The 72,089-nt window shown below is 35.0% G+C and overlaps 4 protein-coding genes across 4 annotated transcripts; 3 read left to right on the top strand and 1 right to left on the bottom strand.

The window, feature by feature from the left end:
• Window positions 1-41,594: 41,594 nt before the first annotated feature.
• LOC132255306 (putative F-box protein At5g55150) lies at window positions 41,595-43,019 on the bottom strand. The gene is made up of 3 exons (XM_059743390.1): window positions 42,527-43,019; window positions 42,021-42,307; window positions 41,595-41,891 (listed from the first exon to the last, which is right to left on the bottom strand). The coding sequence occupies exons 1-3, from the start codon at window positions 43,017-43,019 to the stop codon at window positions 41,595-41,597; spliced, it is 1,077 nt and encodes a 358-aa protein (XP_059599373.1).
• A 12,379-nt stretch (window positions 43,020-55,398) lies between these two features.
• LOC132255305 (transcription factor TCP9-like) lies at window positions 55,399-55,908 on the top strand. Its single transcript, XM_059743388.1, has one exon. The coding sequence runs from the start codon at window positions 55,399-55,401 to the stop codon at window positions 55,906-55,908; it is 510 nt and encodes a 169-aa protein (XP_059599371.1).
• A 5,980-nt stretch (window positions 55,909-61,888) lies between these two features.
• Window positions 61,889-63,251, top strand: LOC100254001 (peroxidase 66). Its single transcript, XM_002264415.4, has 3 exons — window positions 61,889-62,145; window positions 62,245-62,433; window positions 62,525-63,251. The coding sequence occupies exons 1-3, from the start codon at window positions 61,927-61,929 to the stop codon at window positions 63,086-63,088; spliced, it is 972 nt and encodes a 323-aa protein (XP_002264451.1). The 5' UTR covers window positions 61,889-61,926; the 3' UTR covers window positions 63,089-63,251.
• Window positions 63,252-67,239: 3,988 nt separating this feature from the next.
• On the top strand, window positions 67,240-70,802 carry LOC100248908 (cucumisin). The gene is made up of 10 exons (XM_002264460.2): window positions 67,240-67,394; window positions 67,489-67,577; window positions 67,706-67,803; window positions 67,884-68,021; window positions 68,113-68,215; window positions 68,298-68,814; window positions 68,908-69,227; window positions 69,330-69,441; window positions 69,847-70,060; window positions 70,165-70,802. The coding sequence occupies exons 1-10, from the start codon at window positions 67,302-67,304 to the stop codon at window positions 70,800-70,802; spliced, it is 2,322 nt and encodes a 773-aa protein (XP_002264496.1). The 5' UTR covers window positions 67,240-67,301.
• Window positions 70,803-72,089: the final 1,287 nt, after the last annotated feature.

Raw genomic sequence — 72,089 nt, 5'->3', positions numbered from 1 at the left:
AGCATCCTCTAGTCGCAACTGTGAGAGTAATGAAAGGCACTGAAACTAGGGTTAATGCTCAGGTCGATGCTTATGAGTATATGGTTGATTATTTCCCAGGCCAACAAGCAAGCAGAACGACTGGAAAATGTAGTTGGGGAGTACCACACTCACCCCGGTTATGGAAGCTGGTTTTCAGGTATTGATGTTTCAACACAAATGCTCAGTCAATAATTGCAGGAACCCCTTTCTTGCAGTTGTTATTGATCCAATAAGGATTGTTTCTGTTGGGAAAGTTGAGTTTGGAGCGTTCAGGACATACCCAGAAAGATACGAGCCTCCAGATGACCCCGACTGGGGAACTTGGGAGTCCGCAAGGTGCTGATGGCCTTCTGTCTTGCATTGAAGTTGTTTGAGAAATGCTTCGCACTCTCTGGACACGATGTTAGGTACCATGTTTGATGTCACTCTTGCTGATTCAAGCAAGCATAATTTCGAGTTGCACCATTTCTATGTTCAAAAGGGATAGCCGACTTGCCACTCCATTGAGAGAAACAACAGCTCATAGCGTATCGTTTCTGAGGTCCAAAATGCATGGCTGCCCTCACCTCCATTATCTTTCTAATCGTCATGCCCCATACCCATCTCCACATTTCTCCCTCTATATCTTTCACACCCATTTTTCCATACCCACCCCTCATGTGTTTCCATGCTCATACCCATCATCTATCATCCGTTCCCTACCCACTCAACTCCATCTCTTCCTTCACACTTATCAAACCCATTTCTATCTCTACACCACACCACCCACCTATTCTCTTTCAAGTACCCTTCACGTTCATTCCTTCCACCTTTGCATGGCCATGCATGTCCATGCATGGTTATGCTATTCTGCATGCACTTCGGTTCCCATGCGTGCACACTCATAACCCTACCCTTCTCTATACATCACCTGTTATCATCATACTTATATCACCATTTGTCTTATTTTTTCTAATTCCACTAAACCCATTTCCTCTCATTACCCCCTTCACTTATTCCGCATTTGCTCACCACAAATTTCCTCATTTTCTCTCCCTTATACATATGACTTGCAAGCATGACCTCTTTGACACATGTATGACCTCTTTGGACCCCCTCATTTCCCAAGTTTGCAAGTGCGTGAGAGTGATGAACTGAAAGAGATTTTCAGAGGTCATGAGATTGAAGTTTCTGAGGGCAGCATCTCTGAGTCCACTGTCTTGAGTACGACCCAAACCTCCATGCTTGATGGGTTTGACTAATTCAAGTCTATTTTTCCTCTTTATGAATGGTATCCTCGGTTATTCTAGGTGTGGTTTCAGCCCTAAGGGCAAACAATGCAAGTTTTGGCTCTTTCGATGTTCTGACTGATGAGGAGATAAGACAAGGTTTAAAGGTCTTCTCAAATGGGTCCGCATTCCCACCTCTTTATTGTGAGAGTGGGTCGATAGGAGGTGGCAATATTATAATGGAGATATTGAGAAAGCATTTGGTATTGAATAACACGTGTTTGACTATGATGGTGATCCTAAACAGCCAGAGTTGGGAACGCTGGTCCAAGTATACAGTATCTTTAATAGAGCCAAATTATTACGTTGCATGGATCATGCCACTATTCTGCACCTGTTGATATGAGGTCCATGGGTTGTATATTTGCTGAGATGGTGAACCTGTGATCATTGTTTCCTGGGCCTTCAGAGCGGAATTCGTTGGGGCACCCCTTTGGTATCCCATTAAACACAATGTTGGAGGATGGGGGATTGGTTCAACATCTTCAGGTTAGTTTTCCAAAGGAGTTGCTGGGTACGGAAATTCAAAGTGTAGGTTCCGGGTTTGGCATTGTATACAAGGTTACGCTGATGAGAATGTTAGAGTTGGGTTCCCTCTCCGTCGTTGTCAAGGTTTCAAGTAAAAAGGAGTTCTACTCGACGCTGGGAGTTCTTCAGGCTTAGATGTGCATGTTTCTCCTGGAGCATTGTGCAAGGGCATGCATGCTCATTATTGCAAGTAAGAGAAGTAGATGGCCACAAGCTGGTGCAGGTTCAAAATCCATGGGCAAATGAAGTTGAGTGAAATGGTCTTTAGGCACACTCATCACCAGGAGTGGGCATCAAACTGTCCCGCTCTCGGTGCTGTAGAATCGGGAGTTGATCAGTGAGAAGACCTGATATTATACATGGACAGGGTCAGCCAAAGCAAGAAAAAGGAGGGCTTCATTTTACTCAAGACCGAGTGCCAAAGGGTGATTGGAGATGGGGTTTCTACATATTCAATTTTTGGGTTGTTCGATAGACATAATGGATTTGCAGTTGCTATGTACTCAAAAGATAACCTTCTAAACAATGTTTTAGCCGCTATTCCTCCATAACTTAGCAAAGATGAGTGGGTAGTTGTCTTACCTAGGACTTTGATTGCAGGGTTTGTTAAGACAAACATGGATTTCCAAGAGGAAGCACGAACTTCAAGAACGACTGTTACCTTTGTTACAATAGAAGGATGGGTGGTAATTGTTGTTTCCATTGGTGATTCACGGTGCATATTTGAATCTGCTGAAGGTGATATATACCATTTGTCAGCAAACCATAGATTTGAATGCGATGAAGAGAAAAGAGATTGTGTTGTTGCAAGGGAGGTTCTCATTTTCTAGAAAAACCATCACCCGAGTTTCTCTCCTTAAACATGCTAGACTTGACAAAAGTTATATAACTCTAATGTAAGTGGACCAACTCAGCAATAGTTCTTGGGAGTCTGAAGAAAATTTGGAAAAAGAGCAGGCGACTAATGAATAGGAGAGAAAAATGGCATTTATTCTAGTCAGCCATGACTCTGGTTTGTCGTTTGAAGCATTGGTAGAGGGTCTCAAGAGCAGAAACCCAGAGTTATTTACATCATGTTTTTTTTGTCAACTACCTGGCTTATACATATGCTTACCGTCCTCTCAGACACAGGAATAAGAGAAGTAGCCCGAGTATGCTTGCTTAAGCACTGCATATCCACGTTCAAATTTGCAAAGGACATGGAAGACAAGACTTTTTCCATGCTTGCTCCGAGTTGCTTCATCCATGATCCTGAGGAACTCAATGATCTGATTTCCCACATGAAAGATATATTGAAAGCCCTGAACCAGCTTAAGAGATCCTGTGTATTGTCAGTTGATATGCTGAAAGTTTTCTCAGACGGAAGCAACTCTAGCATTGACTTGTGGAATCATAAAGAATTAGCTCAAGTAGATTGCAGAACAAATGGAAGTTCGGACTTTGGTAGAGAGCTCAGAGCTAATTTATTTGAGGAGCAAGTCAGGAACTGTAAGAGATTATTGGTGATGATTACTTAAAGAAGTTAACATGGAGATACCCACAGGTGGCTACTAGTTACCAGAGAATGAATTGAAGAGTAAGGATGCTATTTTAATCCTCAAATCATCAAATTTTCCATCTTTAGGGTCTTTAGATATCAAAACCCCTTTTTCAATTAAATTTGGTTGCCATTTTCCTTCCGGCAAGCCACTTTTGCATTTTCTTTGTTTTTTTATTTAAGAAAAACGTTTCGAAAAGAATTGTGAATTAAATTCTGTAATTCTGAATAATGGAATTTATGAAATTAATTCATGCAAAAATAAACGGGCTTTGGTGGGGGCCCCATATATATGTTTTTGATGATTGATTGATTGATTTGATTATCATACATGATTAATTTATTCTGCTCTATGACATGCATGAGATTATCCTTTAATTGTGCACTAACCCCCTCTCTCTTGATAGCGCATGATGGTTCGTTGCCCAGGTATGCACTCATTCTCACTTTGGTTAGTCTATATGCATTTTCTGACTCTCATGTGTGCATGATTCGCTTTAAGTATTCATTGATTTTCTTATTGATTGCCATGTCAACTTCATTTTATTAGTAGAGACCCGAATTTAGGGACTTAGAGGGGTGCTACGGTTTTTACCGTACTTTCCCGATAAGTAACCTGACCCCCGAACCCGATCTGGTTTTTCGTAGATCACCTTTTCCAAAATAAGGAGTCGCACTTAGGGTTTTCTTTCTTATTTTGTTTACATTTTTAAAATAAAACAAAAATAAGTGGCGACTCTAAGTCATTTTCTAATAAATAAAATCATTTTGAAATAAAATCGAGCTCGCCATTGAGGGGGAAACGCATGAGACGAAAATACGGGGTCCACAAAATGGCGACTCCGCTGGGGATGATCTAGAGGGTCAAACTTGAACATAAGATGAAGCAAACATGGCATTTGATGAGTCGATCAGTGAGTACTTGTCTCTTGATTGCATGTTGGGAGTTTTTGATGCATGCTTGGATATTGTGTTGTGACATTGATATGATTGATTATCTTGATTGGGGCTTCGGATGTCGCTTTTTTTTATGTACTACATTGCTAGATTAGTTTGGTACATTGACATGTCGATTATCATAGATTGCTCATCTTGTTTTGCTTGGTATAGCGATTCTGTTTCTTCTTGATTATTCTACTCACTTCACATGCATAGACTCACTATTGTACATCATTTGACTTGTTGTGTTGTTTTCTCTGGCTTGCATATTATCTTGATCGTCTTTTGAGCATGATCTTTGTATCGCTATTTGTCTTGATCGTCATAGCTTTTGTGTGGACATGAGTGATATATCATGTACTCTGCTTGACTGTATGTTGCATGATTGCCCTCCCTCTGCATGATTGCATGTTGCTTGTCTATGTGGGTCGCACATCTATCCCCCTATTTCCAACTCTCTTGGTTTCGGTCATTTCTTTCATCTCGGTTCTCACTATAGCAAGTGTGAGACCTTCTGTGTGCTTACTCTCTGACTGAGCCAGAGATTAGGAGTAGGGTCTAGTGACGGGCTATATCGATGCACGGGAGCATTCTAGAGGAGAGCGACACTTTGATGTCGATTGGAGTCCGATCATTGAAGACCTGTATAGCCTAGAGCTAGGTTTCATGAATATTTGTGTGGCCAGTGTGTTTCCTTTCCCTTTTTAGCCTCTTAGGGTTATCGGATGCACCCACACCATTCATTATGCACTCTAGTTGACCATTGAGCGTTGAGAGTTTGAGAGGTTTCACTATAGGAAACCCCCCTGGGATGTCGAGGTAGTGCATGTGTGGAGGTGATGACCACTTTGCATGGAAGCGCCCCGTCTCTTCGGAGGTGTGTAGAAGGTTGCATACTGCTAGAGAGTATGATCGCTTCTGCTAGGGATCTTTTAAAGTCCACCCATATCCATTTAAAGCCACCTTCACTTTGTAGGTTAAGCTGTAGATCCTTCGATTAGGACTCCCTCATTACACGTGGGTGCATCTGAGGGCCTTCAGAGCCTCTATGGTCACATTTCAGATTCGACACTCCCTCTTTTTAGTCTCCAGTTGAGAGTGCACAGAGATCAGTGGGAGTTTAGTACGGTTGGACAGCCCGTCTTCGTCTTGGATACCTTGCTCGTTTCAGTTCAGATTATCATTCCTTTCGTACTTTCCTTGTATCGTATCCTCATCCTGTTTCTCATCTTCTTAGGATCGGATCTTCGTTCACTGTCTAGATATGCCTTCTTAGGTCAGAGTTGAGGGAATATTAGTCCGGTATTCAGAGAGACCGAGTATGGATCAACAGGTTGTTATAGTGGATCAGTTCACGGCCGCCGTGGCTTCTATCCGGGAGGCTTTGGCTAGCCTCGGCAAGAGATCGGTGGTCAGCAGAGTAGACCACCAGCAGTTCAGGATGAGACGCCATATGACTCGCATCCACATCTACCACCATTACCCATTCCTTCAGTGCCCTAGGCCTCACCCTATATATTACACGGATATTCTAAGATCGCTCCATCCGCTGTTGTCCAGACCACTGTCGTTGATGATGCTCATGCACGTATGGACCACCTTGAGCAGCGTATGAGGCAGATGAGAGTATCAGATGGATCAGTTGTTTGGGATGATTTTGAGAGTATTTCGGTAGCTAGTTTGCTAGCTAAGTTTAGGATGCCAGACATCGAGAGATATACGGGCATTGGTTGTCCGCGCATCCACCTCAGACTCTATAGCACAGTGATGAGAGCTCATGGTTTGGACGAGTCTCAGAAGATCACTCTATTCCTACTATCTCTAAGTGGGGCAGCCCAGCGATGGTTCGCTTCTTTGGAGTCTTATGACGCCAGACGTGGGACGACTTAGCCCAGGAGTTCTTAGGACAGTTTTCCTTTAACACTGTCATGGATGTATCGAGGAGAGAACTCGAGGCTCTGAGGCAGATGACAGATGAGGCAATTTCTTCTTTCATTTCCCGTTGGCGCGGGAAGATTGCCGAGATCATTGATAGACCTTCAGAGAGAGATCAGATACAGATGGTCTTGAGGAGTTTACAGCCCAGGATCGCTAGGCACGTGGTCGGGGTACCATTCGCAGATTTTGGTTCATTGGTTTTGATTTTATACGATGTCGAGGATGGCATCTCGAGAGGATTGTAGACAGATTCTTCCCCTAGTGATGTTAAGGGGAATAAGCTTTTTGGAGGACAGAGATCAGTGGATGTGAACGCCATCTGTTCTTCCAGTCAGAGGCCTCCCAGGTGCCATTAGCCGATCCCACAGCTTTCCGAGCCTCATTCTTCCTATACACCTCATCAGTATAGGCCACAGACACTTCGTTCGGCTTATAATCTGACATACATGCCACAAACCTTGGTTTTACCTTCTTATGCCACTCAGGGCATTGAGAGACCGGTCTCCTACATAGCCACGGGGTAGCCATGCTACGTTGCTCAGTTCACCGTGAGACTTGTGAAGCCTTATCCCCAACCTAGAGCCCAACAGACTTCCACTCTATTTGCTTTGAGAATGTAGTGGCAGTTCTCGCAGATAGGCATGCTGTTGAGTCAGGCTCTTCGGAAGCTTACAAAGGCTGGGTTATTGACAGCTCTCACCCCTCGGCCACCACCTCAGCCGATTCCACCTCAATTCAGGATGGATTTGCACTGTGCTTATCATTAGGGACCTGGACATGAGATCGATTGATGCACCACTCTGAGGCATGCCATTTAAGATCTGATAGACCAGGGTTTGGTACACTTAGGTTAGCTGAGTGTGACCATAAACCCACTACCGACCCACACCACACATGCAGTCCCTCCACCAGCCGATGGTATTCATTTCTTGGACTTTGATGAGACAGACAACCATGTCCATATGTTGAGTTGGGACGATTCAGACCTAGAGCCTATCATGCAAGATGAGATTTATGAGATGAGTGGGGTGACTCTAGGGCCACAGATGCTCGCTCCATTCTGATTAGTTCCTGAGGCAGCATCTGTACAAGCGACCACTTCCGAACCTCTGACTTTCATATGTTATATAACGTTCAGACGCTGTTCATTCTGATCCCAGATGTTGAGGAGGTTCGGGCTCTACACATTGATATTTCTCAGACTCCGGATGTCTAATATATTCTCCGATGAGGTAAAGTGATGCGATAGCCACCTCCCGTGGCAGCTAGGTCAGTCGAGGATACATCTGCTCCCGAAGAGGTTAGAGCGGAGGATGACGAGATTTTGAGGCAGCTACAGAGCACTCAGGCTCATATTTCCATATGGAGTTTGTTGGCATCTTCGAGCACTCACCGATATGCATTGATTCGAGCCCTGAGTCAGATCAGAGTTGAGACCACCACCACTCCTGAGGGTTTGATTCACATGATGACGGTTGGCCAAGCCACATGCATCGTATTTTCGGACGATGATTTGCCATCGGAGGGCTTGGACCACACACGCCCTCTATACATATTTGTTGGCTATTCAGGTCGCCGAGTCCCATCTGTCCTTCTGGACAATGGCTCGGCCCTGAATGTATGTCCTCTTGCCACTGCCATCGCCCTCGGATACGCTCCTTTTGACTTCGGTCCCTCTACTTAGATTGTTTGCGTATATGACAGTACTCGAAGAGAGGTCATGGGGACACTGGAGATCGAGCTATTGATTGGTTCGACCACTTTTGTCGCCGTGTTTCAGGTTTTGAGGATTCCTACATCCTTTAACTTGCTTTTGGGCCGACCATGGATCCATAGAGCCGGGGTCATTCCTTCTTCTTTTCATCAGAAGGTGAAGTTTATGCACGATGGCTAGGTCGTTGTAGTGCAGTTTGTGGGGAATATGTTCATTTCTGTCGAGCCTGTACTTGAGATTAGTCACATTGATGACGATTTTTTTTTATCGGGTTCACCTTTGATGAGGTGCAGACCGTCGAGATAGAGGATTTCTGCAGGGATTTCGTAGCCATGTCCTTCGACCAGCACAACAACACGGTGGTGCTCGATATTATGCGGAGCATGTTTTATCTTCCCCGCATGGGGTTAGGGCATCATCAGCACGGGCCTAGTGAGTTCATAGCCATCCCTGATCACGACGTACCATTCGGACTCGGGTTTATCCCCACTGAGGTCGATTATCTCTATATGGCTCGATTGCGCAAGGAGAGGGTAAGGGCTCGACTGACTCATACGTCTTTCTATTATCCTGTGCACCTATACACTAGAAGCCTAGCAGATTACTTTGTGAGGGCATCAGAGTCGCATGCACCATCTGATGGGATCATCGGGGGACTAAGCACCACTCAGGAGGCTGAGCTTCAGCGCCTTGTCCAGCAGTTACAATTGAGAGACGGAGCCCCTGGCCCTTCGAATTCTGCGTTGATCGCTCATTCCTCTCCAGATCGCACGATCCTTATGGCGCTTTGCTTCCCCGATGAGATCAACGAGCACAGGACATTTGCCGAGATCGGCGACATAGTGGACAGAGCTGTGCCACATGACGAGTATATTGATGAGATGCTCGCGATGAGCATGAGCTAGATCGAAGAGAGAGTTCAGCTCGAGCTCACTTCCCCATTCGATTTTTTCGGGGTGTCTTTCATCGAGATTGTTGAGGAGATCCAGACTACCCCTACTTTGGAGATTGCTGAGGATGCTATAGTTGTTGTTGATTTAATTGATGGCCCTGTTAGCCTTGTTGAGGGAGTGTCCGACTTTGTGGACTCACCTCTTTCATTTGATGTTTTATCGGGATTTGTCTCCCGTCATGACTATGTTTCTGACGTTTCATCTATTGATTTGAGCATTTTTTAGTATTTGCCTGTTTCTTATGATATTGATTTATCTGCACCATCTTCACCCACATCACATATCTTTGATATTGATGATGACATTGCATAACATGACTCAGATGATGACTCATCTTCTATTTCCGACTCGGACCCCATGGATCAAAGAGTTTCACCCGTTGTAGGGGACACGAAGATTGTTGATTTCAGCACAGCAGATCAACCTAGGGAGTTGAGGATCAGATCAGATCTATCTATTGATGAGAGAGACAGCCTCATCCAGTTGCTCAGAGCATACTTGGATGTTTTCGCATAGTCCTATGAGGACATGCCAGGTCTTGATCCATCTATCGTCCAACATCGTTTGCCACTTTTGCCCCATGCCAGACCAGTTAAGTAGAAGTTGAGACGATTGCATCCTCGTTGGAGTTTGTAGGTCAAGGAGGAGATTCAGAAGTAGCTCAGTGTAGGATTTTTGTCAGTGGTCAAGTACCCGGAGTGGTTGGCCAATGTCGTCCCTGTTCCCAAAAAGGACGGCAAGGTGAGAGTTTGTGTTGATTTTCAAGATCTCAACAAGACCAGTCCTAAGGATGATTTTCCTCTTCCACACATCGACATGCTAGTTGACAGTATGGCAGGTCATGCGATGTAGTCCTTTATGGACTAATTTTTCGGGTACAGTCAGATCTTAATGGCTCCAAAGGACATGGAGAAGATGTCCTTCATTACCGAGTGAGGTACTTATTGCTATAGAGTCATGCCATTCGGATTGAAAAACGTAGGAACCACCTATCAGAGAGCAGTGACCACCCTCTTCCATGACATGATGCATCGGGATGTTGAGGTTTATGTAGACGACATGATAGTGAAATCCCAAGGTAGATCAGATCACCTATCAGCTCTGGAGAAGTTCTTTGAGAGGATCCGACAATTCAAATTGAGATTGAATCCCAAGAAGTGCACTTTCGGGGTGACTTTTGGGAAACTCTTGGGGTATATGGTCAGTGAGAGAGGCATAGAGGTAGATCTGAATAAGATCAGAGCCATCCTTGACATGCCTGCATCGAGGACAGAGAGAGAGGTCAAAGGCTTCTTAGGTAGACTTCAGTACATCAGCAGATTCATCGCCAGATTGATAAACATCTGTGAGCCCATTTTTCGACTCTTGAGGAAGAGTCAACCTACTGTTTGGGACTATCAGTGTCAGAGCGCATTTGAGAGGATCCGAGAGTACTTGTTGTCACCTCCAGTCTTGGCGCCTCCTACACCAGGCCGTCCTCTACTCCTATACCTATCCGTCTTAGACGTGACTTTGGGATGCATGCTGGCTCAGCTCGATGATTCGGGCAAGGATTGAGCCATTTATTATCTGAGTAAAAGGGTGCTAGACTACAAGACGAGGTATGTTATGATTGAGCGTTACTGTTTGACATTAGTTTGGGCCACCCGCCGACTGAGACATTACATGACCAAGTATTCAGTGCATTTGATATCCCGTCTAGATCCTTTGAGATATTTTTTTGACAGGCCCGCCTTGGTCGGTCGCCTCATGAGATGGTTGGTACTTCTAACTGAGTTTGACATCCATTATGTCACTCAGAAGTCCATCAGAGGGAGCATTGTTGCGGATCACCTAGCTTCTTTACCAGTTTTCGATGGTAGAGCCATTGATGATGACTTCCCAGATGAGGATGTCGTAGCTATGACCAGTTTATCAGGTTAGCACATGTACTTTGATGGTGCGGCCAACCATTATGGATACGGGATAGGCGTCTTGTTGATATCCTCTCATGGTGATCACATTCCCATATCTGTTCGTTTGGCATTCTCTGATCAATATCTGGCCACGAACAACATTGTCGAGTATGAGGGCTGTATCTTGGGATTAGAGACTGCTCTCGAGCTCGGGATTAGACATATGGAGGTGTTTGGTGACTCTAATCTGGTATTGAGACAGATTCAGGGCGAGTGGAAGATTAGAGATGTAAAGCTTAGGCCTTACCACGCGTATTTGGAGCTACTGGTTGGGATATTCAATGATTTGAGATATACCCATTTGCCTAGAGCGCAAAACCAGTTTGCTGATGCCTTAGCTACTCTGGCTTCCATGATTGCCATACTTGTTGATGTCACTGTTCGCCCATTGTTGATCGAGTCGAGATTTGCTCCTGCGTACTGTTGTTTGATTGATGATATAGAGATAGACGATGGTCTGCCCTGGTACCATGACATATATTACTTTTTGAGACTCGACATATATCCTGAGGCCGCCACGGCTAAGGATGGGGAGCATTGAGACAATTGGCCGCCCGATTCGTGATTTGTGGTGAGACACTATACAGATGATCACCTGATGGGATGCTGCTATTATGTTTGGACCGCGCTTCTACCGATAGAGTGATGCGAGAGATTCATGCGGGAGTCTGCGAACCACATATGGGAGGGCATATGTTGGCCCGTAAGATCATGAGGACTCGCTATTTCTAGTTGACTATGGAGACGGATTGCTGCCAGTTCGTTCAGAGATGTTTTGAGTGTCAAATACATGGAGATCTCATTCACGTGCCGCCCTTTGAGTTGCATGCATTGACTTCACCATGGCCATTTTCTGTATGGGGTATTGACATCATCGGGAAGATTTCACCGAAATCTTCCAGTGGTCATGAGTTCATCCTGGTCACCCTCGATTACTTCACCAAGTGGGTGGAGGCCGCCTCATATGCGAGATTGACATCAACTGGAGTTGCTAGTTTCATCAGATCACACATTATCTGTCGCTATGGACTCCCCCATGAGTTGATTTCGGATAGAGGGGTACATTTCAGAGCAGAGGTTGACACCTTAGTACAGAGATACGACATTCGGCATCATAGGTCGTCTGCATACAGGCCGCAGATGAATGGGGCAATAGAGGCTGCGAATAAGAATATTAAGAGGATATTGCAGAGGATGGTTGAGACTTCTCGTGATTGGTCCAAGAAGCTCCCTTTCGCATTGTGGGCATATCAGACTTCTTTTCACACCTCTACAGGAGCCACACCCTATTCATTGGTATATGGCATAGAGGCAGTGCTACCCGTTGAGATTGAAATGAGTTCATTGAGAGTAGCACTAAAGCAATAGATTCTAGAAGCGGATTGGGCTTAGACTCGATTTGATCAGCTCAATCTCCTAGATGAGAGGAGATTGAGGGCAACAGACCATGTTTGTGCATATCAGAGGAAGATGGCCAGCGCTTTCAAAAAGCGGATCAAGCCTAAACCACTACGTGTAGGTGACTTAGTCTTGAGAGTCATCAGAGGATTGATCAAAGATCCTAGAGGAAAGTTCAGACCCAGTTGGAGCGGACCTTATTTCATCAGGGAGTTGACTCTAGAGGGCGCTGCATGGTTGATGGATTTAGATGGAAACCAGTTCTCAGAGCCGACCAATGTGGATCAGCTAAAGAGGTACTATGTTTGAACCCAGGGTCGCATAATGGGTGGCCATCATTTTGGTTAGCTATATCCTCTTATTTCCTTTATGATATATAGACCATTGCTAGCCCATTAAGCCTTGCACGTGCATTATAGCCTCTTTTTCTTGTTGCCTTGCTCACACTTTCACACCAGGATAGGGGCGCTTTAGTGTATGCATGCATTGTTTAGGAGTTTTATGAGCCTTGGACCTAGGGACGCATTCTCCTCATTATCTTCTCTACATGATTGCATCACTGCATTTTCATCTCACCTCGTTGGTTGTGTTATTCGTCTCATCTTGTTTATCCTATCTACTACTCATTTGCATCATTTTCTTCCACCCCAAGTGGTGATCCTCCTCAATTCACTACATGGAGGGTAGTCATGTCATTTCCACTATCTATCTTACAAACGTTGGTCCAAGGATCCTTAGTTTGAGAAGGTCACATCATCAGAGAGAGTTCATGTTACATTGACATTTGAGAGTATGTTTATCCATTTTGACCTCATCTTTGGGGTTTCTTGGTTTGCATTCAGAGCATGTATATATATGTAAAAAAAAAAAAAAGTAAGTGCAGGGATGTATGATATTCTTTATCATTGAGTGTGTATATCGGTGTTCGAGGGTCACTTTGTTGGGTATGTCTATTGATAGGAGTTCGTATGTGAGCTCCCAGGGACGTTTCATTCTTTGTATTCATTTGTCATATGTTTTGAGAGTGAGATGAGTGACATTCTCTTAGGAGCTTTGGGTCATCGTCCATTCCATCATTGCATTCGTTATTCACATGACTTCCCTGCATATTTGATTTGAGTGGATCATCACTTATTCTCGTGTTCTGTGCTTCATCATCATCCTTGTTTTCACTTCGGATTCATCATTTTCATTCCACATTTTATCTTTTTCTTACAGTGACCCATTTTCGGGTTTGGTACTCTCTTCGCATCATCATTATACATCTCGTCATCAGTTTGTTTTTTTCTCCATTGCATCATCATCGCTACCATGTTCACATTAGGCACCCTCAAGTCCATGGCTCATGGGATTTACTATACTTGTTGCATTTCATACATGAGGGCATGGGTTTTGATCATCGGGTATTTGAGCTTAGTTTCCCTTCGTTTCTATCATCCTATCACCCTAGCCTACGTTACGTCTCGTGTCTTGAGACCACCCTAAGGCCATGGGATCAGATGTTGTCTTCGACAACCTCTACTTAGACAAGTGTTTGAGATTTGGTTGATGTTTAGATATCATCATGCTTCTTCTTTTGGGGGTCGCCTCTTTGATGTGTAGGTCTGATTCAATTGTGTTTGAATTACCGAGATCACACGTTTGATGAGAGATGATTCCATGTCACCCGATTTTCGATCTACCGTACATCCGATGCCAAACTGGGGCATATTTCGTTTCAGGCGAGATTCACGGATCCTCATGGATTTGTACGTTCATCATCACTTACTGGATACACACTGAGACGTTGACATGTTCATTGCTTTTTCATCATACCTCAGTAGGGCCTCTTTAGATCCATTTAGCCAGATCCTCATGCCTTGGCATCGGGTTGCTGTCATGTTTCATATTCCGAGATACATCTCTTGGATGTGTGGATTTGATTTGGATCACAGAGATCACATGTTCGATGATAGATGATTCCAGGTTACCCGATCTCCGACCTATCATACATTTGATGCTATACTTGGGGCATATTTCCGTTATTGATGAGATTTACAGATCATGATGGAGTTGGACGCTTATCCCCATTTGCAAGATGTGCACCGAGACAACGATCTATTCACTATCTTCACGGTGATTCCTTAGTGGAGCCTTTCGGGAGCCATCCAATTAGACCCGCACTTTTCGACACTTAGATGTCGTCATACTTCTTTCCGAGAGACGCCTCATTGCTTTGTGGGCCTAATTCGGTTATAGACATGGATGATTTCGGCTCATCTGATTTTCCGACCTGTCGCATTTTCGATGCCACACTAGGGCATATTCTCCATCTCAGTCAAGATTTGTAGATCCCCCACTGGTTTGCATGATCATTCCCGATCATAAGATACACGTCAGGTTGATGATTTGAAGTCATTGTGTCCTGGTGCCTCGAGGAGCCTCTCTTGAGTCCTTCAACCAAATTCACGGTTTTTGGTATAGTCGTGATTCTTGGACTGAGTTATCTCGGGTGCCTGGATTCCCATGTCATCATTTTGGTGGGGTACATATCAGATCTTTTACGCATCCCCATGGAGTTCCTCTTGGGTTATCAGGACGAATCGGATATATTTGATGTTACACTAGGGCATATCTCCCTCCTTTAGCTGTGGAGGCGATCGTTCTCTCACAGATCCGTTACAGTTTTCATCACTCGGCCGAGAGATATTATATTCGCCTTATTCACCACTATTCCTATGATGTTCGTCGAGATGAGCTTTCAGTGGAGCACGACATTCGGGTTTTGATCGCCCTAATAGCCATGACTCTTCAGTGGATTGTTACTTTGAGATTGAGACGTCATGATTTAGTTGGGAGTGTTGTGAGACTGTGTTCACAGTCGATTAGTTTATCCTGACTCGCTAGTAGAGCATCTTTCAAGACCCATGGAGTCTCTTTCAGACCCTTCTAGTGGATTAAGATTTGCAGCAGCACGCCACACTAGGGCATATTTCCCTCTCATCATTTCCTTGCAGTTTGGCATTCAGAGCCACCATTCATTCACGGTTTACGACATTCAAAGTCATCATGTCACACGTTCAGTTCGGTGTTCAGAGCCACTTTTCCAGTTTTAGCGTTCAGAGTCATCACCGTTTCTCAGTTTCGGCGTTCAGAGCCATCATTACTTCCCAATTTCGACGTTCAGAGCCATCGTTGTCGCTTTTCAATTTCGGCGTTCAGAGCCATCATTGTTGCTTTCCGTTTGGCGTTCAGAGCCGTTTCTTTAGTTTGACGTTCAGAGTCACCATCACTTTTCAGTTTCAGCGTTTAGAGCCATCATCGTGTTTTCAGTTTGATGTTCAGAGTCATCATCATCGCTTCTCAGCTTCAGCATTCAGAGCCATCATGGGTTTTCAGTTTGACGTTCAGAGTCACATTTCTCAGTTTGACGTTCAGAGTCACATTTCTCAGTTTGACGTTCAGAGTCGCATTCTCAGTTCTCGGCGTTCAGAGCCACCATCACTTGTTAGTTTCGGCGTTCAGAGCCATCATCGTGTTTTCAGTTTGACGTTCAGAGTCATCATTACCGCTTCTCAGCTTCAATGTTCAGAGCCATCACCGCTTCTCAATTTCGGCGTTCAGAGCCATCATTGTCGCTTCTTAGTTTCGGCGTTCAGAGCCATCATTGTCGCTTCTTAGTTTTGGCGTTTAGAGTCATCATTGTCGCTTTTCAATTTCGGCATTCAGGGTTATCATCGGTTTTCAGTTTGACGTTCAGAGTTGCATTTTTCAGTTTGACGTTCAGAGTCGCAATTCTCGGTTTTGGCGTTCAGAGCCATCATCACTTTTTAGTTTCGGCGTTCAGAGCCATCACTGTGTTTTCAGTTTGGCGTTCAGAGCCATCACCATTTCCTAGATTGACGTTCAAAGTCGCATTCTCAGTTTTGGTGTTCAGAGTCGTCCTCACTTCCCAGGTTGATGTTCAAAGTCGCATTCTTGGTTTCGACGTTCAGAGCCACCATCACTTTTTAGTTTTGGCATTCAGAGCCATCACCGTGTTTTCGGTTTGACGTTCAGAGTCATCATCATCACTTTCCAAATTGACGTTCAGAGTCGCATTTTCAGTTTTGGCATTCAGAGCCATCATCGTGTTTTCAGTTTGACGTTCAGAGTCATCATCATCACTTCCTAGTTTGACGTTTAGAGTCACAGTCCTAGTTTCGGCATTCAGAGACATCATCGGTCTTCAGTTTGACTTTTAGAGTCACATTTTCATTTTGGCGTTCAGAGCCATTACATCTTCGTTTTGGCGTTCAGAGACCCCACTTATCTTTGTTTGGCATTCAGAGCCACTACTTATCTTCGTTTCAGCGTTCAGAGCCATTTATTATCTTCATTCAGGCTTTCAGAGCCATGTTTTGCCTCGTTCGGCGTTCGGAGCCACTACTTGCCTTCATTTGGTGTTCAGAGCCATTACTTGCCTTCCGTTCGGCTTTCAGAGCTACTACTTGGTTTCGTTCGACGTTCAGAGCCACTATTCTGTTCGGCATTCAATGCTACTATCATCTTCTTTTTTTAGTTTTGGCGTTCAGAGCCATCGAACATACCCATTCATGCATTTTGAGTCACCACACTCTTTTCCCCTGTTGACGTTCAGATTCATTTCTCCTTGGTCATATCATCTAGGGTCACGGTCCCCGACATTTGTATTCATTGGCATTGCGCATCTGATTGTCATGATTTTGGCATTCACCCTTACTTACCTCACCCAGTCACCTTGTGCTTATCGCTTATTCATCATTGCTCGTCCAGATTCCTGTTCCACTACACATGACACAGTCTCTTGAGTTCATGACACATACTTTGATCGTGTTGTTAGGCACCCTGCATTTGTCATTTTCATATAGTTCAGATCAGGTAGTCTCCTTTGGGGCATAGTCTGTTTCATTCTTTAGAGTGTTTCAACCGTTATTTATCTTTGATCTGGTCTTTCGAGTCACTTTTGGAGACGTTTTAGAGGAAGCCTGAGTCTTCGGTGTGGCTTTCAGAGTCATTTTAAGACATCATTTTCTTTTAGGGTTAGAGCCTTTTGTTCACCTATTGGCTTGAGAGAGTTCGTGTTTCACTGGCATCCTTTTAGGGTCTCATTTGTTTTTTGGTAGAGTTCACTTTGTTCCACTCACTATTCACACTTTTCTTTTCATTCTAGTGTTCATATTCCTTACACTCGTGAGCTCTACCGAAGAGGGGCATATTTGTAAACCCCCATTTTAGGGCCTCACTTTCATGCATTTTTTTCGCAGCTCTTTTTGCCAGGTGTCGCAGCTGTGAGTGGCCATGTGTCGATTCCTGTCTGGTTGCTATGACATCAGGTAGTGGAATCAAAGAGCAAACAAGAGGTTGACATGTGTAAAGAAGTTTTTGGAAAAAGGTTGTAGGCCGTTATTTGGGAGGCGGTGTTTTCGCTGCTGTAGAGGATGAGCGGATGAGAGAGAGAATATTCTGGCAGAGTAGAGTTGCTTTTGAGGTTGGTTAGGAGATATTTTTGGGGGGCAAATCTGGGAGAGAAGAGAGTATTGGTTATCAAAAGAGGAAACTGCTCTTGCTGGGAAGAAGGTATTGTTTTTACTTGAGGGGAAGTTAAAGAGGGAGAGAGGGTATTCCATTTGAGGGGGGACTTTTCTTTTTCTGGGGGGCTTTTTGCTAGAGGGAGGGAAGAGGTGTGAGGGTTCTTGAGCTGAAGAAAAACAAGTCACGGGGAGGTATTCTTCCTGAAAGAAGCTAAGAACAGATGAGCGTAGAGTTGCTGAGAGGACCAGGAAACTAGAGAGAGGTGGAGGTTTTGGGAGATCCAACTGTTTTTGCTTGAGAGAGCATTCAGGTAAGGTCATCGCGTATCTTCTGCTTTATTTTGACTACCACTGGTTTTCTCTTTCTCCTCTGGTTGTTTGGGGTTTCGTTTGTATGCTTGGTTATGAATAAATAGGAGTTATACCTGAGTTGTGTCGATTTATGGCTTGTTTATATGCTCATTGATTGCTTCATTCACTGTTCTTTTGAATATTTGTTTGAATCTAGTGAAGCTCTGTTTCATGGTGATTTATATGAAGATATTTGTTCCATCTTCTTGTTTGAATTTGCTATGCCTTTTTCCCCACCAATCCAGGCTCATTGAGGGAGCATCAGATCTAGCTTTTCCTTGGTTTTTATATTGCCTGTTTACTTTTTTTTATTCTCTCTCGGCCTAGATGTTGTTCATTCTTGTTACTCTTATTTGACGCACTCGATCTGGAATTGTGCCCTATGCTGGAGTCTATTCCCAAGTATCTTTGGTCAAGGTTCTCAAGCAGGATCAATGGGCACTATATGGGCTACGTTATCAGTTGATCTCATTTGGGAAGATTTTCAAAGATAACTAGGACCCTCTTCTCCAATCAGCGCGACTTACCACCTGTTCTCCGTGTCAGATATCCTACCAGTTTACAAAGCTATCACTAGCACTAGTTAGTGATATGCTACAACTGAGGTTGTTTTCTCCGATAAGCAGAGAAGAGACGCTTGTTGATGGGTCTGAAAGTGCAGGGCTTCTATTCAAGGGTGGCGAGGTTAAAGGAGTGGTTGAGTATCGAAAGACACTACACATTTATTCATGGCAAGAGTACTTCGTGGCTTTACCACGCTGAAGCATCCTCCGGTCGCAACTGTGGGAGTAATGAAAGACACTGAAACTAGGGTTAATGCTTAGGCATCCTTATGAGTATATGGTTGATTATTTCCCAAGCCAACAAGTAGGCAGAACGGCTGGAAAATGTAGTTGGGGGGTACCATACTCACCCCTCATGCGTTTCCATGCTCTTACCCATCATCTATCATCCGTTCCCTACCTACTCAATGCCATCTCTTCCTTCACACTTATCAAACCCATTTCTCTCTCTACACCACACCACCCACCTATTCTCTTTCAAGTACCCTTCACGTTCATTCCTTCCACCTTTGCATGGCCATGCATGTCCATGCATGGTTATGCTATTCTCCATGCACTTCGGTTCCCATGCGTGCACACTCATAACCCTACCATTCTCTATACATCACCTGTTATCATCATACCTATATCGCCATTTGTCTTATTTTTTCTAATTCCACTAAACCCATTTCCTCTCATTACCCCCTCCACTTATTCTACCTTTGCTCACCACAAATTTCCTCATCTTCTCTCCTTTAAACATATGACTTGCAGGCATGACCTCTTTGACGCATGTATGACCTCTTTGGACCCCCTCATTTCCCAAGTTTGCAAATGCGTGAGAGTGATGAATTGAAAGAGATTTTCAGAGGTCATGAGATTGAAGTTTCTGAGGACGGCATCTCTGAGTCCATTGTCTTGAGTGTGACCCAAACCTCCATGATGGGTTTGATTAATTCAAGTCTATTTTTCCGTTTTATGAAGGGTACCCTCGGTGATTCTAGGTGTGGTTTCATCCCTAAGGGCAGACAAAGCAAGTTTTGGCTTTTTCTATGTTCTGACTGATGAGGAGATAAGACAAGGTTTAAAGGTCTTCTCAAATGGGTCCGCATTCCCACCTCTTTATTGTGAGAGTGGGTCGATAGGAGGTGGCGATATTATAATGGAGATATTGAGAAGGCATTTGGTATTGAAGAACACGTGTTTGACTATGATGGTGATCCTGAACAGCCAGAGTTGGGAACGCTGGTCCAAGTATACAGTTTCTTTAATAGAGCCAAATTATTGCGTTGCATGGATCATGCCACTATTCTGCACCTGTTGATATGAGGTCCATGGGTTGTATCTTTGTTGAGATGGTGAACCGGTGATCATTGTTTCCTGGGCCTTCAGAGCGGAATTTGTTAGGGCACCCCTTTGGTATCCCATCAAACACAATGTTGGAGGATGAGGGATTGGTTCAACATCTTCAGGTTAGTTTTCCAAAGGAGTTGCTGGGTACGGAAATTCAAAGTGTAGGTGCGGAGATGGATGTTTTCATGTGGTGAGTAACGGTTATACTCTTGGGATTGATGTAAGTCTTGTTAGCAGGGCGTTAATCAATTGATGACCCAAGTGCACTGATTTCAAGGGTAAAGATGAGTGTTCGGAACAGCACAGAGAGAAAGAAATCATGAAAATTCTCATGTGGAATGGGTAATCCCCTTAATGACCACTCATAATATGATTACAATTGGCAAAACTACCTTTTTTTTATACCCATTTCAAAGTGGTTCTTCCTGTCTGGGTACCGTGCCAACACTGAGGAGGACGCTGTCGTTTCTCATGCCCAAGTTCAACAACATCACATGCCCTCTTCCTCGCCTATCAAAGATGTTGCTCCCCATTGTGGAAAAAAGCATAGCAACTCCATCTTAGATCAGAGCGATCATCATTCTGCTTCCTGCAATCATGACGGCTCCAGGTTTGGCATTGTATACAAGGTTACGTTGATGAGAATGTTAGAGTTGGGTTCCCTCTCCGTCGCTATCGAGGTTTCAAGCAAAAGGGAGTTATACTCGGCGCTGGGAGTTCTTCAGGCTCAGATGTGCATGTTTCTCCCAGGAGCATTGTGCAAGGGCATGCATGCTCATTATTGCAAGTAAGAGAAGTAGATGGCCACAAGCTGGTGCAGTTTCAAAATCCATGGGCAAATGAAGTTGAGTGAAATGGTGCTTGGGCAGACTCATCACCAGGAGTGAGCATCAAACTGTCCCGCTCCCGGTGCTGTAGAAGCGGGAGTTGATCAGTGAGAAGATTGAGAAACCTGATATTATACATGGACAGGGTCAGCCAAAGCAAGAAAATGGAGGACTTCATTTTACTCAAGACGAAGTGCCAAAGGATGATTGGAGATGGGGTTTCTACATATTTGGTTTTTGGGTTGTTCGATAGACATAATGGATTCGCAGCTACTTTGTACTCAAAAGAGAACCTTCTAAACGATGTTTTAGCTGCTATTCCTCCAGAACTTAGCAAAGATGAGTGGGTAGCTATCTTGCCTAGGACTTCAGTTGCAGGGTTTGTTGAGACAGACATGGACTTCCAAGAGGAAGCACAAACTTCAGGAATAACTATTACCTTTATTACAATAGAAGGATAGGTGGTAATTGTTGCTTCCATTGGTGATTCACGGTGCATATTTGAATCCGCTGAAGGTGATATATACCATTTGTCAGCAAACCATAGATTTGAATGCGATGAAGAGGAAAGAGATTGTGTCGTTGCAAGGGAGGTTCTCATTGTCTGGAAAAACCATCACCCGGGTTTCTCTCCTTAAACATGCTAGACTTGACAAAAGTTATATAACTCTAATGCAAGTGGACCAACTCAGCAACAGTTTTGGGGAGTCTGAAGAAAATTTGGAAAAAAAGCAGGTGACTAACGAATGAGAGAGAAAAATGGCATTTGTTCTAGTCAGCCATGAGTCTGGTTTGTCGTTTGAAGCTTTGGCAAAGGGCCTCAAGAGCAGAAACCCAGAGTTATTTCCATCATGTTTTTTTTGTCAGCTACCTGGCTTATACATATGCTCACCATTCTCTTAGACACAGGAATAAGAGGAGTAGCCCAAGTATGCTTGCTTAAGCACTGCATATCCACATTCAAATTTGCAAAGGACATGGAAGACAAGACCTTCTCCATGCTTGCTTCGAGCTGCTTCATCCATGATCCTGAGGAATTCAATGATTTGATTTCTCACATGAAAGATATATTGAAAGCCCTCAACCAGCTTAAGAGATCCTGTGTATTGTGAGTTGATATGCTGAAAGTTCTCTCAGCCGGAAACAACTCTAGCATTGACTTGTGGAATTATAAAGAATTAGCTCAAGTAGATTGCAGTACAAATGGAAGTTCGAACTTTGGCAGAGAGCTTAGAGCTAATTTATTTGAGGAGCAAGTCAGGAACTGCAGGAGATTATTGGTGATGATTACTTAAAGAAGTTAACGTGGAAATACCCACAGGCGGCTACTAGCTACTAGAGAATGAACTGAAGAGTAAGGGTGCTATTTTAATCCTCAAATCATCAAAATTTCCATTTTTAGGGTCTTTAGATATCAAAACCCCTTTTTCAATGAAATTTGGTTGCCATTTTCCTTCCGGCAAACCATTTTTGCATTTTCTTTGTTTTTTTAAGAAAAACGTTTTCTAAAACATTTCGAAAATAATTGTGAATTAAATTCTGTAATTCCGAATAATGGAATTTATGGAATTAATTCATGCAAAAATAAACGGGCTTTGGTGAGGCCCCCACATATATGTTTTTTATGATTGATTGATTGATTGATTTGATTATCATATATGATTGATTTATTCTGCTATATGACATGCATGAGATTATCCTTTAATTGTGCACTAACCCCCCCTCTCTTGATAGCGCATGATGGTTTGTTGCCTAGGTACGCACTCATTCTCAATCTGGTTAGTCTATATGCATTTTTTGACTCTCGTATGTGCATGATTCGCTCTGAGTATTAATTGATTTTCTTATTGATTGTCATGTTAACTTTATTTTATTAGTAGAGACCCGATTTTAGGGACTTAGAGGGGTGCTACGGTTTTTACCGTACCTTCCCGATAAGTAATCTGACTCCCGAACCCGATCCAGTTTTTCGTAGATCACCTTTTCCAAAATAAGGAGTCGCACTTAGGGTTTTCTTTCTTATTTTGTTTACCCTTTTAAAATAAAATAAAAATAAGTGGCGACTTCAAGTCATTTTCTAATAAATAAAATCATTTTTGAAATAAAATCGAGCTCGCCATCGAGTGGAAAACGCATAAGCCGAAAATACGGGGTCCACAATATATATATTTGTTGTTTTTTCAAAATTTTCAAATAATATGTTTCATTTTTAATTATATTTTTATTTTTTCATGATAATAGGAATATTTTATAGAAAAAAAGGGTTTTGATTTTTTTTTTTATATCTTTCCATTTTATTTCATGTGTTTTACTTATAAAAATTTATATTTATATCAAAATTTGTGACATATCAAGGATCTATGGATAAAATCCATGGATCAACATTGTACTAAAAATTTATTTAAATATTTAATATTATTATAAATCTTTAAATTTAGTAGAAAACTTTTCAAAAAAAAAAAAACTCATATTTTTAAATATTTCAAACATTCCCTTTTTTAAATGATTTTCCTTATTTTTAAAAAGTAATACTTTTATATTATCATCGATTTATTTTTAAAATCATTTTCAAAGTTTCAGTATTACATTTTTCAAATGGTGTTTGCGATTTTAAATTTCGATATTACAATGAGGACAAATTTTTAATTCCTTATATCTTTGAAGAGAAAATCACGGGCATCCCTAAAGTATCCAGAATTTCACTTTAGCTTCTCAGGTTTATGAAATTATATTGACACCCCTTAACTAACGTTGACTATTCATGACTTAAAAAACTTGTAGAAAACAAATAAAATATCCTCCAAATTTGTTTTCTTTATCTTAGCCCTCTTAACTTATATTGCATAGTTCCACATATTTAGCATAATTAGTACTAGGACGTGAAATGTGAAAAACAAAAATAGCTTGAAGGAGATCACGAAAAGTTAATGCGTTTGTGGGACCTATCCTTCCGATTCTTTGATTTTTATATATTATTTTTCTTTTTTACTCTCCTATTTTGATTTCCACATTTATTTCACATTTTTAATTTATTTTTCTAAAAATATTTTAACATTTTTCCATTTCTATTTTTATTAAAAAGAATTAAAAACAGAAACCACACATATTAAGAGACTTTTAATTATATTTTTTAAATTTTTAATTTTTTTAAATTTAATTTAATTTTTATATTTTATAATTGAATAAGTTAAATTTTAAGTAAAAGTAAATATTTTTTACAATTTAAATTTATTTTTAGTTTTATTTTCCTATTTTATTTTATTATTGATAATATAACATTTTAGTAACATTGTTAAAAGTAATTAATAAAACTTTCATTAAAATTTAATATTAATAATATTTTAAAAATATTGTGGACCTCGCATTTTTTACGTGCGTTCCCACTCGGCGGTGATACTTGTTTTTTTATTTATTCAGTGAAGAATATGATTTTTAGAAAAGGCTTGGAGTCACCACTTATTTTTGTTTTATTTTTTAAAGGGAAAACAAAATAGAAAAGAAAACCATAAGCGTGACTCTTTATTTGGAAAAGACGGTTTGTGAAAATAGAGAAGGGTCTAGGTTCAGGTTACTTATCAGGAAGGTACGACGAAAGACTGTATCACCCCTCTAAGCCCTATAATGAAGTCTCTACTAAACAAGGTGAGACAAGTGTGACAATTGACAAGAAAATCAATGGATACTAATAAAATGATCAAATAATAAAACGAATTACGAATGAGAATAAGCAAAGTGAGAGTTAGATTGAACCTTAGCAGCAAGTAATAATGCACTATAATGGAAATAAGGTTAGCTCATAATGATAAATGTAAAATATCTCACACAAAATTGGTCAAAATCAAACAATATCAATCATGCACTTCACTTGAATTATTTTTAAAGAAAATATAATGGATGTTAGCCCCCCACCAAAGCCCAAATTACTTTTGTATGAATTGGTTCAATGAGTTCCATTATTTGAAATTATGAAAAATTCATTCATGCTTATTAAAAATCGAGAAAACCGGAAAATTATTTGGAGATCAAAGAAAATTTGTGAAAGTGCTTACTTGAAGGGAAATGTGGTAAGTTTATTAAAAACGAGATTTTTGGTGACTCTAAACCCTAAGGAAGGAAGAAGAAAAGAAAGAACTTAAAATTATTTGAAAACCGGTATGGAATTAAAATTATTTGAAAAACAAACTAGAGTTTTAAAAATTGAAATCTTGAAAATTAAATTTGAGAATTGGAATTTTAAAAAATTATTTGAAAATTGGAGTTTTGAAAATTGAAGTTTTGAAAATTAAATTTGAAAATTGGAATTTTGGAAAATTATTTGAAAATAGAAGTTTTGAAAATTGGAATTTTGAAGAATGATTTGAAAATTGGAGTTTTAAAAATTATTTGGGGAGTTTTGAAAATTATTTGAAAATTGAAGTTTTGAAAATTAGATTTGAAAATTGGAATTTTGAAAAAATATTTGAAAATTGGAGTTTTAAAAAATTAAATTTGAAAATTTGAATTTTGGAAAATTATTTAAATATGAAAGTTTTGACAATTAAATTTGAAAATTGAAATTTTAGAAAATTATTTGAAAACAGAGATTTTGAAAATTAGATTTGAAAATTGGAATTTTGAAAAATTAAACTTTGATATCAAAAGATGAAAAATTAAAAAAGGATGAGATGTGGTCGTTGGGATTGCATGCCAAATGTGGCCATGCATGAGTGTGGGTCCGGGGTGCAAAGGTGGGGTCCAAAGGGTACGAAGGTGGGATTGGAACTGCACTTGAAGCACCCCAGAGTTCCGAGCACAGTGATGAGCATTGATAGCCGTCCCCGAAAGAACAATGAACTACAAAGAACTTGTCGGTGAGAAGCATTTCGAAAAACTCTCTCCTTATTTGTTTAGCCACCATTTTCACTCTTCCTTAGCCACCATACACCTCATTGTGGCAATCTAGTGAAGGTCAGCCACATGAGCTTCCTTAGCTGTGGAGAAACAAATGACCCATGACCATGCCCACCATTGAGGCCATGAACACAATGATGATGATTACCACTAGTGTCATCTTGTTGATGCTGATGATGATGATTGTTTGATGTTGCATGAGGGATCTCACCCAACAACCTTTCAAGCTCTTCATCGTCCTTCATCTTCTCCCCCACTTTCCTCTCAATCCCAACTCTCTCAAACATCAAACAACAACAAACAAATAAAACAGAACAACAAAAAAGCAAAGAAAAGCCACACCAACCAAAACAAAACGCACAAATTCAAGAAAAAAAACATACAACCCACATCAGATAACGATCACGGGAGGGGAAAACAACATATACCCAGAAGCGATTACCAGTTTTTATCATCTAGGTCGCAATCAACACTGAAATAAAGGTGGTTTTGGCGATGAATTTCAATTGCATTTCATTTTGAAATCATCTCATTTGGATTTTGGGTATTTTTCTGTGAAGGAGTTGGTGAGGCATGCAAATATGGAGGATTGTATATGGTTACATGTAGCGTAGATACATACAGGTACGGTGGCCTCACGCCATTAAAGCTGGAGAAGAAAAGACGTTATAGTAGTCCCTGATAGGTCTCCCTTCGAGTCCAGCTTCCAACTCCATTTCTCAAGCTCTCTCCAAAAAGTCTTGACCCCCCTCATCTCTCACTTTTTTTTTTTTGCTCTAAATCTCCTCTATTCCTCGCCAGTACTCCTTTATTTATTTATTTTTTTTTCTTTTTTGCTTTCCTTCCAAGCCTACACCCACTCTGCTTCTTCCCTCAACGTTCTCCACCCGTTCTACTACTCCTTGTTCATAGATGTCTCTATTTCAACCACCACACATCTATTTCAACCACCACCATGGCAAGGTGGTCATGTCTTTGCCACACGTCCCATGCATGCAGCTCCTATGGAAACCATCCCCCATTCCCTTCTATAGAGATGCCCAACTCTCCCGAGGTGGTAAGAAAAATCCCTTGTCCACAAGATGGGTCTACAAATATAATTTTCATATATTTGAAAAATAGAAATAACTGTTTTTTAAAGATTTTTTTTCATATATTTTAGAATTTTCATACGATATATAATGTTATTATATGAAATAAAAAAATCATATAATCATTTAAAAAATAATTTTAACAATTTCATTTTAAATTGTATTTTGAAATATAATTTAAAGTTATAGATTCAAATAATCTTTTCAATCAAAATTTTACTTTGCAAGTAGGTTTAATTTATTTATTTTATCATTTTAAAAAATAAATCACTAGAGAATTAAAAGCCTAAAGAAAAAAAAAAACAAGTATGATGCATTTTATATGATACAACGCAACCATATAATATAAATTCATTTTATATAATTTCTACGTCCTCAAGGTCTTTTTTACAATATGAGAAAATCAAATTGTTTAATTTAATTATAAATGTTTGTTAACTTTTGAGCTGAATTTTACACATTTTATGGACTTTAGCCCATTATCATATTTATTTACTCCTAAAGCATAATTATCTCTTAATAGTGGTAACTAAAACTTTTAAATATTTTTATATAAAAAAACTTAATTAATTTTAATTATTTTCAAATTTCTATTAATTAAATTGAGTAAAAAAAAGTCCTAAAATGAATAAATAAGTTTAAATAATAAAAAAATCAAGATATTAAACAAAAGAAATTACTTCTTAATTTAGTTTGTTGATGAAATCTAGGATGAGATATATCATACCATATTTATATTTAATTTTTAAAACGAAAATAAAAAGAGTGTAAAACATTTAATATAATGATCTAGCATTCTTTAAATAAATATTTTATTTCTCAATATTTGGTATTACAAAACCATAAAATCTCTCATATTTAGCATTATTTTGAGATCTCTCCAGAATATTTAATTTTTAGTAAATAATTTGTATTTCTCTATTAATATCAATACTAATTAAAATATTTAAAAATTCTATAAGTAGCTCAAATGTCAAATGTAGTACCTTTGACCAAAAAAATACATAAAATGCTAATTATTTTTAAATATTTGCTTAAAATTTATATTTTATAAACTTGAATTCCTATTTTATAATTTTTTTTTCATATGAGTATATGGAAACACATTTTTCCCTATTATATATATATATATATATATATATATATATATATATATAGATATATATTTCCCTTTGCAAAATTTGCATTAATTTTCCTTACCTCAAAATAAGTCCTCCAAAACTTTGGAGAAAAATAATCCTGAAAAATTTACTCTTTACTTAACAAAGTATAAGAAAAATAAGCATTACTATTTATCTAAAATTTTAGGTTTGACAATCCTAAAATTTTAGATATTCAAATTAATGTTTTTAATTAGGAAATATAATTAATCTATTCCTATTTTTAGAAAAATTAATAAATTTCTAATTCATATAAAACTTAAATTTTATTTTCAATTTATTTCTTGGGATACAACATAATTTAATTAAATTACAATTTATTTCACTAATTAAATTCTATGCTATTTATTAACTTACACCCATCATTAGTCTAATTATAATACCAAAAACTTTACTTCCTTTTATTTAAAACTTCTATTCTCTCACTTTCTCGATTTTTTTTTTTACCAAACATAATCTGTATCCCAATAATTCTCCATTATTACTAATATATATATATATATATATATATTATAAAAGTCTTCCTCTAATGCACACGCGTCCTTTTTTTTTTTTTTTTTTTAAATCTATAGAAACAGTGCACACTTAGAGGATTCCTCACATTATTCGTACATTTTTCTAATTTTGAAGTATTTTTGAAGTTTGATTTTTCCGGGCATCATTTGAACACCCCTTAAGTGTAATGGACTCATTTAAATACTATCCAAGCCATAAGAGGTTTTACCTAATCACATGCCCACAAAAACTAATTTCTAATAAGTGGAAAACAATATATGCATGAATCCAACACTTTAACATCTTACTTCATTATCTATGAAGCGGCCAACTGGTTAAATGCTACCGGTTGACCCATTTTCTCAGCCGATAGACACTGTCATTTCTTATGATGAAGCACCAAAATGGCCAGTGTCTATCGGTTCCAAAAAAATTGCAACCGCTTCATATGATGGTCGATCGGTACACGAATATCCTTTAGATGTCATTTAGATTTTTTATTCGGTGATTCGTACACTTAAATGGTATTGCCCAATTATGACATAGATTGCCTAATTAATGGTAGGGATCCAAACCCCTAGTTTTTTTTTTATATAAGAGCAAAAAAATTATAGGAATACCTTTTTTCTTGGGCCTCCTTATAAATAATCACCAGTCCAACAAAAATACCACCTTAATTTGTGAAGAGTAAGCACTCTTAGAGAAACAACAAAGACGTATTCAATTAACATGTAGTGATCATCAAGAAGCTACATTGAGCGACCATTTGTATTGTTTTGTTTTGATAAATTAGAAGAAAGTTTAATTTAACAAAATTGCATGCCCGTTCCCATTTGAAGGCCAGTGAGTTCCTTAGTGCAACAACAACCACTAAGTTCCATTTGGTTCTTCATCCTGAACCGCTTCTCATAAGACTGATCCCACACTTTTGCACCACATGGGGTGCCCCAACTAGACCAAAACAAGCCTTAATCCTGAATACATTGGCACAACTAGACTTTGATTTCACAAAGTGAGTGTGAGGTAGATATATCAGCCACATGTGATTAGTCTCTACAACTCTGTCTCTACCATGTGTCCAAGAGATTGAACTACAGAAATAAGGCCCTTTCAACAATTCCATGTATTCCTATCATGCGGACATCATTTGAATCCATACATAGTAGTGAAGTCATTTCTTCCAAACAAGAATCCATTCCAACCAGATGGCCATCAATATGTAAGTGTTTACGATTCAGCCTATTGAAAATGTTCTGAGCAATTTCATGAATAATATTAGATTCATACCTGCCAAATATAAAGCACAATATATCAACCTCGAATGAGCTACAATATATATATATAATGTTTAATTTTCTTCACATCAGCTGAACTATAGGTGGCAGTTGCCATTAAAAAAAAAACCGTAAAATAGCATTCGAGTTTATTTGTGCGGCTCGTTTGGCAACTTCAAATTAATTATTGATGTTGATTAATATATAAGAAGTATAAGTAACCATTACTTCACATTTGTCATGCCATCCATAGATTTTACCAAGCCCCTAATTTCAATCAATATTACTATAATGGAAAAAACTCTAAAGGCATGTGATTCACTGCAATGAAAAAAAAACTCAGGGTTACAAAGAATTGACTCGATTTTTTGGTCATGCTTTCACAATTTCTCCAAACTCAATCTCCAATACTTGAAAGATCAGAGATCATTATCACTTGTTGGTTAATGAAGGATTAATTCAGAATTCAATTCATGTAGCCGTGAATGAGAATGAAAGCAGTTGAAAGATCAAATATGATTTATTTCACAATTACACCTATTTTTCTAATATTTTTTAAAACTTTTTTGAAGTTATTCTTTTTTCTTTTTTAGAAATTCACATACTAAACTTCATTATAAATAACTTTGTTAGTTTTTTTATATATATAATTGTACTTTTACTAATTTTTTACTAAGTAAATAAACTTGAAATTAAGAAAAATTTAATGTTTTTAAATTTGTAAATGAGTCAAGTAATTTTTAAAAATAATTTAAAACTCAAATAGTAAGTTAATTAAAAATACAAGAAATTTGTGGACAAAATTAGTTCAAAATGATTCTTTCTTTTCTACATAAAACCTTTTTTTTTTTTTTTTTTTGTGAATTTTCTCATTAAACAAGCATACTCCGAATTAAATAAGATTTAATGCATTGGATTCGTTAGCAAGTATATTAATTTTTAAAATAAATTAAAATTCAAAACACAACACAATTACTAGTGATAATTCACTTACTAAAATCAATCCAAAATGACTTTTTTTTTTTTCATATATAACTAGAAAAATGAAATTAAATAAAGTGAAACTTAATTTATTGAATTTTTTAATTAGTTTAATAATTTTTTTAAAATAATTTACAACTCAAAAACAGATCTAATCATTATCTATAATAATAGACCAAAACTAAGACACAATAAGTTATGATTTTATTGTTTTTTCTATGCACATAATAATATTTTTCGAATTTTTTCACTAGGTAAATAAATTCTAAATCAACTAAGGCTTAATGTCTTAAATCCTTTAACAAATCTTCTGATTTTTTAGATGGTGTGAAATTAAAAAAAAAAAAGACCTAATTAATTACATAATAAACCAAAACTAATCCAAAATAACATGTCATAATTGAATACTAAAAGTGTAGATGTAATGAAAAGCTTTGCATACTTTAATATTAAAAATATATTAGATTTTATTTGTTTCTAAATTTATTTTAAATAAAATATTATTAATTTTAAATTAATATTATTTATTTTTAATAAAAAAAAATTAATTATATTTTATAAAGATGTTAAGATCCATATTTTTATAATATATACTAAAATATTATCATTAATATATTTGTAATTATAAAACTATTTTTAAGTTTAATAAGACTTGAATTAAATTTCATTAGTAAAATAAATTGAATTCACAAAATAAAAATAAGAAAATTATTTTTAAAAATAATTTATCCAAATGGTTATTTATTTTTTTGTTTTTTGAAAAGTGATTTTAAAAAACTAGTTACTAAATGCTATTTGTTTTTAGAAAATATTAAAAAAATAATTTTTATTCTTTAATTTAAAAATAATTTTTAAATATATACAAGTAAAAGAAGGCATTCCTAATACAAACCCCCTAAATTTCAAAGATGAAAGTGAGCAATCGAGGATGCCAAGAACGGGCTCTCAATTAATCTTTTGGTTTTGCTTGTCCGATTTCACCAAACTCAGTTTTCAATACTTAAAAATCAAACATAATAGGTAATGAATAAAAAACAATTGTTTCTTCTTGCTGAACACCGATGAATCCACCTCCCCATCCTCCACCGATGAATCCACCTCCCCATCCTCCACTGATGAATCCACCTCCCCATTCTCCACCTTCTATTCCTCCTCCTCCAACAAAGGCAGAGCATGAACAATGTCTCCATTGCCCTATGAGCATGAAAACAATAGAGAAAACTCGACTTTGGTAAATATAATATAAAAATAAGGATTTTCATTTTTTTTTAAAATTATTTTACTGCGTGTAAAAATGGTGCAAGTGATGGGGCACTAGGAATAATTGGTAGTTTCTAAGTAGGAAAAGAGGGTTTGGAGTTTGCTGAAATTATACGAATGTCATTCTTAATGGTGAATAAAAGGAATGGCGATTTGGTAAATATGATATAATAATAAGGATTTTCATTTTGTTTAATCATTTTACTGCGTGCAAAAATGGTGGTAGTGATGGGGCACTGGGCATAAGTGATCGTTTCTTAGAAGGAAAAGAGGGTTTGGAGTTTGCTGAATTTATACGAATGTCATTCTTAATGGTGAACAAAAGGAATGAAAATTTGGTAAATATAATATAAAAATAAGAATTTTCATTTTTTTTTAATCATTTTACTACATGTAAAAATGGTGCAAGTGATGAGGACATTGGGCATAAGTGACAGTTTCTAAATAGGAAAAGATGGTTTGTAGTTTACTGAAATTATACGAATGTCATTCCTAATTGTGAATAAAAGGAATGAAAATTTGGTAAATATAATATAAAAATAAGGATTTTCATTTTTTTTAATCATTTTACTACGTGCAAAAATGGTGCAAGTGATGGGGGCATTGGACATAAGTGGTAGTTTCTAAATAGGAAAAGAGGGTGAGGTTTGTAGTTTACTGAAATTATACGAATGTCATTCTTAATGGTGAACAAAATGAATGACAATTTGGTAAATATAATATAAAAATAAGGATTTTCATTTTGTTTAATCATTTTATTGCGTGCAAAAATGATGCAAGTGATGGGACATTGGGTATAAGTGGTAGTTTTTAAGTAGGAAAAAAGGGTTTGGAGTTTGCTGAAATTATACGAATGTCATTCTTAATGGTGAACAAATGAACGACAATTTGGTAAATATAATATAAAAATAAAGATTTTCATTTTTAAAAAAAATATTATTTTACTGCTTGTAAAAATGGTGCAAGTGATGGGGCACTAGGCATAAGTGGTAGTTTCTAAGTAGGAAAAGAAGGTTTGGAGTTTGCTGAAATTACTGCGTGCAAAAATAGTCCCTAAATTTTTAAGATGAAAGTGAGCAATCGGGGATACCAAGAACGGGCTCTCAATTAATCTTTTGGTCTTGATTGTCCGATTTCACCAAACTCAGTTTCCAATACTTAAAAATCAAACATAATTTTGACTAAAGTTGGTAATGAATAAAAAACAATTTAAAATCACTTTTCTTTCTTATTCTTGCAACTTTCAACTCCCTCTGTTTCTTCTTGCCGAACACCGATGAATCCATCTCCCCATCCTCCACCGATGAATCCACCTCCCCATCCTCCACTGATGAATCCACCTCCTCATCCTCCACCTTCTCTTCCTCCTCCTCCAACAAAGGCAGAGCAGGAGCAATGTTCCCATTGCCCTATGAGCATGAAAACAATAGAGAAAGCTCGACTATGGTAAATATAATATAAAAATAAGGATTTTCATTATTTTTAAAATTATTTTACTGCATGTAAAAATGGTGCAAGTGATGGGGCACTAGGCATAAGTGGTAGTTTCTAAGTAGGAAAAGAGGGTTTGGAGTTTGCTGAAATTATACAAATGTCATTCTTAATGATGAACAAAAAGAATGACGATTTCGTAAATATGATATAAAAATAAATATTTTCATTTTTTTTAATCATTTTACTGCGTGCAAAATGATGCAAGTAATGGGGCATTGGGCATAAGTGGTAGTTTTTAAGTAGGAAAAAAGGGTTTGGAGTTTGCTGAAATTATACGAATGTCATTCTTAATGGTAAACAAAATGAATGAAAATTTGGTAAATATAATATAAAAAAAAAGATTTTCAGTTTTTAAAAAATTATTTTACTGCATGTAAAAATGGTGCAAGTGATGGGGCACTAGGCATAAGTGGTAGTGTCTAAGTAGGAAAAGAAGGTTTGGAGTTTGCTGAAATTACTGCGTGTAAGAATGGTCCCTAAATTTCTAAGCTGAAAGTGAGCAATCGGGGATACCAAGAACAGGCTCTCAATTAATCTTTTGGTCTTGCTTGTCCGATTTCACCAAACTCAGTTTCCAATACTTAAAAATCAAACATAATTGTGACTTAAGTTGGTAATGAATAAAAAGCAACTTAAAATCACTTTTCTTTCTTATTCTTACAACTTTCAACTTCCTCTGTTTCTTCTTGCTGAACACCGATGAATCCACCTCCCCATCCTCCACCTTCTCTTCCTCCTTCTCCAACAAAAGCGGAGCAGGAGCAATGTTCCCATTGCCCTATGAGCATGAAAACAACAGAGAAAGCTCAACTCTTATAAATATAATATAAAAATAAGGATTTTCATTATTTTTAAAATTATTTTACTGCATGTAAAAATGGTGCAAGTGATGGGGCACTAGGCATAAATGGTAGTTTCTAAGTAGGAAAAGAGGGTTAGGAGTTTGCTGGAATTATACAAATATCATTCTTAATGGTGAACAAAAGGAATGATGATTTCGTAAATATGATATAAAAATAAATATTTTTATTTTGTTTAATCATTTTATTGCGTGCAAAAATGGTGCAAGTGATGGGGCATTGGGCATAAGTGGTAGTTTCTTAGAAGGAAAAAAGGATTTGAAGTTTGCTGAATTTATACGAAAGTAATTCTTAATGGTGAACAAAAGGAATGAAAATTTGGTAAATATCATATAAAACTAAGATTTTCATTTTTTTTAATCATTTTACTGTGTGCAAAAATGATGCAAGTGATGGGGCATTTGACATAAGTGGTAGTTTTTAAGTAGGAAAAAGGGGTTTGGAGTTTGCTGAAATTATATGAACAAAACGAACGACAATTTGGTAAATATAATATAAAAATAAATATTTTCATTTTTTTTTAAATTATTTTACTGCGTGTAAAAATGGTGCAAGTGATGGGGCACTAGGCATAAGTGGTAGTTTCTAAGTAGGAAATGAGGGTTTGGAATTTGCTGAAATTACTGCGTGCAAGAATGGTCCCTAAATTTCTAAGATGAAAGCGAGTAATCGGGGATGCCAAGAATGGGCTCTCAATTAATATTTTGGTCTTGCTTGTTCGATTTCACCAAACTCAGTTTCTAATACTTAAAAATCAAACATAATTGTAACTTAAGTTGGTAATGAATAAAGAGCAACTTAAAATCACTTTTCTTTCTTATTCTTGCAACTTTCAACTCCCTCTATTTCTTCTTGCTAAACACCAATAATCCACCTCTCCATTCTCCACCGATGAATCCACCTCCTCCACCTTCTCTTCCTCTTCCTCTAGCAGGGCGGAGTAGGAGCAATATCCCCATTTCCATGTATTCCTATCATGCGGACATCATTTGAATCATACATAGTAGTGAAGTCATTTCTTCCAAACAAGAATCCATTCCAACCAGATGGCCATCAATATGTAAGTGTTTACGATTCAGCCTATTGAAAATGTTCTGAGCAATTTCATGAATAATATTAGATTCATACCTGCCAAATATAAAGCACAATATATCAACCTCGAATGAGCTACAATATATATATAATGTTTAATTTTCTTCACATCAGCTGAACTATAGGTGGCAGTTGCCATTAAAAAAAAAACCGTAAAATAGCATTCGAGTTTATTTGTGTGGCTCGTTGGGCAACTTCAAATTAATTATTGATGTTGATTAATATATAAGAAGTATAAGTAACCATTACTTCACATTTGTCATGCCATCCATAGATTTTATCAAGCCCCTAATTTCAATCAATATTACTATAATGGAAAAAACTCTAAAGGCATGTGACTCACTGCAATGAAAAAAAAACTCAGGGATACAAAGAATTGACTCGATTTTTTGGTCATGCTTTCACAATTTCTCCAAACTCAATCTCCAATACTTGAAAGATCAGAGATCATTATCACTTGTTGGTTAATGAAGGATTAATTCAGAATTCAATTCATGTAGCCGTGAATGAGAATGAAAGCAGCTGAAAGATCAAATATGATTTATTTCACAATTACACCTATTTTTCTAATATTTTTTAAAACTTTTTTGAAGTTATTCTTTTTTCTTTTTTAGAAATTCACATACTAAACTTCATTATAAATAACTTTGTTAGTTTTTTTATATATATAATTGTACTTTTACTAATTTTTTACTAAGTAAATAAACTTGAAATTAAGAAAAATTTAATGTTTTTAAATTTGTAAATGAGTCAAGTAATTTTTAAAAATAATTTAAAACTCAAATAGTAAGTTAATTAAAAATACAAGAAATTTGTGGACAAAATTAGTTCAAAATGATTCTTTCTTTTCTACATAAAACCTTTTTTTTTTTTTTTTTTTTTGTGAATTTTCTCATTAAACAAGCATACTCCAAATTAAATAAGATTTAATGCATTGGATTCGTTAGCAAGTATATTAATTTTTAAAATAAATTAAAATTCAAAACACAACACAATTACTAGTGATAATTCACTTACTAAAATCAATCCAAAATGACTTTTTTTTTTTTTTCATATATAACTAGAAAAATGAAATTAAATAAAGTGAAACTTAATTTATTGAATTTTTTAATTAGTTTAATAATTTTTTTAAAATAATTTACAACTCAAAAACAGATCTAATCATTATCTATAATAATAGACCAAAACTAAGACACAATAAGTTATGATTTTATTGTTTTTTCTATGCACATAATAATATTTTTCGAATTTTTTCACTAGGTAAATAAATTCTAAATCAACTAAGGCTTAATGTCTTAAATCCTTTAACAAATCTTCTGATTTTTTAGATGGTGTGAAATTAAAAAAAAAAATGACCTAATTAATTACATAATAAACCAAAACTAATCCAAAATAACATGTCATAATTGAATACTAAAAGTGTAGATGTAATGAAAAGCTTTGCATACTTTAATATTAAAAATATATTAGATTTTATTTGTTTCTAAATTTATTTTAAATAAAATATTATTAATTTTAAATTAATATTATTTATTTTTAATAAAAAAAATTAATTATATTTTATAAAGATGTTAAGATCCATATTTTTATAATATATACTAAAATATTATCATTAATATATTTGTAATTATAAAACTATTTTTAAGTTTAATAAGACTTGAATTAAATTTCATTAGTAAAATAAATTGAATTCACAAAATAAAAATAAGAAAATTATTTTTAAAAATAATTTATCCAAATGGTTATTTATTTTTTTTGTTTTTTGAAAAGTGATTTTAAAAAACTAGTTACTAAATGCTATTTGTTTTTAGAAAATATTAAAAAAATAATTTTTATTCTTTAATTTAAAAATAATTTTTAAATATATACAAGTAAAAGAAGGCATTCCTAATACAAACCCCCTAAATTTCAAAGATGAAAGTGAGCAATCGATGCCAAGAACGGGCTCTCAATTAATCTTTCGGTTTTGCTTGTCCGATTTCACCAAACTCAGTTTTCAATACTTAAAAATCAAACATAATAGGTAATGAATAAAAAACAATTGTTTCTTCTTGCTGAACACCGATGAATCCACCTCCCCATCCTCCACCGATGAATTCACCTCCCCATCCTCCATTGATGAATCCACCTCCCCATTCTCCACCTTCTATTCCTCCTCCTCCAGCAAAGGCAGAGCAGGAACAATGTCTCCATTGCCCTATGAGCATGAAAACAACAGAGAAAACTCGACTTTGGTAAATATAATATAAAAATAAGGATTTTCATTTTTTTTAAATTATTTTACTACATGTAAAAATGGTGCAAGTGATGGGGCACTAGGCATAAATGGTAGTTTCTAAGTAGTAAAAGATGGTTTGGAGTTTGCTGAAATTATATGAATGTCATTCTTAATGGTGAACAAAAGGAATGGCGATTTGGTAAATATGATATAAAAATAAGGATTTTTATTCTGTTTAATCATTTTACTGCGTGCAAAAATGGTGCAAGTGATGGGACACTGGGCCTAAGTGGTAGTTTCTTAAAAGGAAAAGAGGGTTTGGAGTTTGCTGAATTTATATAAATGTCATTCTTAATGGTGAACAAAAGGAATGACAATTTGGTAAATATAATATAAAAATAAGGATTTTCATTTTTTTAATCATTTTATTGCGTGCAAAAATGGTGTGCAAGTGATGGGGACACTAGGCATAAGTGTAAGTTTCCAAATAGGAAGAGAGGGTTTGTAGTTTACTGAAATTATACGAATGTCATTCTTAATGGTGAACAAAATGAATGACAATTTGGTAAATATAATATAAAATAAGGATTTCATTTTTTTTAATCATTTTACTAAGTGCAAAATTGGTGCAAGTGATGGGGCACTGAGCATAAGTGGTAGTTTCTAAGTAGGAAAAAAGGGTTTGGAGTTTGCTGAAATTATACAAATGTCATTCTTAATTGTGAACAATAGGAATGAAAATTTGGTAAATATAATATAAACATAAGGATAAAATAAAATCACAACAAAAAAGTATCTAAATAGGAAAGATGGTTGAAGTGGCTGGAATTATTTTAGAGGAAAAAAAAATAAGGTAAAAGAAAGAGAACAATTAAATTAAATATATAGAATTAAAATAAATAAATGAAATAACTAAATATAAATACCTCAACCTTGTGAATGATGACCACTTGTAGAGTTAGTAGATGTCTTTAGTGCTTGTAGAGTTAGTAGATATCTTTATCACTTGAGAGAATTTCAATTTAGAGAATTGTGAAAAGAGAAATTAGAGAGAATGGTAAACAATATAAAGAGAGAGAATAGACAAAAAATTAAAATGAAAGGTATTTATAGAGGAGTATTGGTGAGTTGTTTACTTATTTACCCCTAAAACTAGTTGTTATATAGTTGGTGATTAAATAGATATTTGACATAAAAATATTATTAGTGAGTGATTTATTTATTTATCCTTTAAACTAGACGTTATATAGTTGTTCATGTATCATCTTTTTATTTTATTTTATTTTATATATTTATTTATTTTTTATCCTACATGTCAAATTTAAAATCCTGAATGTATTTTTCAAGTTTCCATTCTTAAATAAACTCTTCAAAATTCCTATTTCCAAATTTAATTCCTAATTTCCGAAATTCCAATTTTTCAATTCTCCAATTTAATTTTCAATTTCCAAAATTCCAATTTTCACATTTATTTATTTAATCATTATTATTTTATTTATTATTATAATTTTATTTATTTATTTTTTAAAATTCCATCTTTAAATAATTCTTCAAAATTCCTATTTCCAAACTTAATTCCCAATTTCCGAAATTCCAATTTTTCAATTTTCAAATTTGATTCCCAATATCCAAAATTTCAATTTTCACATTTATTTATTTTAATCCTTATTATTTTCATTATTATTATTACTTTATTTATTTATATATTTATTTTAAGATTCCGTCTTTAAATAATTCTTCAAAATTCCTATTTCCAAATTTAATTCCTAATTTCCGAAATTCCAATTTTTCAATGTTCGAATTTAATTTTCAATTTCCAAAATTCCAATTTTCACATTTATTTATTTAATCATTATTATTTTCGTTATTATTATTATTTTATTTATTTATTTTTAAAATTTTCATCTTTAAATAATTCTTCAAAATTCCTATTTCCAAATTTAATTCCAATTTCTGAAATTCCAAATTTTCAATTCCCGAATTTAATTTTCAATTTCCAAAAATTCCAAATTTCAAATTTATTTATTTAATCATTATTATTTTCGTTATTATTATTATTTTATTTATTTATTTTTAAAAAATCCATCTTTAAATAATTCTTCAAAATTCCTATTTCCAAATTTAATTCTCAATTTCCAAAATTCCAATTTTTCGATTTTCGAATTTAACTTCTAACTTCCAAAATTCCAATTTTCATATTTATTTTTTATTATTATCATTATTATTATTATTATTATTATTATTATTATTATTTATTATTATTCTTATTATTATTATTATTGTTATTATTAGTATTATTATTAATATTATTAATATTATTATTATTATTATTATTATTATTATTATTATTTTATTTTCAAAAATTCCATCTTCAAATAATTCTAGAATAATTTTCAAAATTTCAATTTCTTTCAAATTTAATTTCCAAAGTTCTAATTCCTTAAATTAATTTTCAAAACTCTAATTCTCAAATAATTTTAAAAGTTCGAATTCCTTCCAAATTTAATTTCCAAAATTCCAATTCTTAAATTTAATTCCCAAGACTCCAATTTTCAAATAAATTTCAAAAATCCAGTTTTCTCTCGAACAATTTTAATTCCACTCTGGTTTCCAAATAAACTTTTGTTTCTCTTGATTTTACATAAGCAAGAATGAATTTTTCATAATTTCGAAATAATGAAATTTGTGAGACCAATTCATGCAAATAAATTGGGATTTGGTAAAGGCCCTACATATGAGTTTTCTCTTCTTATTGTCAATTGTTATACTTAATGAATGTTGTTTGATCTTAGTCTTGCTCTTTGATATGCATGTGATATATTTTGTATTTGTTATTGCACACTAACTCTATTTCATGATAGCGCTTCATTACTTGTTGTCAAGGTACGCTCTCACTCTCACTTTGTTCATTTATTCATTATCATGACTTGCTTAAAATCTATGATGTCTTTGGTATCCATTGATCTCCTAGTTAATTGTCATACCTGCTTCATTTTATTAGTAGAGACCCATTTTTAGGGGCTTAGAGAGGTGTTATGGCTCACCACCGTACCTTCTCGATAAGTAAGTTGACCCTCGAACCCCGACTCGGTTTTTCATAGACCTACTTTTCCAAATAAGGAGTCACACTTAGGGTTTTTCTTTCTTATTTTGTTTTCCCTTTAAAAAAATAAAACAAAAATAAGTGGTGACTCCAAGTCTTTTTCTAAAAATCAATTTTTCACCAAATAAATAAATAAATAAAAGCGAGTTTCGCCATCAAGTGGAAACGCATTGTGTGAAAATGCGGGGTCCACACATGGCCATGTGAGTGCATGAAACGCTAATGGATTATAAAGTCAAAAACCTGATAATGTAAAGCATAGATAGATTAAAAAAAAAATGTCTTTAGTAAAGGCTAACAATGACATGCACATATGATTAAAAATCATAATCATTTCACTAAAATTGGAACATATGAATAAATAATATAATATAATACATCCCATTAGATATGAATCTCATTGGAAATCATATTTTAGAATATGATTTTGAGATATGATATATTTGGATATGCATATCCTATCCGATTGGATTATAAAGCTTGAATTTGTGTTTTGCTAAGAATGTCGGTTTTTTTTTATGTGTTGATTGACAAGTTTGTCCCTATCATATATTTAAGCCTTTTTATCCTAAAAGAGTTTAAAATTATGAATTGTGGTAAATTATTGATTGGAATGTATCATGGAATTTAGGTTGGTTTCTTTTCCTTCTCTGAAAACCCCTTTCCATTTATCTCCGAGGCCACGACCATGTGAGTGGCATGAAACGCAGGATCTTGGATTTTAATCTAGTGGATTATAAAATAATATGATTAACTAATTCTGACAATTGGAATATATAAATTTACTAAAAATAAATTGAAATATCTAAATAAAAGAAGCTTCACATGAATGTAGGCAATATCCAAATCGGAGGTGGCATCGATCTTTGGGAAGGATTCAATTGGTAGTCTCGTGCAATTGATTTGTGTTTCAAGTTGTATACACCCATGTCAAAAGGATAACCAGGATAACACCATACAGTCTCATCCTCCTTGTCCGCGAAATATATGGAGTTTGGCTCACATCCAGTAAAATCAGAAGCGCGAACTGAAATAGAATGGTTGTCTCCAAGGAATAAGGCAGCATCACCCAAATCCTTTTTCTTAACCCATCCTACATTACCACCATTATCTGCTAGCTGATAAACGTAAAATTTCATAGTAAGAAACTTAAACCTAAACTTAGGAACCCAAAGTAAATCCCCTTCAATTGATTCTACCAGAAAGGCTGACCAAATTGTTGAATTATTTTGAAAACTTTCGACAACTTGTTGAAAAAAAGTTGAACTAGAAGTAGCATCAATCCCAAATCCTCCCTTTGGAACATCAACAATCTTAACTCTCAAATCGGTAAAATTTGTATTGATTTCACAAGATAGAAGTTTTCCGAGGCGGTCCACAGCATAAAACTGGCTTTTCCAATAAAGGATGTCCTCGAAATACCGAAAACCCTTAACTCGAGGACTTGTCTTAAAGAGATAATCAAAGCCACTAGTTTTATTATCAACGTAAGTCCAATCTTCATCACCAGATTTAATGAAGGCTAACCTTTCTTCTACACCATATATAACCATCAGTACGTAATCATCTGGACATACGCTAGGATCTGCAGACAATACACCTTTTATTATGCGGCACTCACTCCCTATCTCTCTCTCTTTTTTTTCTTTTTTTTCTTCTTCTTCTTCTTCTTCTTCTTCATCATCAGTTTCTTCTTCTCCTTGTATTTCATCATCGTCTTCTAAATCAAATGTCATGTCATCGGGGCTCAAACCCAATTCTTCTTCCCCATATTCTTCTCGCAATCGTATTTCATATTCATATCGTTGGAGAACAGAGAGGCGGCGGGTATCTTCAAATTCCAACGCATAACGTTTTTCAAATACCAATCTTCGGATGGGAGGAAGAGTAATGGCGTTGCCGGAGAAGGGATTGAAGAGGATGACGTCCATGGTGACATCGACCATGATCAACCAACCGAGGGAACAGCCGCAACACTTCATATTGTGAGGCATTGGAAACCGGAATTTATACATCTTCTTCTGGGTCACGCTGTGTAAATTACCGATATTGTCTTTTGTACGACTCATCAAGAATGGAACTCCTCTTTGATGAAGAGAGCGACTTTTCAAATTCGCTACCGCAACAGAACGCCATTCCGTACAAGCGGCGCTGAATCTGATAACATCTTCCATTGGCTGTAGCTGGTCTAATATGGAGTGCAGCAAGTCCTTGGGGAGCCAAGCCCATTCACCATCGTCCTCCATAACTGAATCGATAAAGACTAAGCCGGGATAGCCTATATATAGAGGAATAGAAAGAGGTAACCTGATTTTATTACTACTTGGATTCACATATATGCTTTCCTATTATTAACGTAAGAAGAATAGAAAAATTAAAGTTTAATTTTATTATTTTAATGCATTATCTTTTCTTTTCTTTTATTTATTTATTGGACAAAAACAAATTAACTTCTTCGAATTAATCTATATTTAAATTTGTAAACAAATTCACCTATTATGTTATATATAATTTTGTCAAACATTTAAAACTAATTTCGCCAACTCTAATTATTTACTAAATCAATCATGCTATAAGAAAAAATTAATGTTTATACTTAATTTAAATATTAATATTTATTTATTTTTTAGTTAGTTTAAATTAAAGTTGGATATAAAGTTTGAATTTGAGTAGAAGTTTATTATTAGTTTGAATTAAAATAGGAAATAGAATTTGAATTATACTAGACCTCAAATATTGTTATTTATAAATATTTATTTATTTATATTTCTTTTAATTTGGAAAAAAAAAATACAAACAAAAAATGGTAAGAAAGGGCACATATGTATATTTTTAGAATATTCAATGTAAAAAATCAATTGTTTAAATAAGTAATAATAGGAAAGTTCTTACTAATAAGGAAAATATAAAGAAAATATAAAGAAAATATAATAACCTAATAGAAAATTAGGAAAATATTTATTTGGTATATTGACTGAGAGTTTTTTTTTTATAAAGAAAAAATATAAAGAAATATATAATGTATGAGAAATATTGAGAATTTTTATATATAAAAGAGGATTTGAGATGAGAAACATAATAATTTTAATTATTTTCAAATTTTTACGGATTAAATTTACTAAAAAAAAAATCCTAAAATAAGTAAATAATTGTACCAAACATAGCCGGACCGAATTTCAAAATTTAGAGTTAGATACCTTTTCTATTTTTTATTTTTAAAATAAAACGGTAGTAACTTTTATATAAAAGAGTATGGATTTAAAATTATTTTTAAAACTTTTTAAATTTGAGATAGTAAATATTTTTTACTACCTTAAAATTTTTAAACATTTCTTAAAAGTCACGATTTTTTAATATAAAGGTTCTTACATTTTACATGGTAGTTAATTGTCATTTTCTATTTTTTTAAAAATAAAAAATTAAAATTAAAAGTATATACAAACAATATACCCAAACCAGGCTTAATAATTTAATAATCAATTTATATCTTTGTATCCATAAATTTTACCAATGATCCTACAATGTAATCAAAACAATAGGAAAAATGATACGAAATAAAATATTTAATTAAAATTAAAATTTGTAGGGTACAATCTCTGTGGTAATATTTTTTACAAAAAAATATCTTCCTCTTATTCTTTCACTTTGATTATAATTTGGAAGATCAATAAATTCTCAATTAAGTAAATTTGTCAGAGAATATTTATTTATTTATTATTATTATTATTATTATTTTGTTCTCTTTTGATTTCAAAAAGAATATTTGTTTCTTTTTTAAAAAAAAATTGTCAATTAGAGAATATTTATTTAATTTTTTTAATTCTCTTTTAACAATAATTTGGAAGATTTGATTTTATTTGGAAGACTAAATTTTGTAGTCTTCCAAATTTGACCACGTGTCACCTTTTCAACGTATGGCAAGTGTCGAATATGTGTAGGACCAATAGTTTTTTTTTTTTTAAAAAAAAAAACCAATTTAATGATAATTTATTTTACAAAAAATTTTGATGTCTACAATCTTCAAACCAAAGCCTTTATCATATTCAATACAAGGATAATAAAAATTTGTAGGGTACCAATTTCGTGAAAGAGGGAAATTGAATTTTGAATTCCCAAAATTTGATTGCTTTATTCAAGGAATTTGGTTCCTTAATTTTAGCAACTTTTCTCCTCCTTTCTTTAAGTTTTGCCAACAAAAATGTTTATTATTATCTTTTTATTCTATTTTTTGTTTTTTTTTTTTACTTCAATGGGAGATTTGTTTTTCATTTTTAGGAAACTTGTCAAAAAGAAAATATTTAGTCTTGTAGCAAACTTATAGTGTGGACCCCGTATTTTACTCGATGCGTTCCTACTCAATGGCGCGACTTGCTTTTTATTTATTTAGTGAAAATATGATTTTTAGAAAAAGACTTTGAAGTCGCCACTTATTTTTATTTTATTTTTAAAGGGAAAAAAATAAAATAAGAAAGAATGTGAAAAATTGAGTCGGGTCCGGAGGTCAGGTTACTTATTGAGAAGGTACGGTAAAAAGACCGAAACACCCCTCTAAGTTCGTCTCTACTAAGTAAGGTGAAGTAAACATGGTAATTAACTAGAAAATTAATAGATACCAATAAAATGATCAAATAATAAAAGGAATCATGTATGAGAATAAGCAAAGTGGGAGTGAGAGCATATCTTGGCAGCAAGTAATATTGCGCTATCATGAAAACAAGGTTAGCTCAAGTATAAAATTATCACATGTATATCAAAGAGTAAGACAAAGATCAAGCAATATACATTAAGCATAACAATTGACAATCAAAAGAGATCATATGTAGGACTCCCACCAAAGCCCAATTTATCTTGCATGAATTAGTCTTACAAATTCCATTATTTTAGAATTATGAAAAATCTATTCTTACTTATTTAAAATCAAAGAAAACGAAAAAAAAATTATTTTAAAATCAAAGAAAATTTGAGAAAAGTGCTTACTTGAAAGGAAAGGTAGCAAATTTATTTAAAAATAGGATTTTTAGCGACTTAGAACCCTAATGGATGATGAAAAGTGGTAGGATAAAAAAAAATTGAAAACCGGAGTGAAATTAAAATTATTTGAAAGAAAACTAGAGTTTTGGAATTTATTTAAAAATTGAAGTCTTGAAAATTATTTGAAAATTGGATTTTTGAAAATTAATTAAAGAATTGGAATTTTGAAAATTATTTGAAAATTGGAGTTTTGAAAATTAAATTTAAGAATTGAAATTTTGGAAATTAAATTTTGAAAGAAATTGGAGTTTTGAAAATTGAAGTTTTGAAAATTAAATTTAAGAATTGGAATTTTGGAAATTAAATTTTGAAAGAAATTGGAGTTTTGAAAATTATTTGAGAGTTTGGAGTTTCAAAAATTAAATTTAAGAATTAGAATTTTGGAAATTAAATTTGAAAGAAATTGGAAATTTGAAAATTATTTGAGAGTTTGGAGTTTTAAGAATTGGAGTTTTGAAAATTAATTTTGAAAGAAATTGGAATTTTGAAAATTAATTGAGAATTGGAGTTTCGAAAATCAAATTTAAGAATTATAATTTTGGGAAATTAAATTTGAAAGAAATTGGAATTTTGAAAATTATTTGAGAGTTTGGAACTTTAAAAATTAAATTTAAGAATTGGAGTTTTGAAAATTAAATTTGAAAGAAATTGGAATTTTGGAAATTAATTGAGAATTGGAGTTTGGAAATTAAATTTGAAAGAAATTGGAATTTTGAAAATTAAATTTGAAAGAAATTGAAATTTTGAAAATTATTTGAGAGTTTGGAGTTTTAAAAATTAAATTTAAAAATTGAAAATTTGAAGAATTACTTGAGAATGGAAATTTTGAAAATTAAATTTAAAAATTGGAATTTTGAAAAATTAAACATATTCATTCAAAATTTGCTTGGGACTGTCGTCTACATATTGCAAATAATCATGGCAAGCATCCAAGTTTGAGCAGGTGTCAACTATCAATCACAGATAAAATTGGACGGCTGGAAGTTGGCAGTGAAACTGTGATAGACAAAAGCAAGTCCATTAAGACCTTCCTAATGCAAATTTTTGAGGTAATCCTTATTTTTTTTGGACTCAGAGTATCCTTTTCATTTCCTTTTGATTTTTTCAAAACTGTTCAAAGATACTTCCCTTTTTGGTACTCAAGAGTCGTCTCCTTATAGTTGTGGACCCTTGAGGCTTATTCTCAAGGAATGAAGTTGGATAACCCATAAATTTAAGAATTTGACACCATCTAAGGGATATGCGGTATTATAACTATGGCCATGATAGCACCAACACTGCCTCAAAACTTGGACCTTAGTTGGCTGTGAGCAGTCTTAGGGTCATGAAAACTCTGGGTCAGCCTATAGAAACTAACATTAACTTCAGTAGGTAAAAGCCTGTGATTCCATGGAGACTTGAGTGTCACTCAATTAAGCAAGGATGCAGGCATTTGGTCTTGCACAGGTTTGCAATCATACTGATTTTGAACTCTCCCTTTCTGTGTAAGAGAGAATTTATTGACATCACATGTCATATATGTACCATCCATATTCTACAAAATGTTTTTCTTTGTGCAGCTATGATCCTTTGTAATTCTTAAATTTCTTTTTTAAAATTTTGAGAATATTCTGCTTTACTCATGTAAACAAACAGGAATCTGGTAATACTGACATTGAAGGAGTGGATTCAACAAATGCATGCTATGGTGGGACTGCAGCTTTATTCAATTGTATAAATTGGGTGGAGAGTAGTTCATGGGATGGGCGTCATGGACTTGTTGTGTGCACCAACAATGCTGTATGATCTCTTTCTTAATGGGCCTAGACTTTCTTCATCCATTGTTTATTTGAAAGATTTAGTTGTAGTTGGAAGTAGAGAAGCAAATGGCTTCTAAAAGAGCTGGCTTTCTATGAAATGTTATGGAGGGAATTTGTATGTGGGGCTCAGACCCCAAACATATTATCAAGCCCTGTAACTGGACAGTGGGCATGTTTTGTTTGCTTGGCCTTATGATGAGTTCGCCCTAGAAGATTGTCTATTCTTAAACTATTATGATTGGATGATTTTGGATATCTAACTTGAAGACTACAAAATTGTGCTTGCTTTTATGAATAATGAATAAAGGCTTCAAAGCAGCCAAAATCCACTTCAACTCTTGATTTTGAAGCTGCCATATCCCTATTCAAACTAAGCTGTCAGGCAAAGGTTGTATGAAAAGAAGAAGAATTGGCTGAATAATTATTATTGATGTTGAAGTGTGTATTTATACAAGGAGGTTTGAGATCTTTCTCTACAAGTCAGGAATCAGCTTACCATATTCTAGACTATCCATCTATAAGTCAGGAATTACAATAGGAAAACTAACATATACAAATCATCTATTCTTAATATGGAAGATTTAGAAAGATTGACTTTCTAACACTCCCCCTCAAGTTGGAGAGTGGATATCCTGCACTCCCAACTTGCGAATCATAGGAGCAAAAAACTCCTTTCCCAATGGTTTAGTCAAAATGTCTGCAAGTTGGTGCGCTGAGCTCACATGTCTTGTAATAATGGAACCATCTTGGATCTTGTCCCTAATATAGTGACAATCCATCTCAATGTGTCTAGTACGCTCATGGAAAACAGGGTTGGCTGCAATGTGCAATGCTGCCTTGTTGTCACAATACAGTAAGGCAGGTTCCTTATGTAAAACACCCAAATCTTTCAAAAGGTATCGAAGCCATGTCAACTCACAACAAGCTCCTGTCATTGCACGATACTCTGCTTCGGCTGAAGAGAGTGACACTGTTTTTTGTCGCTTTGATCTCCAAGAAATCAGTGAAGGTCCAAGGAATACATAGTAGCCTGTAGTGGACCTTCTAGTAAGTGGACAACCTGCCCAATCAGAATCACAATAGGCTCTCAATCTAAAATCATTATTCGAAGAGAAGAACAGACCCTGACCAGGTGCATTCTTGAGATAATGTACAACTCTGAACGCTGCTTCCATATGAGCCTTTCTCGGTTGATGCATAAACCGGCTTAACACATGAACTGCATAAGTGATATTTGGCCTCGACACAGTTAGATATATTAACCTTCCAACCAATCTCCTATAACGACCTTGATCCTTGAGCAAATCGCTCTTATCAGACAATTTCAATCCTCGTTCCATAGGTGTATCAATAGGGGCAGCGCCCAACAATCCTGCATCCTCAATAATCTCTAATGCATACTTACGTTGGGAAATAAAAATCCCATTTTTAGAAGCAGAAACCTCAATGCCAAGAAAGTATTTTAAATCACCCAGATCTTTGAGATGAAAATGACTATGTAGAAATTTTTTTGTTGTAGCAATGCTCACAGGATCATTTCCAGTAATCAGAATATCATCAACATATATCAAGAGGGCAGTAAAGGACTTGCCTTGTTTTCTGGTGAACAAAGAATAATCGGCTCGAGATTGTGCATAACCGGCGGATTGAATAGCTTCTGAGAACTTGGCGAACCACTGGCGAGAAGCTTGTTTCAGACCGTAGAGTGATTTATGAAGGCGACATACCAAGTTTTCCTCCCCCTGTCGTCGAAGCCCTAGCGGCGGAGACATATATATTTCCTCATGTAAGTCGCCATGAAGAAAAGCGTTGTTAACATCCATTTGATGAATAGACCAGTCACGGGCTGCGGCCAATGCAAGCAAGCAGTGGACATATATGATCTTGGCGGTGGGAGAAAAGGTATCCTGATAATCGACACCTTCTAATTGAGTAAAGCCTTTCGCTACCAATCGTGCTTTGTAACGCTCAATAGACCCATCTGAACGGTGTTTAATTTTATACACCCATCGACAGTCAATCGGTGTCTTGCCGGCCGGAAGTGGAGTGAGAGACCAAGTGCCATTAGCTTGGAGAGCTTGCAATTCAGAACGCATTGCCTTCTGCCACTCAGGATGAGCGGCTGCTTCCGAATAAGACCTGGGTTCTGTGACAGCACTATGTTGAGCAACAAAAGATCTATATGTAGGCTTATATCTGTGATAAGAAACATAATTGGCCAGTGGATATCGTGTACCTTTAGTTGGACCTGGAATCAAGGAAGACGATTGATTGGAGGAAACGTGGGAGCAAACATAATCGTGGAGCTTGATTGGCGGGGCGATATGGCGGCTAGAGCGACGGAGCGGAGTGGCTGGTTTGGGTGAGTGTGTTTCTGGTGAAAAGATGGGTGTCTCAGCTGGAGGAGCGGATGGGATGGATGCAAACGGTGGCCCCGGAGAAGGCGATACTAGAGTTGTAGAAGGCGATGGTGAAGGGTTTGGATCAATCTGAGAAGAAGGTTCGATAATGAGTTCGGAAGGTCGAGAAGGAGAGGAAAAGTCATCATTTTCTGTGGTGGGAGACGGTGTGCTTGTGTGGTTGGAAAGAAGAGGGGAAAGTGCGTGAGAAGTAGAGTCAAAGGAGGAAGAGATGTCGTGGGCCACTAAGGGGATTGGACCAGAATTATGGGTCAACGAAGGGAGAGTAGAGTTGGGCTTGAGAGAGACATAAGGAAGAATATCTTCATGAAATTTGACATCTCGGCTAGTAAAGACCTTTTTGGTTGATAAATCAAATAATTTGTATGCTTTCTGACCAATAGGATAACCAATGAAGATGGATGGCATGGCACGGTAATCAAATTTGTGAGAGGTGTGAACATTGGTGGCATAGGCTAAACATCCGAAAACACGGAGATGGGAGTAAGAAGGTGGTTTTGAGTAAAGCAATTCAAAAGGAGTTTTGAAAGACAATATTGGTGAAAGTAACCGATTGATGATATGTACGGCAGTGAGAGCACACTCCCCCCAAAATTGAGTGGGAACTTGAGCATGGAATTTCAAAGCTCGGGCTACTTGTAAAATATGACGATGTTTGCGTTTCACAACCCCATTTTGTTGAGGGGTGTAAACACAAGAATGTTGAAAGATGACACCATTATCTTGGAAAAAGGAACGAAGTGAGGTAAATTCTCTACCATTGTCACTTCGAAAAGTTTTAATGCGAAATTCAAATTGTGTGAACACATAGCTGAAGAAGCGTTTTAAAAGTGATTGTGCTTCATCTTTATGTCGCATTAAAAATATCCAAGTGAAACGTGTATAATCATCGACAATAGTGAGAAAGTAATGGGCACCAAACAGAGAAGGGTGTCGATAACGTCCCCAAATGTCACAATGAATAATCTCAAAAGGTTTTGTAGAAGAAATAGCACTAGTACCAAAAGGTAAACGACTTTGCTTAGCCAAAGGACATATAGGGCAAGCATTATTGGACTGAACAGAAAAATTCAAAAAATTCTTGGCAATGAAACTCAAACGAGAAGGTGATACATGGCCTAAGCGACTGTGCCAGAGATCAGTGGAAGAGATGGCGAGATTGCAGGCTGGTTGGTTTGTGGATGAGGAATGGTTGGTTAAAGATTTCTCCGTCGCTAGTGCCACCAAATAGTATAGTCCGTCACGTTGTTTACCCAAACCAATCGTCCTCCTCGTAGCCAGATCCTGCAAAATACACCAATAAGGGAAAAACGTCACTGAACAATTTAGACCTCTTGTCAAACGACTAACTGATATTAAATCAACTTTGAATGTAGGCACAGATAAGACATCATGCAGATAATAGACGGAATTCAGAGGCAAAGTCCCTTTCGTAACGATATTCGCTTTTTCTCCACTAGGCAATAATACGGGCGGTAACGAGCAATTTTTATCTTTATGCAATAACTTAGAGGATGAAGTAATATGATCTGTTGCCCCACTATCAATAATCCAATTGCGGGAAGCGACTTTGGACAAACCTGGCTTTGTTACCGCATTCACTTTGGAACTAGAGTTTTCATCTTGGTTATTAAGAAGTGACAAAAGTTGCTTGAGTTGGGCTTCTGACAATGCAACTGCAGGTTTCCCTTCATCTGCCTCAGAAACTTGGTTAGCCGCAGAAAAACTTTTATTCCGATTTGAGTTTGAGCCTAAGTTCATTCTTGCTTTAGGATGGTCTGGTGGGTATCCATGTAGTTGAAAACACTTTTGGACCCAATGACCCATATCTCCACAATACGAGCACTGGGGACGTCCTCTACCAGAACCCATGCGGCGCCGATCTTGATCAAAAAATGGTCTGCCATCTTGTCCTTGAGAAGACCGATTCTCCCGAAAATTTTGAGAACCAGAGGGGCGATTAGTCGGTTCCATCCTTCTTGTGTTCGATCGATCTATTCCGTCCTTCCAAGTTGTCGAAGACTTGCCGTTGCTACGCACGGCCATAGCAGCACTTGCGGCAGATTCCGCTGCTGCGTTCGTCGAAGTGAGGAGGCGTTGCTTTTCTTCTTGAGAGATAGAGGAGTATGCTTGGCGGACAGAAGGAAGAGGATTCATCAGGAGGATTTGCCCGCGAATATCACTGTAAGATTCATTCAAACCCATCAGAAATTGCATCAATTTTTGTTGATCTTGTTGTGCCCCATGTGCTGCAGCGTTGTAGGAAGCCAGTTCATCCCACAGGCCTTTCAATTTTGTGTAATAGGCAGAGACAGAGAGTTGCTCTTGTCGAAGACAAGCAATATCTCGCTGAATTTCAAAGATGCGAGGCGCATTGCTCTGAGAGAATCGCTCACAGAGATCTTCCCAAACTTCATGAGCAGTAGAATAATAAATTACACTGTCCGCAATTTCTGGATTGAGAGTATTGACGATCCAAGAGTGAACCATGTCGTTACACCGTGACCAAGTCGCATAACCTTCAGGATCAATTTCTTCTGAAGGAGCCTTGATCGAGCCATTAACAAAACCCAATTTGTTCTTGGAGTTTAAAGCTAGAATCATAGCCCTTTTCCAAGCCGAATAATTGTCTCCATTCAAAGATTTGGAAATCAAAACCAAACCTGGGTGATCTGAATGGTGAGTGAAATAGGGATTGGAGAGATCTGCCTTTGAGAAATTCGTAGGAATCTCTGATTTTGCCATGATGATTGAAGAAAAGAGATGCTACACGAGAGAGATTAGAGTGCAACAATGAATCAGGATTTTAGTCCTGCTCTGATACCATGAAAAGAAGAAGAATTGGCTGAATAATTATTATTGATGTTGAAGTGTGTATTTATACAAGGAGGTTTGAGATCTTTCTCTACAAGTTAGGAATCAGCTTACCATATTCTAGACTATCCATCTATAAGTCAGGAATTACAATAGGAAAACTAACATATACAAATCATCTATTCTTAATATGGAAGATTTAGAAAGATTGACTTTCTAACATTGTAAGGATAAATAAATTAAGCACATCCTTTCAATGAGCCTTTGGATTTAGAACCCAAGCTCCAACAGGGTGGACATGGTTACCTGCGTTCTCTTTGCCATTTTTATTTCACCGGTTCAAGGACATCACATCTAAAGGGACCTCCCTTGTTTCAGGTCTATGCAGAAGGTCCAGCCCGACCAACTGGAGGAGCAGCTGCCATTGCCATGCTGGTAGGACCTGGTGCACCTATTGCTTTTGAAAGCAAATTTAAAGGCAGTCATATGTCTCATGCCTAGGACTTCTACAAGCCCAATCTTGCGAGTGAATACCCTGTAATGCTTCTTCACATTTTCTGTCATTTTTATTGAAAATTTAGATAATCAATCTGGTTTCTTTATGATACTTTTGCATATAATTGCCTGTTAATGTATTGGAAAGTTTTGTTCACAATTCTCTGTTTAGGAGCTCATTTTCCACAACTTTGTTCTATGTTTAAAGCACATGATGATCCAGGGAATTCCATTTCTGATACCATTTTCACATTTCCCATATTAATCATTTTATGTTGAACAACCAAAGGTTACAAAAATGTAATAAACATAGTGTTATTAAACTGAAAACCATGCCAACATTTTGATGTAAAGTTGAACATCATCAGCTTTGCTGTTGCTCCTATTAGCCAACCTTTTATTCTTTTATAAGATGGTCTTCTAGTATAGTTTGGAAGAACCATGACCAAAAGAGAGAAGGGACTGGGCAAGGTAATGCATTGTTCTGATCAAACGTAGAAGAACTTATATTCTTTCATAGAGTTGCAGTGAGAACTTGGTCTTGACAATTTAAACCCATTAAGGAGGATGAGAAGAGTCAAAATGGATAGTAGAATAGTAATTTCATCGGGCCAAACACATTGTAACATAATATAAAATGACAAATACACACCAATTTAGGGCATAAAAGTACAACAATTTTGAATGAAAATCCACTAAATTGATGATGATTCACATCATTTTCTATAGGGAGTTACCTTTGATAAACCATTTCGTGAAACCCTTGATTCTTGCAAATTAAATATAAATTCATATATTACACAAAAAGAAACATATATAAAATACAAAATATGTTTTCTTTTATGCTAACCTAATTCTTTTTTTGTCAATTGATATTTATGAATGAGTATTTTTAGGATAAAGCTATATCAATATCGATAACTTCGATGATTTCAAGTTCAAAGTTCTTCAAAATATAACAACTAGTCTCAGCTGCTTATGCTTCAATCATCATGTGGACTCAAAGAGTTCCTCTACACACGTGTTTGATAGTTGAATGCTCATACCATGCCCCTCTACTTTGATATGTTGGTCTATTGGATTTTCCGTTGTTGGTGAAATGAATTATAAATAATTTAGGATAAGAAAGATACAAAAATTGAGAATTTGTATGCAAGATAAAGAGTAGCAATAAAAAAGAAAAAAAAAAAAGATGATAATCATAGAAATTCACTTATCTTATCTTAGTGTAAAGTCAATTCAACAATATATAAATAAGAAATTGGATGGCTAGAACCATGTGAATTTGTGGATATAATTAAAATTAAATGAAATAAAAATGTTAAATATCTATCATTTCATAGATATCAATTTTTAATAAATAAAATATTGTAAATGATTCAAATATATTTATTTATTATCTTTGTACATGTCTATTCAATTTCAACTTTTATCCTAACTTAGCATCTAATTAATAATGTAGTATGGTTTTGAATTTATACAAATAATATATTTTGAAAAATAATTAATAAATATAACATAAAAAATTGGACTAGCATTTGTTGACTTGTATTATACTATATGCCCTTTTATATTATTAAATTCAATAATGACATCATAAATGTGTGAGATAGCATTTATTTCTAATAAGCCACCACCTATATGGATAAAAAAAATCATTAAGATGGCATTAAATATTGTCTTATACAAGGAAAATTTATTATAATGGTGTCATTAAAGTGAAAAAATTATTATTATTATTATTATTATTATTATTATTGTCTTCCTTATTTAATGCAAATATTAGTCTTATCTAATAACATTTTAAAATAATTTTTCAATGGGTAAAATGGTTTTTAAAAATTTATATTGTCCTAACTGTCTCATAGTCACCTTCCATTGAATCCTTCCATTGAATTCATGAACTTACTATGGTTTGCATCTTATGGTTTCTTGCCCTTATATAGAATTGGGTCTCTCCTTACCATCAAGCATCCACTAATTTTCTAGGTTTGTTCTTTTCAATATTTTCCATTTTTGTTTTTAATTTTTTAACATTTTAGTACGAAAAACTTGAAGAAGTGTGAATGGCGTCGCCCTCGAATCCAAATGAGGAAAACCTTTCAATTGAGAAGCCTACAACATTAGAAATCTCTGCGGCTTTTCCTGCCTCTTCTGATTCCGTTTCCAAGTCATGGGAGGCCGAGGGAGAACAAGAAATATCGATGAAAACAGTGATAGCATTGCCGAAAAAGCGGGCAGTGGATCGACATGTGAAAGTGGAAGGGCGTGGCAGGAGGATCCGGATGTCGTCGGATTCCACAGCGAGACTATTTGAGCTGACAAGGCAGCTAGGCCTCAAATCAGAAGGCGAGACCATCCGTTGGTTGCTGAAAAACGCGGAGGCTGATATTATTAGAGCCACAGGGAGCGGCACTATTCCGGCGATCGCAACATCGGTGGGCGGAACTTTGGTGGTTCCAAGGGTAACAACAGGAGAGGCCGCAGCAACAACATCAAATGCAGGGAGTGGCGAAGGCCTATCAGAATCGTGTGGGTTGGCTCCCATTTATTCTGCTGCACCTCGAGGGCCTTGATTTTGGTGAGAATACAAATACAACAACCTTTTTAAAAGAGATTGTTTTATATTGTTCCATTAATATATTCCATTTAATTTATTGAATTTTTTTTAAACAAACATTTTTGGAAAATTTGGGATGACGGTTGTGATGTTTTCTTTTCTTTTTTTTTTCTTTTTAATTGAAGTTATGCTAAAAATTGCATTTGTTGAATTGAAAATTGAGTCCTGTATTAACATGCAATGATGAAACAATTTTATTAGTATGAATTTGAAAAAAAATAAAAAATCTTCGAACATGTCATTTTTGACATTTTTTTAATCGAAGTAGGTTGAAAACCACATTTGTTAAATACAATATTAATTAAAATAAAAGTTATATTACCATAATCTCATTTTATTTAATTGAAGTCGTGTTAAATATTACGTTAGAACGAGTTAAATGAATTATAATTATATTAACATGAAATATTAATACTATGAATAAAAAATATTTTTCATGCATATTTGTCATTTTCAATACCAGGTTTTTTTAAGTATGTTAAAAATCGCATTTAGTGAGTGTGGAGTCAAATAATATTGAAATTATATTAACATAAACCATCGTTATTTGTATGAATACAAAAATGTTCTTCTCCTAAAGAGTATGTTTTGAATTTTGAACTATTTTTTGTCAAGATATATAAAGCAAGTTCAAGTGAAATTAAAATATTACATTGATATCTTTTTAGTTCAAATGTAAATGTATATTTGTTATGTGGATTGTGAAATTTCTATTGATCATAATAAGCATTAATCTTCAATGCCTATTCTTGTTTTGCAGGATGAAAGGCTTGAATAAAGTGTGGTTTTACTACACAAATTGCATCAATTGTTTAATGTAGGTTAGTTTACAATGGAGTTGTTCCCTTTCCCTATCCATTACCCTTTCCTCTCAATTGATTCTTCTCTTCTTGCTTTAAGGAACTTTCAACTTGTCCAAGTTTTTAGCTTGAAAATGCCTTAATTCATGTTGATGTCCTTGGATAACTATGCATTAGTAAAAACAAAGGAATGGAGGAAAGATATCCTTGAAAATTAATAATGAAAGTTTGCAATTTCAAGGTCCTAAGATGAATCCAATAGGTATCTCTACTATAAGATTTAATTAGTAAGATCACTAAACGTTGCATCTTAGTAGTCGAGATACGTCTTGTATTGTGCAAGAATGTTTTGAATGTAGTGGAATTAGATATCTAAGTATTTGCTTGGATATAATTTATGTTTTTTGTTTGAAATTAGAAAATAGGAATAATTTTTATATAAGTTACAACTCGTAAAGGCTTATATTGAAAGATGATAGTTCTAAAGCTTGTTTAAAGAAATTGAGGTTAAAATTTTTAACCAACTCAAATTAAAAAAAATTTAAAGTGATTTTTAAAGACACAAGGTAAATTCGTATTTTTTTGTATAAGATATTTTATATTGTTAGATCAATATGTTCCAAAAAAGAAAAAGGCAACCAAGAACACAAAGAAAGGTAAAAGATCATGTCTAAAAGTGTCATTTTATGCTATATCATTGTATGTTTTAGTTAACAATGATGTGCATAATGTTAAACAATAACACTTAAATGAATCTCATTTTCATTAATTTTATCAATGACACTTGTAGAAGCGTGATCTTTGAAGATTTTCTATTAAAAGTAATATTTTTGTCTCATTATTAATATAATGGATTTGCTATATAATTAAATAAACAAAAAGGGAAACAATTACAAACCATAAAATTAAATTAAATTTTACTAATTAAAATATCTTCAAATATCGATATACAATAACCTAGTTCAAACAATTAATGTAACTACTTATGTATAATAATTACTTTTAAATTTGTTAATTATATCGAAATATTTCAACATGTATTCCAATCTATATCATGCAATTTAAATCCAAGATGGTTCAAAATTTAATCTTTAATATTTAATGATTTAAGTTAAAATTTATTTTTGAGAAACATAAAAAGAAAGAGATGTGAAGAAAAATGAGAATTTAGAGGAAAAAAAACATCTATTTTGAACAAACGTTGAGTTATAAACAATGTGTGATGTGCATATGCATTTTATAATCAATTTTAAGAGGGTGTACCATTATAGTTGGAGATCGGAGAACTCCAAGCCCTACATAACAAAAACATGGTATCGAGGCTTCATCATTAAATATCACCATCCAAATTACTTACAAGTATAACAATTGGTGTATAGGTTTTGTATTTATATATAGCATTCACATTTATCTTGAAATCATGGACCCTCCTCTTTAACATCACATATAATATTTACCACCATTGGTCACTCGAAATTATCCAAATTACACATATTTTGATGATAGTAATAAATAAAATTATTTAAAAATGTACATAAATGAAGTATGAAGGTCGAATGAAGAACACTAAAATGTGGGTCTTACAAGGTGTACAAAAAATGGAGCTCAATTTAATATTTGACTTGATATATCTCAAACTCCAACTTAAAGCTAGAAAGCAAAAGAGATGGTGTTCAAAACTATATTGGACTTAATTTGTAACCATCAAATTAAATGCCATAGCCACAAAGTCATCAATTAAATTTTTCTATTTAGAGAAAAGAAACATTTCAGTGATCTTTCAACTCAATGCTTCTACATCTAACTTTCCTACATGAATCTTCTAATTGTCCTTAATTTCTATCTCGCCTCCCTACAACTCATTCTTTAATTGCAACCCAACAGCCCATTTTCTATCAAAGCTCTAAAAGAAAAGTTAGAAAACCAAATTGTCAAAATAAGAAAATGAAACCTTTTCCTAAAAGAAGGAATGGAAATTGACCATAAACAAAGACAGATTTTTAAGTCTTGGTACAATAGATATAAGGGTTAATTGGTTAAAGGGGTCAAAATAACCTCCATATTTGCAAATATAACCCACCAGTCAAAAAGGAAAAAAGTTAACCCGGTTGAGACAAAAATGTCCTTCTTCTTTTATCTCTCCAACACATAGAATTTCTCCTCTTCTCCTTCATTTACAGAATGACTCCTCATTTTTCCAAAAAAAATATCTCATCGTCTTCTTCTACTTCATTATTTTTCTTTGGTGCATAAAACGGAAAAGTCATCTCCTCTTCCGCTTCATTTACAAAACGATTTCTCATCTTTCATCATCTTATTTTATTTCATTATCTTCATTTGATGCACAAAACAAAAATATCATTTTTCCTTCAAAAACCCTAGAAATCCTCTATTTCATTCCGAATCCTTAGAAAAATTGTTATTATATTTTTTTCAAGTTATCACATATTATATCTTCAAGCACAAAGGAAACAATGAGTTCATTGAAGAGTGATAGGAGAAAAAGATTTTAAAAAGTGGCAAAAAAGAAAAAATGTCAATTGTGAACAGAAGAAAAAAGTGAAGCAGAAGAAAGTGAAGCAAAAGAAAGCGAAGCTACTAAGCAAAAATCCCACCTACTGTGAAATAATGATTGTGAACTTAAATGTGGTTAAGTTCAGGTGAAATTTTTTTGCTATGAACTTAATTGTGGTCAAGTTCTTTGTTAATGGAACTCAACTACTGTTAAGTTCAGATGAAAATTCGGATTGTGAACTTAACTGTGGTTAAGTTCTTTGTTAATGCAATTAAACAACTGTTAAGTTCAGGTGAAAATTCTGACTGTGAATTTAACTGTGGTTAAGTTCTTTGTTAATGCAACTCAACTATTGTTAAGTTCAGGTAAAAATTCTTTGAATGAACTTTTTACTTGTTCAGAACTAACAATGGAGTTTCTATTTTTTTACTTACAATGTTGAAGTGAGATTTTGAATTTTCAATAAACGGAAAGAAATAAAATGATGATATAAAAAAGAAATTGTTAGTTGCTTACATTTTTTTCATATTTTCGTAACCAATAATTAAGAATAGATGAAACAATGGTAAGAAGTTAAACTTGATCTCCGTAGGAAAAGAGAGAGAAGAGCAACCAATGACCGAATAAAAAAATTAGAACCTAATATGCTATAAAACAAAGGGAAAGGGAAAGTTGTTTTGGAGGGAAAAATAAGGGGGGAAAGGGAAATCAGAAGTTGTATATGTCGGAGAGAAAAAATAAAAAAGGGCATTTTTGTCTCAATCGGGTCAACTTTTTTGTTTTTTGACTTGTGTGTTATATTTACAAATATGGGGGTTATTTTGATCCCTTTAACCAATTAACCCTAGATATAACTTAGGTTTATACTCTAAAAATCAGAAATAGACCCTAGTACTTCATGCTGGTGTTTTTGTAACAAATCCCATGGAAGAAAAGAGCATGTACAAAAAGTTCATTAATAGATCATAGAGTGGAAAGTACAAGACCCATGTACAAAGCTTATTATTTGAGTTTCAAATTATTTTTAAAAATTATTGTATTCTAACTCATTAAGTTTTATTTAATTTTGAGACTTATTTGATTAGCAAAAAAAAAAAAATTAGAAATATCTATTTTATATATAAAAGAAACAATAGAGTCATTTTAGTCCAATTTTTATTCATAAATTTCTAATATTAATTAAATAAGTTTTTAAGTTTTAAATTATTTTTAAAAATTAATATATTTTATGTATAAACTATGGTTTGATTTGAAATTTATTTGATTCTTAATTTTTTTATTAAGTTAAATAAAATTCATATACGTGTAATTTAAATGAATATTATATTTAAATATTTTCAGCATCGATTTTAAATCCTGGAGAGAGAAAAAAATGATATTATGTTTAATTTTATTTATTTTTATACTTTTCTTTTATTTTTTTAAAAATGATGAACTTTTACTTATTTTCTAAAAACTAATTTTCATTTCACTTTTTTTTTTTAAAATGAAAATAGAAAACAAAGACTAAACAGTCTTAGAAAAATTTTGAAATAGCTTTCTATTATTGAAAACATAAAATTATTTTTTACTCGTTCTACCTTTTCTTGAAATTCATTTGGTGCAAAAAAATATTAGGTATAATCCTTACAAAGTTTAGGGCTATCTAGGTAAGTGGGCTGATTTTATGTATTTGATGATTGTGGCAGCCTTAAAGTTGCTACATCCAAAAAAGTGTGTATCCAAAATGTGGCTTGTTTATCATCATTTTCAAAACCAGTTTTTAAAAGTGTTTTTCACAATAGTTTTTCAAAACAATTCTCTATTATTTTATAAATAAGATTTTATTTTAGAAATCAAATATGAAAATACCTTAAAATACCTTAAATTTGTTATTAAACTAAAAAAATTGTTTTGAATCAAAATTTATGAAACATATTTTTAAAATTACAAAATTATTATTTTCTTTTTAAAAAACACAAAAAACAAATTTCCACTTTCTTTTTCTTCTGTTTGCACATCCAACTCACACTTAGGTCCTTTCTTTCTTCAATTATAAAATGATGCAGTACACCATTTTTGTACTCCATATCTCACCAACCGTACGCCTCCTTAGACCGACATGGTGATGGATACATACAAACCAACCGCTATTCGAATCAGCCCATAGGAAATTATCCAATGCAACTCCCATACAACTAAACCTTCCGTATGTAACAAAATCCACCCACAAAGACCACAACCTTGATCCTAACTCCTAAGCTTTCATTTAATAGACCAAGTACCATAAACATACCAAATAACATTGGCAGATGTGAAAGAGGTTTGGTTAGTCACTATCAACATCATCAAAGACCTGGGTTCTGTTGATCACTGTTCATCCAAGGGTTGACAATGCGTCAAGCAACTTGTATAGACAGTTTTATTTGTATAATATTCACACAGAAGTTGGAACATTGTGGTTGAGAATGCTTAGTTGTAAATACTTGACCCCTAAGCACACTCCAAAAGCAGCTTCTAGCTAGTTTCCACACAATGCCAATCCCTAAGTTGAGTAACTTTAAAGTATATTAAATTATCTAACAATGTGTTGACTATTGACTATATATATATCTCCATACTTAAATTTTTTATCCATCAACTTTCTACTCTACATTCATTTTTCTTTTCTTCCAAACAAATGGCTCTTCTCCTTCCAAAAACCAACTTTGTCTTAGCCATTTTCCTTCTGTTGCTAATGCTTTCCACATCCAAAGGATCGCTGGACGTGCATTACTACCATCAAACATGTCCACAAGCTGAGAATATCATCTTTGAAACTGTTCGCAAAGCTTCGATCAATGACCCTAAAGTTCCAGCTCGAATCCTTCGAATGTTCTTCCATGACTGCTTTATAAGGGTACGAGTGTATGATAAATATGTCTCCTTTTTTTTTTTCTTTTTTTTTTCTGTGCTTGAACATATATATTTATATAGATTCATGCCACATTATTAATAGGGGTGTGATGCATCGGTGTTGCTGGACTCAACTCCGGGAAACCAAGCGGAGAAAGATGGTCCTCCTAATGTTTCACTTGCATCGTTCTATGTGATCGAAGACGCGAAAACTAAGCTGGAAATGGCATGTCCGGGGACAGTTTCTTGTGCTGATATCATCGCCATTGCAGCAAGAGATGTTGTAGCCATGGTAATCTCTTAGCCTGTTGCTTCTTATCAGATAAAAGGCCTCATTATATGTTTATAATGATATTGTTTTCCATTGTTGTTGATATTCTCAGTCCAGAGGCCCGTATTGGAATGTACTCAAAGGAAGGAAAGATGGGAGGGTATCCGAAGCTTCTGAAACCGTTAACCTACCAGCTCCAACCTTCAATGTAACTCAACTCTTTCAGAGCTTTGCTCAAAGGGGCTTAGGACTCAAGGATTTGGTTGCTCTATCTGGTGGACACAGTCTTGGCTTCTCACATTGTTCTTCTTTTGAAGCTCGGGTTCACAACTTTAGCTCGGTACATGACGTTGATCCTACCATGAACACCGAGTTTGCAGAAAGGCTGAAGAAGAAATGCCCGAAGCCGAATAGGGATCGCAATGCTGGAGAGTTTCTGGACTCGACTGCTTCCACTTTTGACAATGACTATTACCTACGACTAATGGCAGGGGAGGGCTTGTTTGGATCAGATCAGGCCCTGCTTACAGATTACAGGACTAGATGGATTGTTGAATCATTTGCTAAAGATCAAGGTTTGTTCTTCAGAGAATTCACGGCTTCGATGGTGAAACTTGGAAATGTAGGAGTCCTTGAAAATGGAGAAGTGAGACTCAAATGCCAAGCAGTGAACTGAGAGCTGAGCGAGAGTCATAGAGAGAGATAAATAATATGCTGTTAAATTCGGCAGTTTTATAACCCTTTGTTCTACGTTGGTGAACAATGTAAGATTGGCACACAGTGAGAAGCCGATAATAATTAATCCAAATTTGCCTTCATTCAATGCCTTTGTGGATGACAAACTTTAGTTTCTATTTCTTTACTTTTTTTCTTTATTTTCTTTTCCTCATGCTTTCCCTAGTATGTTTCACCAAACATATATAACCTAACTAAGACCATGGACTGAAATATCAGTTTTTACAGATATATCGGTACTTCGATTTTACGGATATACCGGAAATATCGAAGAAATATTGGTGGATATTTTTTTACAAATATCGATGGAGTGAAAAATATTTAAAATTCATAGGAATGTTTTAAAAAAACTCCAAAAAATGATAAAAATAAGTAAAAATATACATTTTAAAGTTATCTTGTAAGTGTAATTGACATATATTTAATTTGAATAATCTAAATAGCTTTTTGTAATTGCACATCAAACCCAAACAATACTAGCATAGCCAAACCCTAATTCAGGGCCAAAATGAACCTCTTGAAGCATAAGGTTACAATCCACACTTCACCCACTGTTTGGCTCCCAAGAAAATGTGAGATAACAACGCAAACTTAAAAGTTGAATTTTTGCATTTTCTATCAGTAACATAGTAAAAGTTCCATTGAAACCAACCTCATCAAACTATACAGTAAATTCAGACTGTGCTTCTGCCTCCCTCTCTCACTAGTTTGAAGAAAAAAATGGAACGTTAATTTCATTTTGTCCATTTTCTCAGCAACCAAACAAAGGGAAATGAACCAAAAAAAAAAAACAAAAAACAAATACCCTCACCCAAGAAAATGTAAACAGAATAAGAAGAAGTGGAGAGAAAAGAAAAGGAGAATGATGGCACAGTTGAGAATTGAATTTACTAGAGTCTGCAGAGGTGAGATCGATTGGAGCATTTGAATTTCGGGGTTTCTTCTTCACCATGGTTTTCACTTTTCACATTCATTTATCTCGAATCCACTGCAACCCAAACGATGAGTTATTTCAGCGTAAATATATTGGTGTAACTGACCATTCTATGATAGGCGACTACTTTTGGCTTGTAGCCTATTTGTTTAGACTTATATGGAAGGTGGCTTGTTGCAGGCTAATTATTGAGGCTACTTTTGACTCATCCAACGGCCAAAAACCAGTCACCATATGAGTTTAGTTTGCTTTAATTTTCAATTTTCAGTCGATTAATATCAGCTATTAAAAGAGTCAATTAGTATTAAATTTTCAATTTTCAATTTTAGTTTGCCTTTATAGAGTCCCTAAATGTAATCAGTAAAGTTAATGGTAGGACATATAGAAGAATGAAGTGGGAACAATTAGTATTAAACCCTATACAACATAATGCTCAACAAAATGTTCTAGTCACAAATTACCACCACTGTCATAAGAACACAAGTTTCCCTAAATTTTAAAACTTTATTCGAAGATTTATTTCCCCGTAAATACTCATATATTTAAATTTTCTTTAATATGTGGAATTATAAAATATTATTTTCAATCTCTTTTTTTTTTCTTCATATTTTTATCCTTTTGTTTCCGTATATTGTTGATGTCTTATCCATTACTCTAAATTTTAAACCTTCTATTTTTATATTTCAGTCCACCTTATTTCCCATATTTCTTTATTTTTCATATATATAACAAATTTTATATAATTTCTTTATTTACTTTTTCTTTAATTTTCATATTTCTCTAAATCATCTATTTTCATATTTCTTTATTATATATTATTTCTTTTTATAAAATAAATAAATAAATAATTTACTTTGTAAACATGCTTTCCGTATATCTTTATTCTTTCATATATATTATTCTTTTTTAGAAAAAAATTATTTATTTACTTGATTTTCTATTTTCAAAGCCTTATTGTCCATAGTTTTTAATATATATTCTTCCTTTTCTTTTTTTTTTTATAAACTTAAATTAATTATTCACTAAATTATTCATCTATTAATTTCAACTTATGACGGTTTAGGTGTAAAATTGTACAAAAATTCATAAATAGTCCTTAAACTTCAAACCTACTTATTATTTTTGTCAAAAAAAAAAAAAAAAACCGAAGAAAAGAGACATTCTACATTAAATAAATTTATTTATTTTTAAATATTTTTTTAAAATAAATAAATAAATATGAGATGACCTACTCAAGTTGCCACCTCAATTAGGGGAAGCTAACCATTATTCTCAACCCACACAATTAATTAATCTATGCATGCCACCATAATTATGATTGAAAGGTTGAAGCACCTTTTTTTTTTTTTTTTTTGTGTATATTTGTTCTTTTGTAGATGTTGCAATATATTTCAAATCTTACTTAAGTTATCTCAAATCTTAATATAGATCTTTATAAATACAATCCCAAATTATAATTACTTTTATTTCTATTTTTATTTTCTACTAAATAGACAATAATATGTGTTTATATTTGAACTTTGGGATGTGAATTCCATATAAAATTGAACCAAATCTTAATTTGAGCTTTTCTCAAAGTCCAAACCTTATTATTTTTTGTAAAAAAAATAAATTAATCATTTTAAATAAATTTAGTGGAAAGAGAACCTTTTTTTCATTTTTGAATTTTAAGAATTTCAGGAAAAAAATAAATTTTAAGCGAATGTTATATTGAAGCAATCATTGCCTTGTATTAATGTGTTTATATCTTTAGGTTATATTTGATTCCCAATAAATTGAAGGGAAAATGCGAAGGAAATGAAATATAAAGTGAAAAGAATAATAAATAAATATAAAATCAAAAAATTATTTTTATATTTTACTTTAAATTCATCTAACTTATTTGACTTTTTTATATAAAAATTAAATAATTTTAAAATATTTAAGTTTCTTACTAATTTTGGTTAATGCTAAGATAGAACATTTATAGTAAATTACTTCAGGTTATCTACGGAGCATTGCCCACTAATATATGAGAAAAAAGACTTCATGACTAAGGTTCCATATGCCTCATCTATTGAAAGTTTAATGTATGCTATGGTGTGCACGAGACCATACATTGCAAATATAATGAGAGTTGTAAGTAGATTTATATTAAATTGAGGCTGCAAGCAGTATTGGAAAGCAATGAAATGAACATTTGGGTACTTGTAGGGTACTACAAAAAGTGATTCTAGCAAATTACTTTAGGTTATCTATGGAACATTGCCCACCAATAGACTTCATCACTAAGGTTCCATATGTCTCATCTATTGGAAGTTTAATGTATGTTATGGTATCCGCGAGACCATACATTGCCAATATAGTGAGAGTTGTGAGTAGATTTATGTTAAATTTAGTTTGCAAGTAGTATTGGGAAGTAATGAAATGAACGCTTAGGTACTTACAGGATATTACAAAAAGTGATTCTACTTCAAAAGGAGCAAGTTGAAATTACTTGGATATATAAATATAAAATTATAATCCAAGTATATTTAATTATTCTAAATAAAGAATGTTATGTATTTATTAATGACTTGAATGAAATAAAATATCATTTTAGTAAAAATTGTTATCAATTCTCACAATTGGTGGGTTCCAACTAGGAATTAATCAATACATGTAGTTGAACATCAAGGCAAAACTATTACCCAACATATGACTTTATCTGCATATATGATCCAATACCGCATGGCAACTGACAACACACTTTTACTTCTGTTCTTGCTTCTAGTTTCTGAACCACAATGATATTAATTTGTCCAAAATACTATTGATTTTGTTAGATTGCTGGTGATAGGGAAAATATATAGTTTGATCAAGGTACTTCAGATAAATCTTAGCCTAGTTAATTTCCACTCACTGACTCAAATCCAGCCTGGTCCACCTGGTTTGTCTCCTCTTCCACCTTGTAGAAACAGGTGAAGTCTCCAAAGCAATGTAACAGCAGCCAGCTTCACAAGGAGGAAACAGAGAAAGACGAGACGATTATTACGACAACCACACCCAAACCCATTCAAGGGGTTGTGCTAGGCATGTTTCCCAACAGAGATAATCCAAGGACGAGGTAATTATGATAGCCGGCTTAGGCCAACTCTCACCCATAAGAGATACATAGGCCAGATCGGTATTCATGCATATAAATGACCTTAGAGTTCATATCATTTGGCATAACCTGCCTGCAACTTACAAACTAAACACCATGGCCAAGGGTAGACAGCTGATCTCTCTTCTCTACCCTTTCTTTCTTGCAGCGTTGGTGCTGAACTGTCATGGTTATGAACAGCAGAGAAAGGTCCAATGCTTACACCTCTTCATAACTCTTCATATTCGATCCCTTTTAGCTTTTAGTTTCAAGAATTACAATACTATCACTGTATTTGTTTCAGGCTCATGTTGTGTACATGGGAGATCTTCCAAAGGGAGATGCATCAGTTGCTTCGACACACCACAACATGCTAGTAGAGGTCCTTGGCAGGTCAGTAATAATAGTTATAAGAAAGAAAGAATGGGTTCATCTTAAACCAAGAACACAGTGTCTTTACATTACTATAGATTATATGCATATTCTGCAATTAGTAAAACATTTGAATTTCTTGAGTCCAGTTCATCTTTGGCAAAGGAATCGCTCCTTCACAGTTATGGACGGAGCTTTAACGGATTTGTGGCCAGACTATCAGACGAAGAAGTGGCAAGAATTGCTGGTATAATGGCCATTGATCTTGAGCTAACATAATAAATCTGGTCTATGTTTTTCACTAATTTGACTGCTTTTGAGTTCTAGATATGGAGGGAGTAGTTTCAGTGTTTCCCAACACCAAAGTGCAACTTCACACTACAAGATCATGGGATTTTATGAGCTTTCCAGAACCCCCTATGGGGTCTTATGAAGGAGATGTTATCATTGGAATGCTAGACACAGGTGAACTTGAAAATAAGACTTGAGTTAATCCTACAAACTGATGACATGATCTTCAGAAAAGAAATCATAATCCATTTATGCAATTATGCAGGAATTTGGCCGGAGAGCGCGAGTTTCAGGGATGAAGGATTTGGTCCCCCACCTGCAAAATGGAAAGGGATATGCCAGACAGAAAATAACTTCACCTGCAACAAGTGACCTCTCTCTCTTGTTCTCTCAAGTTTTTTATTTCTCATCAACCTACTGGTTCAAAGCTGATGAAGATATAATTCACAGCAAGATCATAGGAGCGCGCTTCTATGATACTGACAATTTGGCCGACCCTCTCCGTGATACCAAATCACCAAGGGACACATTGGGACATGGGAGTCACACTGCCTCAACTGCAGCAGGGCGAGCAGTGGAAAACGCAAGCTACTACGGGATAGCCAGCGGTGTTGCAAGAGGCGGAGTTCCAAATGCAAGGCTGGCCGTGTATAAAGTATGCTGGGGAGGAGGTTGCAGCCCTGCAGACATTCTAGCTGCTTTTGATGATGCAATAGCCGATGGAGTCGACATTTTATCAATTTCCCTGGGTTCTGAAATGCCAGCCGCGTACAACAAGGAACCAGTGGCTATTGGGTCTTTCCATGCCATGAAAAATGGAATTTTGACCTCTTGTTCTGCAGGAAATAAGGGGCCATACCGGAGACAAATTTCAAACTATGCCCCTTGGGCTTTAACAGTGGCTGCTAGCACCATTGACAGGAGCTTTGTTACCAAAGTGGTGCTTGGCAATGGACAAACAATTCTTGTAAGCCCTTCTTCATTCAAATCCATTCACTAGTTTATCAATCTTATCTGAAACAAATAATTTTTCTTTTTCTTCATGTCTGGGAAAATAAAGGGAACTTCGCTCAATAATTTCCATCTGGATGGCACTTCATTCCCCTTGGTGTACTCGGGAGATGCAGCAAATATAACCTCAGCTATGAGCCCAGACATCGCAGGCATCTGCTTCCCAGGAACTCTAAGCACACTCAAAACCAGAGGAGCAGTTGTCCTCTGCAATATCCTCTCTGATAGTTCGGGAGCCTTTTCTGCTGAGGCTGTAGGCCTCATAATGGCCTCCCCATTTGATGAAATTGCCTTTGCGTTCCCTGTACCAGCAGTGGTGATCAGCTATGATGACCGATTGAAGCTAATTGACTACATCAGAACGACAGAGTAAATAACTGCAGACCAATTTGGTTCTTCAAAAGTATAAATTCTCAGAAACCTCTTCCAGAGTAGTTCTAATGAGGGTTTTGAGTTTTTTTTTTTTCCCAGATATCCAACTGCAACTATTCTTTCCACCGAGACAACAACAGATGTCATGGCTCCTACAGTTGTCTCCTTCTCCTCAAGAGGTCCTAACCCTATTAGTCCAGATATTCTCAAGGTATGCAGCAATATTGTGATATCTCATATCGAATAGAAGAAAAAGTTTTTTTTTATAATATATATATATATATATGCACAGACTCCTCTTAACGATGCAAATGTGTTTTGAAACTATGAGGGTCTATTGGGCACAAAGCAGAAAATATCCACACTAGCTATCGGAAGAGGACCATTACAAATGCTATCATGAAATGATTGTAATATCCCACCTATATAAGAGGACAAGTTTCTAACACTATATATAGAAGCTCCTCTTAATCAAGTAAACGCTTTTTAATACCGTATGGATGGCTAGGAGCAGGTCGTTACCACTGAGGGTGAATACATCTTTCAACATAGATTCTATGTTGGATTGTCCTTAGAGGATGATATAAGACTGACATCTTTGAATGTAAAAAAACAGCCTGATGTAACTGCCCCTGGTTCAAACATCCTTGCGGCCTGGTCTCCCCGTGGACTCTCTTCAGTATGGGTGTTCGATGATAGGCAAGTTGACTACTACATCATCTCCGGCACATCTATGTCTTGCCCTCATGTCACTGGTGCTGCATCATATATCAAGGCCGCCCACCCAACATGGTCTCCTGCTGCTATCAAGTCTGCCCTCATGACTACAGGTGACTAAAAGTTCTATCTGATCTTCTCTTTTCTTTTCATTCTTGCTCTCTAGCTTTTCCAAAACACCATATGTTGAGAAATTGTTCACAATCTACGGCTACAGCTACAATCATGGACCCAAGGAAGAATGAAGACGCTGAATTTGCCTATGGATCTGGGCACATCAACCCACTGAAGGCAGTGGACCCTGGGTTAGTCTTTGATGCAAGTGAAGCAGATTATGTGGATTTCCTATGCAAACAGGGTTACAACACAACCCATCTAAGAATGATCACTGGGGACTCTAGCGTTTGTCCAAGTAATGAACCAGGGAAAGCATGGGATCTCAACTATCCATCATTTGGTCTCTCATTGCTAGATGGAGAGCCAGTCCAGGCCAGCTACCTCAGGACTGTAACCAATTTTGGGTCACCCAACTCCACTTATCATTCAAACATAACAATGCCACCTTCTTTTGCTGTACTTGTGGAACCACCAGTTCTAACATTTTCAGAGGTTGGGGAGAAGAAATCATTCAAAGTGATCATAACTGGATCGCCAATAGTTCAGGTGCCTGTCATCTCAGGAGCTATTGAATGGACAGATGGTAATCATGTAGTAAGAACCCCCATAGCAGTCTTCAACAACAAACCTTACGTGTTTGCACCTTTGGATGACTACCCGGAAAAGAAGAACTCTCATCCATTTCAAGGTTCCACTATCTACCACCAGAATGGAATTTTTGATGCCATTAAATTCTAGTCTAGAAGTTAAGTGTTCCTTTTATTCAATCATTGTATAAATATTGTTTAAATAACTTGTGATGCGACCACTAAATTCCATCACTCAATAATCCATTACGGAGCACAATTACCCCGGCCTCTCCCCCCGCCCCTCTCTACCCGCCCGGGGAATGGCAATTGGGGTGGGGGCGGTGTTTCGGGTACCCGCCCCGCCTCTAATGGGACGGGGTTCGATTTTAATAAACGAGTTTTGGATGGGTTTGGGATTTTTTTTTTTTTAAACCCGAGACAAGTTCAGGTATTGCCTCGTCTCGTCCCGCCCCACCCCATCTCGACCCAATCATATATAAAATTAATTTAAAATTAATTTAATTTAATTTTTATTTTACTATTTTTAATATATATAGATAATAATAAAATATTTTTAATAAAATAAATTATAAAAAATATAATAATTTAATTATTTATAAAATATATTTATTTTAATATAATTAAAAATTTTAAAAGTAATTTTAAAAAAAAAAAAAAAAGTTAAACGATACCCCGCCCCACCCTACCCTACCCTACCCTACCCTACCACGTTTAATTTTTTAAATGAGATGGGGAAGATAATTGTTTTGAATAAATAGGGCGGGGTTGGGATGGGGGCGACCCGTCGGTTACCCCCTCTCTCTCTCTCTCTCTCTCAAAGTATTATTTAATAAAATAGTTAATACAAAATAATAAAAATATATATTTTTATTCAAAAATAATAATAATAAAATAAAAATTTTATTGTTTTAAAAATAAATCAAGCTAACGTCAGCATGAAAACAAAAAGTGATAAAGATGGATAAAATGAAAAAAAAAAAAAAAACAAGGTTATTAGATAGATTTTATATAATATTTTTTTAAGTAATTTTATTAAGGACATTTAAAAGTAATTATTTTTTATTTTTCAAAAATTCAAAATTAAATTCAGATTTTTCCGGTTATTTTAATTTTTTTTTTTTTTCAAATCTCTGATTATTTATAAGTTTTTTTTTTTTTTTTTTTTGTGGAAATTTGATGGGGGCATCACAGAAAGAATTTCTTGTTTGGAAATTCAAGTGGCAAAAGCACATTAATTACAAAGTTATGGGCCTTATGGCAGCGAATTCAGAAAATTCTCAGTATCATTAAGGACTCATTCCCAGGATCCTTTGGCAATAGCAGCACACTGAATTCAGCTCGACTAATCCTTAATTAGCTCATCCTTCAAGTCTAATACATGAATGTCTTCCTACTCTTATGGTTAGATTTACACCAGATGTCCACCGAAGCAGTG

The sequence above is a fragment of the Vitis vinifera genome, chromosome 16 (genome assembly GCF_030704535.1).
Source record: "Vitis vinifera cultivar Pinot Noir 40024 chromosome 16, ASM3070453v1".
Classification (NCBI taxonomy): Eukaryota; Viridiplantae; Streptophyta; class Magnoliopsida; order Vitales; family Vitaceae; genus Vitis; species Vitis vinifera.
This window is presented reverse-complemented; position numbering and strand designations above follow the sequence as displayed.

Coding starts and splice junctions, on each gene's coding strand:
- LOC132255306 (XM_059743390.1), bottom strand. CDS start 43,019: ATGGAGGACGATGGTGAATGGGCTTGGCTCCCCAAGGACTTGCTGCAC. Junction 42,308..42,526: donor ATATGGGGAAGAAGAATTGG/GTTTGAGCCCCG, acceptor TATATGGTGTAG/AAGAAAGGTTAGCCTTCATT. Junction 41,892..42,020: donor GTTCAACTTTTTTTCAACAA/GTTGTCGAAAGT, acceptor TACGTTTATCAG/CTAGCAGATAATGGTGGTAA.
- LOC132255305 (XM_059743388.1), top strand. CDS start 55,399: ATGGCGTCGCCCTCGAATCCAAATGAGGAAAACCTTTCAATTGAGAAG.
- LOC100254001 (XM_002264415.4), top strand. CDS start 61,927: ATGGCTCTTCTCCTTCCAAAAACCAACTTTGTCTTAGCCATTTTCCTT. Junction 62,146..62,244: donor TCCATGACTGCTTTATAAGG/GTACGAGTGTAT, acceptor CATTATTAATAG/GGGTGTGATGCATCGGTGTT. Junction 62,434..62,524: donor CAAGAGATGTTGTAGCCATG/GTAATCTCTTAG, acceptor TGATATTCTCAG/TCCAGAGGCCCGTATTGGAA.
- LOC100248908 (XM_002264460.2), top strand. CDS start 67,302: ATGGCCAAGGGTAGACAGCTGATCTCTCTTCTCTACCCTTTCTTTCTT. Junction 67,578..67,705: donor CTAGTAGAGGTCCTTGGCAG/GTCAGTAATAAT, acceptor TCTTGAGTCCAG/TTCATCTTTGGCAAAGGAAT. Junction 70,061..70,164: donor GTCTGCCCTCATGACTACAG/GTGACTAAAAGT, acceptor CTACGGCTACAG/CTACAATCATGGACCCAAGG.